The following is a 69,565-nucleotide window of genomic DNA, read 5'->3' as shown; positions in this document are numbered from 1 at the left end:
GATATTAGCTCCAACATCCCACCTGAGTGATGAGTTTCAGACAATTTAGTGGGAATATGAATACTGGCTATTTCATCCCAACATGTAATCAGTACGTCAAAATTGTGATAAAGATGTTAGTTAGATGTTATAAAAGGATAATCCCAAGTACTGTGGCATATCTGGTTGAGTGGCAGCCATATGGGTTGGGATATTTTTATGCATTTACAGTAGTTGGCCAGTGGGTGGCATGTATTGAAGTCCAATTGATTGGCAAGTGTAAAAACAACAGTCATACGTGTACAAAAAATGCCTCTTGATTAGCCAGGAAAGAGTTATTGTTTTCCTAGCTCATCCATCCATCCATCCATCCAGGGTGCAACATGTCCAGGAGGAAAACGCCCACACCTCTTTCCCCAGCAACATCCCTCAGCTCATTCTGGGGGATCTCAAGCCATTCCCAGGACAGACCGGCATATATAAGCTGCGTCTTAATTCGCAGGCTGCGTCCTTCGAAGGACGCATTTTAAGGCCAGTGACGTCACAACGATGCACGGAGGCTGTCCCATTTGGCAAAAATTCTGAGGATGCTTAAAATACAGCCTTCGAATGCGTCCTCCATTTCCCCGAATTCTGAGGATGCACCGCTACTATCCTTAGTGGCCTCGCCTGCCGTAAGATTTCCCGAGGTGCTCTGCACGCTTTTTTAGTGATAGTGAAAGTAGTGATTTAAGTCAGTTATTTACAGGGTTTGTACACATTTAACTATTCAATTCAAATTACTAAAGTTACAGACATAAGCTTATATCAAGTCTTACAAATAAATATAAAATTTTATATTTAAACATATTTGTCAATCTGCTGACAAGCGTTTGATTAATAACTGGTATATCATGATCATTAGCAGGCCCCTGGGTGAAAATAATTGCAGGTAAATGTTACCTCTCCACTGCGCTCTTCCAGCCTGAGAAAAATTTGTCGCCGGTTTTGCTGCCACCGAAGACGTCTAAACCGACTCTCCTCCAATAACAATAAAAAAAATTAAATAAAAATTTCCATATCCATTTTTTTGTCATCTGGCGCTGTTTTTCACGGGCTTGGCGTAGACATGATGACATCGTGTCGTAACCAGGAAGTGCTCCAAAGGCTAGACCGTCCCATTTACCAACGGTTGAGGATCCTCCGGAGCATCCTCCGATGGCTGGGTCCTCCTAAGGCTGTGTAGGCTGGGTCCTTCGAAGGACGCAGCCTGCGAATTGAGACACAGCTATAGTGCCCCCCTCACTCTACCTCTGAGGCTGAGTCTAGACACCTTCCGGGTAGGAAGCTCATTCTGGACGCCTGTATCCATGATCCATACCTCATGACCACATGGGAGGGTTGCAACATAGATCAACCTGTAAATCAACAGCTTTGCTTTTTTGGCTCAGCTGTTTATTCCCAAAACTGACCAGTGGGTCTTCTGGTTGCCACTGCAACAGGTGCTGAAAACCTTCAGGCCACCGCTTCTGGCAGCCACGTCAGTAATTGAGACCCTGAACAAGGTCCGTTCTGATTGCATGTCCCCAACCTCACTAGGGAGACGAGAGAAATTGTCTCGGAGGTGTGAACTGAAGATCACTCGGCAGACGTTCCCAGCACATCCTCACAACTCGTTTGTGTTTACTAGGTCCGTCTGGCAGCCTCCCCTGCCACCGGATCCAACTCACTAAGGTCCGGGGCAATACTGGGAATACCATGTGTTTGGAAACATTGAATCGTTCTTAGTCTGATCCCCTCCCCTGAGACCAATTTGCAGTGGGAGACCCTACCTTGAGCATTGTTTAATTTGACCCACAGCTATGTCTTCCTCTATGAGAGAGCTTACCAGGAGGCCGACACAGCCATTGAGTCATCAGTCATAACTAAAGTCAAAGGCTTTGGCAAACTGGAAAACAATGTGATGGATGTGGCTGATTACATCTACCCTCCTCAGGTGTGTAGCGCCACATGTCAGTAATTTAAGATGAACTCATACGTCAACAAACGCAGGTCAAATGCTGTGATGTGTTTCAGGGCGAAGGCGTGTTTAGCATCATCACTACAGTCATAACCACGCACAACCAGTTCCAAGGAATCTGTCCAGAGGTGAGGACACATTTGGAAAATCTTGGACTTGGAATTTTCCTGTGAACATGGATAAAACTTTATTTCATGTTGCACATTTCAACACACACACCATTTGTCAAAATGCATGGAATAATGTGAGAAAATCTGCAGATTAATTTTTATATTGCACAGTCATACCATGAGAATTTAAGCATAAGGATCGTTTCACAAAGAAACTTTACCTCTGCCCACAAATGACAGACCAGATGTTGTTACAAGGTGATTAAATGTCGCCACTTTATGCAGTAAAACACACCCGTCTGATCACACTGCCTGATCTTCTATTGATCATTTGGCCAGCTTGTTGTTGTTGTTTGCTAATTATTTTATGGTAAAATGTCTACCTAAATTTAACACTGATAAACTATTAAAAGAGAAACTGACATAGATGCTCATGTTATGTCTCTGTGTTCATTGCAGATTGATGAAAAGTTTAATTGTAGCACAAATGCAGAGTGCACTAAACATCTCAACTCCGTTCTGACTAACGGTGAGTCTAATCGCCAAGGATGGTGGGGTGTACAAGGAAGAGAAGGAGCCTGGGAAACTTTTTACGGTGCCTGCTTTGTGAGGGCACCTCGTATCATCCCCCACATAAGTAATTTCATGAGGGACAGGTGCAAAACCACATGATATGTGGGTGTCATCACACACCCATCACTCAATTATGCTCTCTAGTACATCTAGGGTTCCTCTGTGTCTGTTGTCACCCACTGTTGGATGGTCCAGTCACTGCCTGTAATGTCAGCTTAGTAACCAGTCGTGTGTCTTTTTGTTCAAAGGTATAATTACAGGCGTGTGCAACACATCCGTTGGTACCTGTGAGAGTGAAGGATGGTGTCCAGCAGAGAATGACAGTGTGAAGATGTGAGATTCAGACACGGAAATACTGACACACCCACACAGATGCACACTTTTTTTCTGTTCCCTTCGCTAAAAATGTCAATGTTATCGCCGTCTATAGAAAACCAATGGCTGAATTTGTGAACTTCACCATTTACATCAAAAACAGCATTCGCTTCCCCCTCTACAATGTCACCAGGTGGGTCATTGACAAGGCTCCAAACACACGTCTTCTTAACTTCAGTGTGATTAAGCGCTCCTCACAAGTTTTAAAAGACAATGTACAGTTGCACAGTGTCTCTACGGTTTTTTAAACTTGCTGTTTTTGTGTCACAAACTTTTTCGTTTTCAGAGGAAATTTCCCTCCCACAATCGAGCCCAAGAAATGCATACATGACAGGATCTCAAACTCTCTCTGTCCCGTCTTTCGAGTGGGGGATATTCTGAATCAAACTACGCACAATGTGACTGAGCTGGCAGAAAAGGTCTTACCTTCTCCTAAAGTTTAAACTCTTGATTCTCCGAGCTAAGTGTTGTTGATCAAAAATGTATCTGACTTGTGTTTTATTCATAGGAAAGGCAGCCGTGGCTCTAAACTGTGAAACTAGATAATTACAATGTAATTGTGTCTGAGTTTCTTCATGATAAATGATGAGAAATGTAAATTACTGATGTAAAACCAGTGAAGTCTGAAAGAAGGTCATTTTTTCAGTAAAGTTTGACCTACCTTCAGCCTTAATGTAGGAAATTACTGAAAAATAATGACTTTTAAGGTTTAGAATTCAGTAAACCTTTAATGAAATCAGAGCTCAACACATTGTTCTCATACAAATCTGACCAACAGCAATCAAATAGCAAAGGAAACTGTTGCATTGTGTTTTTTTAGTTTCTTTTTTTAGTATGCCATTTTTTTTACTATATGAACGCACAGGATTAAAACAAAACTGATACATCCTTATTTCAGAGATCTGCATGTTTTAGAGTTTCTCCTTTAAATTTTTAACATTCTGACTTGAAGCATGGAGAAAATGACAAAAAAGCCGAAGAAGGCTATTTTGTCAGGCCAAGGTAAAAGTAAAAGTAATAAAACCAGAGTAAGTAATGAAAAATTGTTGATGATACGGCATACTCATGTAAAAATACAATATTCAAGTTGAACATAGGAAATTCAGCAGCTGATTTACACAAAAATGTGACAAAAATATGCAATATGCATAAGCATATTGTACAAGCATAAAAAAAAAAAAGTAAAAAAACAAAGCAACTGGACTTGTTTTCCGTAGTTGAAGACGTTTCGCTTCCTCTCCCGGAAGCTTTCTCAATTCAAAAAGTCTGGAGTAATGTGGAGTAACAAGCTTTATACCAGACTTTTTGAATTAAAAAAGCTTCCTGGAGAAGCGAAACGTCTTCAACTACGGAAAACAAGTCCAGTTGCTTTGTTTTTTACGTTTTTTTTGGAATGACCATGACCTGGATGACTGAGAATCTTCACCAGCAATTGTACAAGCAACACCCGGAGTAGCAAAGAAACATGTGCAAATGGACATTAGCATCTGAGAGACAGTTTAAACAGTTAATGATCTAATCAAAAGTCATGCAACCATTAGTATGATGTAAACAGTTATTGAGTTGGTTGTGAGCAGCAGATGTTATAAAGTCTGACAGCAGTGGGAGGAATGACCTGTGGAAGCGCTCCTTAGAGCATCTGGGATGTAGCAGTCTGTCACTAAAAGAGCTCTCCAGCTCTGCAACAGCTCCATGCATGGGGTGGGAGACATTTTCCATCAGTGATGTTAATTTCTTACAGTCGTTCTGTCTCTAACCACCTGCACTGGGTCCAGGGGGTATCCCAGGACAGAGCTGACCTCCTAATGAGCTTATCCAGCCGCTTCCTCTCAGCTACAGAAAAGCTGCTGCTCCAACAAACCGCACCATAAAAGACTGCTGATGCCACCACAGAGAAGCTCCCCTTGCACTCCCCTGGCTCTGACCCTTCTTGTAAAGAGCATCCGTCCAGTTTATGGTTCAGGTGAACACCCAGGTACTTATAAAAGTCCACTATCTCCACATCAGTTCCCTGGATGTTCACCGGACTCAGTGAGGTGGGTCTGCATCTATGAAGGTCCACCACCAGCTCCTTTGTTTACCCTGCATTTAACCTGAGATGGTTCTACTGGCACCAGTCTACAAAGCTCTGGATCCACTGTCTGTACTCTGACTCGTCTTTATCTGTGATGAGACAGACTATGGCGGAGTCATCAGAGAACCTCTGTAGGTGGCAGCCTGGTGAGCTGATGGAGAAGTCTGCGGTATGGAGGGTGAACAGAAACGATACCAGCACAGTTCCCTGCAGAGCTCACGTACTGCAGATCAGACTGTTAGAGACACACCCAGGTTATTATGGACATGAGAACCTGGGTGGAGCCTGTGTGGGGAGTGGGGAAAGACACAGATAAGACAAGACTGAGGGAAGGCGACTAAATAAGACAGAGAGAGCTGCTGAGTCAACACACAGACGGGAAAAAGGACTAACACCAAAATAAGAGTCTTTACCAAACAAAGAGATTAAGAACTCAAGAAAGTGCTACAAAAATCAACACAAACGAATGAACCATATGGAAATACATTGATGAGACTAAAAACAACCCAACAATATCCAAATATAAAAAACAAAAATCCCAACAGTTATAGACTCCAGCAAAAGAAAGCCTAGTTAAAGCCAGGGTTTTATCACATATATGCTATAATCTGAATCAGCATAAAAAAGATCTAGTCATAAAAGCCACTGTAGGACTACATAGTGTATATTTTGAACTCCACAGGTTCTCTGCTTACTGTTTTTAAACTTTAACGTCTACCTTATATTTAACAGGGTGGGGAAATAGGAATAAATATTGAGTGGATGTGTAACCTGGACCAAGATGTTGAACTCTGTCTTCCTAAATATTCTTTCACCAAACTGGATGCTCCGTTTGAAAAAAGCAAAATCTCCAAAGGGTACAACTTCAGGTAGGCTTTAGTACCAAAAGGCTTTCTGTGAGTTTTTTCTTAGCTTTTTCTTATTCTTTGGATAAATGTTCTTGTCGTTGAATCCAGATTTGCCAAATACTACAAGACAGCAGATGGAACTGAATTTCGGACTCTTCACAAAGCATATGCAGTTCGTTTTGAGGTTAAAGTGACTGGCACAGTAAGTTATGAGAATATTTTTTTTCCAAAGTAAAAGGAAATGTGTCCACTAAATAATCTTCTGTGGTTGCCTGGTCCTAATCCAATGATCAAGAGACCCTGGTCAGACTCCCAGTCCATCGCTGCTCACTTAGAAACAGATCTTCCCACACACATCCATCCATTTGTTTTCCATGCCTGCTTCATCTTTGCAGGTTAACGGGATAAGCCACGGACAGGTCAATTATTCATAACAAAGCAACCTAAGGACACACAATCCATCCATCCATCTGTGGATGTGACAGGTCCAGGAGAAATACCCAGAAATCCCTTTGCCCACCAAGATTTTCAAGGGATTCTTCACGAACCCCACGTGATCCTAGAACAGAAGGTGTATTTATTGTTTGCAAGAAAACGCTTTTTTGCTTATTTCCCATGGAAAGGTGGCAGAAGGATGGTGAGTTTGTTCACCTAAACGAAATGTGCCTCGCTGGCAGCTACTATCTGGCCGTCCCCTGCTAAGGTCTCCATGGAGGAGAACTTGCTGCTGTGCTTCAGGGTAGATACTTAAATAAGAATTTGGGCTCCTCAGGTTCTTGGACTTATCTCATCCACAGAAGACATGGGTATAAGATTGAGGAGATTGTAAAAGTGCTTGAAAGTCCCCCAACCACCCAACAATATCCTCTCTGTGCTTATGCAGGACCCATACCTTCCACCAAACAAACACAGTCCATGGTGGACCCTGATTTCCCTTTCTGAGCCAGGTGAACATCAGTAAGGCCCACCCAAAGTCTTTCTCTAAATCTGCACCAAAGTCCTCCAACACTTGACTTTTTGCCTTCATCACCAAAGAGTCCTGTGCCCTTTTTTTGGTTGGGGTTCTTACTGTTATCAAGAGCGAAATAAACAAAGTTAATGGGGAAAAAATACTGTTGAGTGTGTCTAAACCCCAATTTCCTCCCTTCTTCCCGTTTTCTTCCAGGCAAGAAAGTTCAGCTTAATTCCGACAGTGATCAATGTGATGGCGGCGTTGACCTCGATTGGGATGGTATGAACTTCTACACTTAGGCTAAAATGAACTTTCCGGTTAATTGCCAGTGGTTTAACACCTTTTAAATATCTTATTTCTCAGGGTACAATTCTCTGTGATATCATCTTACTGAACTGTTTAAAAGGAGCTCAGCAGTACAAAGAAAAGAAGTTTGAGGAGGTAGGCTTAAAACGCAGTACAGTGAGAGTGAAAAGTGAATGAGTACAAGAGAAATGTTTCTGGAAGAAATTTTTGCCCTTTGCCTTTAAACCAGCAATGATTCTCAGAAGCAAAGTTAAACTTAGTAGTGAAGGAAACCTTGCAGGTTAATTGGCTAAAAGCTACGGGGACCACCCACCGCATATCTTTTGCAGATTTTAGTTAGATCAAACTCCTTTCTCTCTTCATGGAACCTCAGGCGGTCATGGTGAGTATTTTTCTAGTAATAATATGCAGCATTGAGGACTAGTATCTCGACCAAATACCCAACACTTATAAGCAGAAATCCAGCTACAGATTCACAAGAAGCCAACGCCACTCTTCACTGTATTTTTAGATAATTGTATCACCCTCAACCCTTTTGGCAAACACACCCCTTTATGTAACAAGTTTGAGGTTTTACTGTCCATTTGCTGCTATTTTGTGGTCACAGTTAAGTAGTGAGTAGTTATTTTCTATAGGCCCTATTCAGTAGAATATAACAGAATAGAATAGAGTAGATTCAGTTTCTCTGGCAGGGACTTAGTACGTTATTAGTATTGCTGCAGTTAGTTCTCATCTCCAATCTCTTAGCAGTTTCAGAGTGATATATAAGCCTGACGGGATTGTCTTTAGCCATCAGTATAGCACGTTTCTTCAAAAGACTACAGAGAGTACATCTTAAAAAACATATTTTATAATATTTGCTTATAAAAGAGTGGAGGAGTAGTGGCCTAGTGGTTATAGCAGCACTGAGGAGGCTGCAAGTACCTGGTTTGAACGCAGCAGACTGCCACTATATGGGTTGCTGAGCAAGACTCTTAGCCCCAGATTTCTCTCGGGTGCTATAAAATGTGATACCCACTGCTCCCCAAAGAATGGGTTAAATGCAAGACAAATTTAGTTGAAATGGATAATTACCATAAAAAAAAGGTTTCTTCTTCTTAGGAAGAACTCGCTGATAGCGGATTGCTACACTGACCAAATTAAAACGATAAATTATATTAATGTTGGTAATCTGATCGGTCTAATAGTCAATCAAAGCTTAATAACTATCTTAATGGGTCAAAATCCATTCGAATGGAGAAGTCTTTACCTCTCTATGTTTTTCACATGAAAAGAAGAATCTGGAGATTTCTGTAAATTTCTCAAGATTAAAATTGACTTCTGATCAACATAAGGATGAGTCAACATTGCAGGTAAAATGGAAAGAGCAACGTAGGCTGACCAATAATAAAGAATTTATTATTTTGGAACCAAAGCTCCGACTTGCTGACTAAAAGTGAATGACTTGCCAAAAATAAATAAATCAAAAGGCTCTTCTAATTCTGATCTACAATTAAACAGAAAGTTATTTTGTTCGGCCTTAAATTAGCTTTAGAACATTGCGTAGAGCTTCACGCCTTGGATTGGCCTGGCAGCTACATCCGAGCATTACATCAAAGAGCACAAGGAAAACCGCCAGGATGCAGTGATTTAAAGCGAAACGCCACTGGAGAAATGTTTTCTCAAGTAGCTTAATAATCATGCATCTCGGTCTGGCAACCCAGTGGACAAGTGTGGATTTGTTGGTTACCAGAGGAAATGTTGACTGACTGCATTGGGCGAGTGACTGGCATCACAAATGCTCTCCTGGATGAAAGGTCAAATATCTATTAAACATACGTTTAAATGTTGACAGCCTTCCCAGAAGAATTGGAGCTGTTGTAGTTTTTAAATGGTCAGCCAAAAGCTTTTATATTAAAAATGAGATGTCATTAAAATTTGGGTGCATGTCAGTTCAAGGGACTCAATACTTTTGGCAATGTAGTGTAAGTCACATTAGACAGCCAACAAAAAGGGGATTCTGCCAATTTGTTTCTAAATTATCCTCTTCAGAGATACAGAGACCTGTCTAAGCTCCACAAGCGTCAATAATCTATTAATGTAGCTAAAGAGATTATCTCCTTACTAAGACTGTTTTTAATATGACTCATTTAAGGGTAACGACTTTGAGACATTAACAATCAATCTTTAAAGTGATGCTTAACTAAGGATTTTTTTTTTAAGAAAGACTTTGACTCATAATGACAGACATTTATTCATTCTTTTAGCTCAATAACTTATAGTAAAATCCTACTCATATTCTGGAGATCCCATATGGGGGAAAGAATGTTTGGCCAACTATATCTGTAGATCAAAGAGGAAAAGGGACGTGGAGAGAAGGGTTTAAAGAGGTGAAAGGTCTAATCTGAGCTGTGCATATGTGCGTGAACACAGATCCTGTTTATCTGTGCACAATCTGCGACATAAACCTTACCGATCTTCACCTCGTTCCGGAAAGGTGTTCTTGCTCTTGATTTTTGACATTGTTTCAACCAATAAAGTGAATGTCAAAACAGTTTTTGATTTTGGTTTATCATAAATCTCCTGCAAAACGCCACCTTGTCCAAGCCTATTTCTAAAGGTCAATGCTGTTTTAAAGGCAAAGAGAGTCACGGCAGATATTAGTTTGACTCAGATTTGTCTGATGTGATGGTGTGTTTTAAATTGTTCTGTCCATCCAGGTGTCAGAAGCTCAGATTCGTGCGTCTCTCACTCCAAGCCCAGGAAGTCAGCTGTCGGTCAGACGAGGAAACAATTGCTACTCTGACTCTGGAGCCATTTCCATCTCTACCGATTACTGATAATAGCAATCTGAAGAAACTGCAAAAACCTCGTGGTTTTTTCTGTATCTTTACTCTGATCTGTCAGGATTAAGTAGGTTTTATATGTTTACCAAGGTGGGTACATTTGGTCAACATTGCTTTTAACTTTACAGTCTAGGAAGGTAAGGTAATGTGACCTGTATGTGGTTTACAGTAGTTAGCGGCAAACGGAAGTTGACTTTAGCCAAAGCCAGATAAAGATTCCCCCTTGGAAAAGTTCTATGGACTTTTCCACAATTAGTGACTTTATTACAAAAAACGTTAATGTTATTGATTGTGCTTTTGTGTCATAGACCAACATAAAGTATCGTAATAAAGAAGATGATGAATCAATCATAATTCCTTATCAACATTAAAAAAAGTTTACGTGCCAATGTTCTCATCCCCCCTTGAGTCAGCACTAGGACATGCTTTTAGGGCATGGCTCGACCAGCTTTGCACATCAAGGGATTGATTGTACTCATTCTTCATCCATTCTGTATCCATCTCTCTCTCTCTAATGCGCGTCGCTCACAATTAACATTAAAGATGGCGCTGTACGGTGTTGTGTTCCATTGCTAAGGCGGATATTGGCTTTGTTATGGCTGTTAGGAGCGTCCTCGGAGTCTTCCTTTATAATGAGCCCGCTTTGACCCATGTGCAGATCACATTGAACGTGGATAAATATTTATGTAGAATTTATGTTGCATTTCATGTGCACCAAAAATCAAAAAAGAGGAGCTGGGAATGTTGTAATCCTGAAAAAGGCGTTCCAATTAACACAGTTGGAGAAATTAAAACTGTTTAGTTTTTCTGATTGTTGTCCTGCTGGAAAGTGAATCTCCGCCCCATTCTCAAGTATTTTGCCGCCCCTGACAGGTTGTCTTCCAGGATTTTCCTATATTTAGTTCCAGTCAAGTCTCTTTTTTTTCCATCTTCTACGTCCCTGCTGGGGAATAAAACCCACCAGCATGATGCTGCCATGTAGGAATATTGTGCGATGGTAATTTCCCACCACATAGCATTTTGCAAACAGGTTAAAAAAGCATTTTTGGTCTCCCCTTAGGAGAATAGATTATTTATTGTCTTTACTTTGTCCCTTAAAGTGCTTGTACCAAACTTTAAACATGACATGTTTTGGCTTTCTTCCACTAATGCCTTTCTTGTTGACCTGATTTGTAGAGTGCATGACTAATATTTAACCTGTCAACAGATTTTCCCACCTAAGCAGTAGATATCTGCAGCTCCTCCAGAGTTACTAAAGACCTCTTGGCTGCTTCTCTGATTGAGGCTCCACTTATCTTCCACTTATCTGGCCTGTCAGTTTAGTTAAATTCAATTACGCAAGTGTTATTTGTTTCATAATTATGCAACCTCTAAAGGCAGTTTATAGTGCCATTTTTCTTTAAGAGTATCAGATCAAAGGGAACTAAATAGAAACTTTTAAGATTATGGATTTTTTTTTAAAAATGTTGAAATTCTTTAATGAATAGTCACTTGAAATACAATGAGACAAAATCCAGATAAAATGCATTAAAGTTTGAGGTTGTAACAAGAATCTTATGAAACAGTTCAAGGACATGGATTGGTTCCTTTAGGAAAAACTGTATTTTAAGGCGTGTGTGAATGTGAATGGGCAGTTTTAGTTTGTCACTTTAACTTATTTCGCAACCCCACAAGGGATAAAGCGAGTAAGAAAATGGATGGCTGGACTTTAAGTTATTTTAGCTACAATGATGTGTCGCTTCTTGTTTGTTAATAAGGATTAGTTCATTGAAATAAGGCATCTTTTGTTGATCATTTTCCGTTTAAAAGCTGTGTTAGGGGGAAAACATATGTAAACTGCACAGCAGTTTATAAAAGTTGTCATTTTTTACAATTTAACAAAATGTGTGTGATCTCAAATAAAGATTTTATGTCTCTTACTGTTCAGATATACTGGTGTACATCAATGCATGTTAGAGGGAAACGGACTATGGGATGTGTGGCTTGAGGCCAGAAATTGGCCATAATTGCTGCATTGCAGGGTCAATATGAGATGTTTTCCAGCGAACACTAATGGTCACATGCAGTTCTCAGTTTTAAAGTAAATTCGGGAGAAACGAAACAATCTGGTGCTAATTTTCTTTTTTATCTTTCCCAGCTTTACTCCCAACATTTTTTTTCACACAATAAAGTTACCCTTTGCCATGTTCTCAGTTCTTTCTGTACACAAATGCATCATTGGTGATCATTGTCATTTCCACTCTTCCTTATTGTGCCGCCTTTTTACCATAAAGTCATCAGAGCACTAAGAACAGCAGCTGAAGAGAATTTTAATGGTTCTGTCAGTCAGTGGTCTGAAAGGTTTTCTGTAGGGAGCGACATGAGAGAAGTCATTATAAATCAATTTAGTACATGCAGTGTTATCAATAGACTGCAGGACAATTTCTACAAATCACCTTTAGTCTCTTCCTGATCCTTGACTATTACATTTTTACATAACTATATAATCAACACACAATCAAACGGTGAAGAAATAATCTCAAACGACTTCTAGTTAGCCTCTCTAAACGAAGAGGTCCTAATTATCGGATGAGGAGGCGCGATCATTTGACCCACTCAACAACAGCAGTAGCATCGTTTTTTTACTGAACGCAAGAAGCCCGATGAACCACCTGAAACGTGGAGAGATCATCTAAGTGAGATCATGAGGCAGTCCTTCCAAGTTTTCACATCGGTTTTGTCAAAAGTGGCAGATTTAAACCGAAGACCTTTCACATCAGAGGTTTATAAACCTTTCCATTTTTTTTAAGTGGGCAGATGTAGGTCAATGTTTCCTTTAGGCATTGTCTTAAACATAAATACAAATTTGAATATGTATCCATGGGATTTTGTGGGATAGTCCAACACATAGTAGCATATGTACGGTATTTACTCTAATACCTCACAGTAGTAGTCCTGATGAGTCCATCATCACTGTGTGCATGCAGTTGCTGAGACATACATTTACAAATATATACAAATAAAACTCTGTACAGTCAGAGCTACAGTGGGATGATTTAAAGAAAAACACATGTGCTACAGTGGCCCGGTCAAAGTCCAGACAAAAACCAAATTGAGAATTTGCCCAGACAGAACTAAAACACAAAACAAAGAGGTAACAAAACCACATACCCAACAAAATCCCACTATATTATTTATAAATCGAATTACTGTAGGGATAAGTGAAAATTTTAGTCTGTTAGTCTTGGATCTTGGTAGCAGCATATCTGCGTCTGGATGAAAGCGGCTTAAATTCTTCAGGCAGTGAGTGGCCTGGCCTTTTTCACTGACCTCTCCCCATACAAATTGGGGAGGTCACCTAAAAATTTACTGGCAAGTTTGTTGAAATTCTCAAAGGTTTATTTCTGAGGTTTTCTTTATGGAAGGTTGAATGATAGACAAAATTTGTACCATTTTGATGAAGATTTGGGCTGGCCCGGTCCATAATAATAATAATAAAATAAAATAATAATAATAATAATAATAATAATAATAATAATAATAATAATAATAATAATAATAATAATAATAAACAACGCTTGAAGCATGAAAGGTATGGAAAGAAACACACACACATTCATTAAATGGATTATTTCTTTATTTAAAAGTATTTTTTTTTGTTTGTTTTTTGTTTATACTTGTGAATAACCATAATCTTACATTAAGCAGCAAGCATCAAGCTAACAGATATACTCCAGGGGCCAAATTAAGAACAAATCTCTAACTTTTAAAGCAACAAACTCAAAACTGTCTGAGTAGTTTAAGCAAACCTTGAGCATTTTTTATGTATTTAAAACATTTTCAGAATGATCTTTTTTTAAACTGCATTGTTTTGTCCAGCATGTGGCTCCACTGACTACTGAAATCTGCTACTGGGGATAAGATGAATCCAACAGGAGATATTTCACCTCTTCCACCTACAGGTGTCTTCATTCAACCTCTCAATTTCTTTTAAATCACAAACATTTTTTATTTTATTTTTTTACTGCTGATGGTTGGTTTGGGTTTTAACCAGAAGAGCTGAAACATATTTTCTAATTTACTGAATAGGCACGTTGTTGTTACCACACCAATATTTAAAAAAAAATAAAAATAAAGTAACAAGGACCTTAAATTGTACCTTCATTTGCCTGGGACAGAAAACAAAAGTTACCGAGTTTAGTCCCAACGAAACATAAAAATGCCCCAAATTAATTCATAATTTATCTCTATGAATAAAAAAAAACTCAGATTTAAAATGTTTTTAATATATATATACCCATTGTTTTATGTAGAATAATTAGCCAATTGTCTTGTCATTCTTATCAGTCTCACAGCAGATATTTTTTCAACACAACTGAAGATTTACCAAATACCTATTTTAACCTTGGGCATCGTACCGTTAGAGTAGTAGTATGTGGATGTAATTTAGAAGTTTGGATTAAAAAAACTCATTATTTTAAAAATCGTCATGGTATGAAGAAGCTCCTGGGTCGGAAGCTTCACTTTGAACCGTTCAAGCAAATGGCGGATTTAGAGAAGAGATGCTGGTGAGAATCATCCTTATCATCATCATCTTGAGCTAATACTGTTTTCCTCTCCTGGGAATCGACCGCTCTAACGGTTTGGCAGAGAATCACTACAGAGAAACAGGATGTGTGCCCAGAGTCAGCAACGAAGATATTAGATCAGGCAGCAATCAGCTGTTTTTCTGTAGGAGATTAATGGAGAGAAAAAAAACACATGATACCTCCAAATCGTTGGCAGAGTACGTTTCCCTCATTGTTTCCGTCTTGGCGGCGGCAGCTAGAAGCACGTGACGTGATCGAATGTTTGTTAACAAAAGCAGGCTCTGACTATCCACTTCACATTGTTTCTAGACGTCGCTGGGAAAAAAAATGCTTAAAATGAACGAGAGATTCGTGTCGACCAAGAGTCCCGGACTTCTTCAGATTACTGAGATGCCACGTCGTCACTTTCACTTTCATCAGGAAGGCCAGCTCTGTTCTAGGATGGCACCTTGACGCAGGGCAGGTGGTGGAAGACAGCAGGACAAAAATAATGAATAATAATCACCGTAAGGCATTGTCTCCCACCCGCTTGCATGCAGAGTTGGAGAGCTCCTTTAGGTACAGACTTGCTGCATCCTCCCAGCAGCTGTTAGCCTTTATAACCATCACTGCTCCCAACAAATCCAATATGTTTGTATGTCATTTTCATTGTTGTGAATACTCTGTGGTGCTTTAATCGCATAAATATACATAAATGTTTTGCACATTTCTTAAAATCCCCCCTACTCATAGCACACCAGTTTCAGTAGCTGAACACACTGCAAAAAGATAACTAAAAATGAGTAAAATTTTCTTGAAATTAATGTATTTGCCCTTTATTTGAGCAGGTAAATAAGATTATTTGCCAATGGAATGAGTATTTTTACCCCTAAAATAAGATAATTAGATATACTGTACTTGAAATAAGATGATGGAGATGAACTGTTCCTATTTTAAGTGCAAAAATCTTATTCCATTGGCAAATAGTCCTATTTACCTGCTCAAATCAAGGAAATATACATTAATTTCAAGGAAAAAAAAATCTTATTTTTAGGTCTATATTTGCAGTGCAGTATTTTTTTCTTCAGCTGTAAATTGGCTCTTTGCTGCTTGTACTCATGAATAATAATAAAGCATGTCTAAAAATACTGACACTTTCAGAACCAGATCAATCTGTATTTGAGACAAACCACATCATCAAATATAAAGTTTGTAAAAATCTATTTTTTTTTTAAAACATTGCTAACCTAGTAGACCGGGTGTGTATTATTCCTGTTCTGCGGTCGCTATCTGTGCTTTTTCCCAGCGTTCATCTTCTTCAGGGCCTGTATCCATGCAGGGAGATTGGAACGGCGGGCCGGCAACGCCTCATCCATTTCCGCCTGCACCGCCTCAAAGTCCGGCTCGAATGAGGAGTCCTCGTCCGCTCCCGAATCCTCCTCCGAGTCCGTAAAATCCATGTCCGCGGATTCGATGGTGGTCACCTGCTCGCAGAAATGAACTTGCCGCTTCTCCTCGACCCGTCTCTGAGCGACGGAACCAGAAATGGAACAACAGAGGAACACGGACAGAGAACAACACAAAATAATCAGTCTCAGATGGACCCTAACATGTCAGATATATGCTGGTATTCTTTAAGAAAAACTGTAGTGTCTGAATAACTTTCCAATATTTCCAGATTATCACATCTAGATTTAGAAAGTAATGTTTTTTCTCAGTATTTAATAGTAAGAACAGAAGCATTACTTTCTCAATGCAAAACACCACATCGTGATTGACGTGTATAAATGAAAAAGGAACTCAAACTGTGAGTTAAGGTCAGTGTTAACGTTATTTCCCCCTCTTTTTTTTTAGCTGCTAGTAATAACATTAATGTCCTTTACGTTTAAAACTTTCACACCTCGTCATCCAAAACACCTTACCCGTTTTGTCAGCGTTTCTATGGAGGATTCGGAGTCATGGGGCGCCTTTTGTCTGAGGACACTCCGAGGTGGGAGAGCAGCAGGATTAAATGACGTTGGAGACAGAGGGATGGGATGAGGCCTCGGCTCGTGTGGAGGGGAGACGCTTTCCTGCTGCGGCTCCACTGATTCTTCCATCATTTGGATGCTGGCGGAGGATGGTGAACATAACGGCCCTGTTTCAACACAAGGGGAAAGAAAAAACAGAGGACAAAACTGCTGAAAAATTAAATATACCATTACAAATTAAATATGCAATTACTGTTGAACCCTAGTAGGGGACATATTTCACTAAAATGTAGATAAAGTGTAAAGATTAGTAGCAATACAGCCCAGGCGTCGAAGGGTACCAACAGAGCACTTGCAGGGTACCTTTTAGGATTATTATGGGCATGGTGCCAGAGAAAATATCTCATTGGTTCCCTGTAAATACCTTTTCAGTAGAGCTGCACAATATACCGCAAATATGTCAGTCGGACAGAGTCTCACAGAAGCAGATGCTCACAGCGGACACAGATGCCCAAAACGCTAAAGCTCACGGAGTGACGGAAGCACAGCTGACAGAGTGAGGAAAAAGGAAAATAGGCATATATCACATACTGATTTTATAATTGCAATATTTATCGTAGTTATCACAAAAGCAAAGTTTTTATTTTTATTTTGCAGCCCCTTTTCTAAGTATACTTGAAGAACTCTCACAGATAGCCTTTTATTATGCTGAACGTAGCCCTGCTAATATCCTGTAGAGACACTGTAAGTTTAACATGTACTTTATCACTGTAAGTACATGCACCTTACAGTGCATGTACTTACAGTGAATGTAAGTACATGCACTGTAACGTGCATGTACTTACAGGTTGGTAACCAAAGTGACTCAAAAAGGGACTGCCTTTATCCTGGCAAGGTCCAGACGGTTAAACATAACAAAACTCTATCATTTCTTGGGAAATTATGAGAATAAAGCCATACTATTGCGAATAAGGTCGTAAAATTACGAGAATAAAGTAGTATTTTTTGCTGTCTTCCCCTTTCGTTAAAATGAGGAATGTTGAGCATCTTTTAAAGTTATACTTTGGTACCGGTTTCACAAATAAGTAAATACTGAATCTTTTTTAGCACATCAGGATCAAATCATCTCGTGACTCCCCTAGAGATATCTCACGACCCCCAGGGGGCTCCAGACCCCCACTTTGGGAACCCCTACAATCGGGGATGTTGGAGTTTGGCTGAAACACCTAAAACTGCCGTGTAATTACACCAAACTAATATATGGTAAAGTACTCTGATGGTTTAGTGTTACTCCGTCTGCTTGATGCCTCTGACAACCAACACGGTGCTAATGAAGATGGTCTTAAAATAAATACAACAAAAAAAAATCTAAGAGCTTGTTTTAGGACCATGATCTGATTATAATGAAGGTTCAATTTCCCTCCATAAAGAAGAAATATACTGAACTAATAATAACAATAATGATCATCTACATTTTTAATTGCAGCTTTTGCACATTTGAATGAAATGTGTCCTCTGCATCTAAACCATCTCTTAGGGAGCAGTGGGCTCCCACTGTGCAGGGACCCAGAGTGGGAATCTGTAGAAACTTTCAGCCTTCCCAGAACAGAAGCGTCCTCGTTTAAAGCGGCTAGGGCACCACTCACTTATGTCTCATAAATGCTTAGGTGCCACGATGACCCATCTGCTGTGTTGGAACCCAGCTCCCATTCCCTATTAGTGGGTGAACAATCCAACGCTTGGTGAATTCTGCTTCACAATCACCAGGCTGAGCTGTTAAAAAATAAAATAAAGGGTATATTTCCTTTGATGCGTAAGATCCTATTAGAGTAAGTAGTGGTGTTTGTCTTTTTGTGTTATGCCTAATTACTATTTTTGCAATAATGTAACATCACGTGTCATAAGGACCTTTCCATTACTGAAAATGAAAATGAATGAAAAGGAAAATTTAGTATATCCTGAAACTAAATGTAGGAAATTAACCATCTCTGATCGCCATCATCCGATCATCTTACATTGTTTGCTTGGATCCTGTCCGTGTCCACGTATGTTTGCAAACAAAGGTGCTGTGATGCAGGACCATTTTCAGTCCTTTCTGTCTATAAAGTATTCCTGTAGGCATGCTGTTAGTTCCTCTGCAGATTAGTACCCCATAGGAACCCTGTAAGCAAGCCCGATGGTTCCCTGTAGCGCCTTCATACTTCTCCTGAAAATACTCTGCTGTGTAATGTGTTACTACCTGACAACCTTTAACTGCATCGTAAAACATGGATTTTGTGTGTTTTCGCAGCCTTTTTCCTCATTTCCTGTTTGGTACCTTTGTCAGTCTTTTCTCCATCACTCGCTCTCTGGGTCTGGAGCCTCTCCTCTCTCCTCTCGGCCGGCTGATGTTGCCTCTTTCTGCTCATCTGGAGTCTGTTCCTCACTATTGAGTGGTAAGGGTTGCCCGACGTCTGCAATCGAAGAGAGATGGCTTTTAATGCTTTAATGCTGGAACTGCACTAACAACATTTTATACATGTTTTTTTTTCTTTCTTTCAATAAAGCAATTAATATCTGACCTCGGCAAATGCTGACAGCTTGAGCTGAAGTCTGGACAGCATTTCCGATCGGTTTTGTCCGTCTTCCATTGGCTCGGGCTGGTCGGCCTGCTGCTTTAACGCTGAAGTGTCCGTGGGTGCAGGTGGGAAAACAGGGGCCGGCGGTGGCATGCTGAAGGCCGGGGCAGGCGAGGACTCTGTGCTCCTGAAGCTCCACTGGTTGCTCCCAGTTCCTGCCGGATTCAAACTCCCCGGTGACAGATTGAGACTGTGAGGATTTGGCTGCGCGTGGGGTTGGCTCGACGGATCCTGTGACGGTCTCTCGGTTCCGGAGGTCGTGGAAAAGTTTGGGTTTATGAACTTAGCCCACTCCTGACCCTGGACGATCTCCTCCAGGAGGCTGAATGACCCCAGGCCGATGTCAAGGTCACTGCTACGCCTGAAAGAAGAGAAAGTTTAAACTCAGGTGAGACTCTAGGACTCAAAGCGCCACAGTCTTACTATCTAAGATATTGCAAACCGTGCTTGTGTGGTTCATTGCACTGAATATTGTATACATAAATGCTAGTAGACATCATTAATGAGTTTGGGTCAGTACTGCCATTTCTAGAACAAATGGAAATGACCAGAAATCAAATCCAGGATAGCAAGTCATAGACTGGAGCAAATGTTACAGCTATGTTTCTTTTGATTACTCAGACATGTGTAGCAACACTGTTCTGTTCCTTCATGAAACAAAAACAGAACACCAGCAAAGAGGGACAAATAAACCATAAATATACACAAATTGTCCCATAGATGCTGCCAAGTATTATAATTAGTGTTTACTTATAACTAGATTTTCTTATATATATATATATATATATATATATAGCGTTAGATCTGCAGGCTTTTCATTTAGCGTTTTTAATGTTACTTATTGTTTTTCATGAATTCCTCTTAAAAAAAGGAGCTGAGAAGTGTTTCAGGATTTATAGCATATCTGTTATTGAACAATAAGCGTTTGTTGGATAAAAAAAAAAAAAAAAAAAAAAAAAAAAAATATATATTATATATATATATATATATATATATATATATATATATATATATATATATATATATATATATATATATATATATATATATCATAATGTTTCCCAGCCTCCAAACAATAAACCTTTGTCTAACAGCTGTGTTTAACATTGTTTCCAGGATTATTTATTTTATCATACCACACATGACTGATTGAAAGTGTGTTTGCAGACATCTGATGACAGACTTTATGAGTGACAGGGGCGTTCTTGGCACATTACATGTAAATCAGTCACAAAGCTGTGACTGGAAATATCCCAAATGCCTGTCATAACTCTCTGATGAGTTTTCATAAGAAGCCAATAAAAACAGACAAAAAAATGTTCTGTAGAACTATTTTGGATATTTTTAAGAGCGAGTCTTTCTGGTTGATTACCTGTTGTTGCTCATAGTGTTGTCCTCTGTTTGTGCAGGATGTAATTTGCGACTGCAGTCTTCATCATTATTTGTTCTGTTGCCCGGTGTTTCTGCTCTTATTACCTGATTGGAGGATGAAATGTGATTAAAGACATTCCTTTTTTTTCCCAACTATTTGTTATTATGGGAAAAAAAATAATGAGAGCGATATTAACAGAATGACGCTCACTTGCGTTTCTTGTTCAGGAATCCCCTCTTCTTTGCCCTTTTTCCCAACGTTGCCGTGTCTGTCCTTGAATCTCTCCTTGATCTTCTGCGTCCATCTTCTCGTTTTGCTCTCGGTTGACCGCTTTCTGGTTTTGCTTGTCGTTATTTGGCTGCTCGAAAAGACCTGGACGTCCTTATTTTGCTCCAAGCTGCCGGTTCCGCCGTTCCCCACGTGGAATCCTGCATGTCCTCCACCAGCCAGGCCAGGACCGGCGCTGGTCACGGACCACACCGGGACGTGGTTCTGGCGTTGAGCCAGCTCCTGAACAGAGTCAGCACTGGCAGGGATCTGTCCTGTCATCATGGAGTTGCCGATGGGCTCCCTCTCCACGTTGGTCTTCTTGAAGAAGGTGAGTTTAACCTCTTTCTGTGGCTTAGTAGGAAAAAGCGGCCTTGTACTCGTTGGGGAGAACCTAGGATGAGGAGCCTGGTCCAGCTCCCTCTTCTCGCCCGTGTCTCCATCGGTGCCAACTTTCTGCAAAGGGAAGGAAGTTGGACTCCTGCTCCCTTCAAAAGCAGGACTTGTTGGCTGTTTTTCCTCACTTTTGAAGCCGGCTGGGACTGTGATCCCTGTAGAAGGGCTCCCGTTGAAATTAAACACATTCACAGGACTGCTGGTAACTTCCTGGAGGCCGGGTGCTCCCGTCTCACCGTTGGGCCACAGAGCCGGAGCTGCAGATGGGGATACAGGCGTCTGAAAGTGCGTCTGGCCCTCTCTTCCCGGCTGAAGCTTCAGTCTCTGCAGCATGGACTGCAGCAAGGCCTGAGTGTCTGCTGGATTAGATGACTGAGACATCTAGGAGCAAAACGTCTGTGCGTTAAATCCTGGTTTCACTGAAACACATGCGAACAATGCAGCACATCCAGCTAAACAGGGACGGCTTCACTCCACTGCCCTGTTTGGTCGTGGCTGGATACCAAGAGAGAAAAATGTACCTGTGGACCGAATCACTCCTTTAGTCCAGAGTTGGTTTTAAAAGACTCCTGCGAGGGCTGGCTTGCTCTTGCCGAGCTTTTTTGATCTCTTTCCATCGCGCGAACAGTTCTTCACCACAAAAGAAAACCAAAGGGCCCACATTTCACCGCTTCTCTTCTCGCTGCTGCTTCTCAAATAGGCCTCGCTGCCATTTTACATCCACTCGTTCAACGCTCCTCGAACTCTGCAAACGTAAATAAGTCCTTCTCTCGCGGGAAAAAAAAGCTCCTCGTGCTTCCAGTGGAAGTCTCTCCCTTTCTCTCAAGTGTCCACGGTTTGGGCACAGCAGCTCGTCGCGTTCACACACCTCTTCACAGCAGCCGCTGGTATCACCTCTGACGGGAGGAGAGTGAGTTCATGGCAGCGTTCCTCGCATCGTACGCACTGAAGCAGACAAACGAGAAAAACCAGAGAGGTGAGATAACTTTGCCTTGACAGTGACGCTCCCTCTGCGCGTGTCTTAAGTCGCCCTTCCTTCCTATTTCTCACCGAGTATAACACATGTTGCACACACACGCCCTCTTTTTTCCCACAGTGACCCTCCGCTGGTAATTATAGGGAGGTTTTAAATGAGAACAGCAGGTGTTTCTACAGTTTGCCTCTTTAGAGGGAGAGAACGATGCAAGATTCTCAGAATCCCATTATGTCTTAACTCGGTCGTTTTAGACCTTCAGCGCCTTGCAGAAGAATTCATGCCCCTTTCAGCATTTCTAGTTTTTGTCACAACCACAATTTTAAACTTAGTAAAGTAGAATTGGAAGGAAAATGATACCGGATCTTCAATTTCTTTTACAATAATAATGTTTTTTGTTAGTTTTTTTTTTTTAAAATCAAAAAAAAATATTGAATGTACTCGTTTACACTGATACCTCTAAATAAAGTCCAGAGCAAACAATGTCCTCAGTTAAAATTTGAAAAGCCAGCAGTTGGTGGGCTTAGTCAGAGGTTACCTGTGGTAACTCTGGAGGAGCTGCAGAGATTCACAGCTCAAACAGGAGAATCTGGTGACAGGAGAAACACCAATTGCGCACTTCCAAACACTGTGTGAAAATGAAAGACTGGCAACATGATGGAAACAAACATTCAGTTTGCGGCTCTAAATGGTACCCAGCAGATATGTGGACAGTGTTCGGGTCAGAGGAGACCAAAGTGGAACTTTCTGCCCTTACATGCCAGCAGAGAAACTAACACTGCATTTCACCCTGAGCACGTCGCCTCAATGATGAAACATAGTGGTGGCAGCATCATGCGGTGGGAATGATTTTTCTTAGAAGGGGCATAAAGGCTTGTCAGAGATAATGAGAAGATAGATGGGACTAAGTACAAGGTCCTAAAACCTCTGTTAAAGATTATGAGATTACAGACGCTGGAGCTGCAGAAAGCAGTTACTGGAAAACTGCAGATAACTCACGGACACTGAGGACGACAGAGACTGACATAGATTGGACTGATTAATGAAAATGGACCAGCTTAGTCATGTCTAGAATATGGTGACACATTCTCCACCAATGCAATGCGAGGGACACTGATGTCATATGGGTACACTCTATTGCGGAGTGTACATTCTAGATTCTATACAATGCTCAAGTAAATGATAATTTCAAGCTCTCTCACTTCCTGATTTTACCCTTTCCTTTTCACCATGATCAATATGAGAGTCCAGTACTGAAGCTGTACCACTCCTCTGGCTCGTTTAAATGTGTTAAAGTATATTTTCTGCACCGCAAGTCTTTTCTTACTAAAGAATAAAAGAAGATTGCTTCTCCAGGGTAAAGAACTAGCAGAGGACACCCACCGTAGGCATGCAGCCAGAGCTACAATGAGATGGCTTAGATCAAAGTACTTTAATGTGTTAAATGGCCTAGTCAAAGTCCTGGGCAAAACAGTAGAAAGACTTGAAAGTTGAGGTTCACAGACAATCCTCATCCAGTCTAAGTTTAAGTCTCTTTGCCCAATTGAATGGGAATAAATGTCTGTCTGTAGATGAGCAAAGATGGCAGAGACGCTCCTCAAAAGACTTTCAGATTTATTTGCGACAAACGGGCGTTTTACAAACTATTTACTTAGTGGGGTTGCATATAAATCCACACCTTTCCACATATTTATTTGCAAACAATTTTGGAAACCCTGTGTAATTTATCTCACTTTTGAGTAACCTCAAGTAAATTGTTGTTTGTGGTTGCATTGTGACAAAATATAAGAAAAATGTGGTAAAAATACTTTTGTAAAGCACTGTATTATCTCAGTATTGTATCTTTACACTAAAGTCTCTGCCAATGTATTAATTCATCATTAAAGTCTAAACTAAGCTATCACAATGTACATCTGATCAATATTGAAATGAGAACAATAGGTTTAAGGTTGATACTGTTGTTTTTGTGGTGGACTCTAAAGCATAATCACACATTTGGAGCAAGAATAAGGATCCAGTCAAACATCTAGTGAGGTTTATTGCAGCACAAACATCTGGACCAGTCTGATGCTTAATCCAAGCTTATTGTAGGCAAATCAAAAGTGAAATAAGACTTGAGATTTTAACTATCAAAAGAAAACCTGTCTATATCAGTATGCAGCAATTAAGGGAAAGGAATGGCATTACTAGAAGTCTGGTGCATTGGAATAGTCATCTACCTGTCATCTAATAAGAAAGATATGCGACTGTATTCACTTCCCATTTAAGAACAAGTACTACAATTAGACAATAAAAGACTTACTACTAAATATTAAGGCAAGGCAAGGCAAATTTATTTATATAGCACAATTCAGTACAGAGACAATGCAAAGTGCTTTACATGATTAAAATATAGGAATAAAAGCAAGTAGGGGTAGAATGTAGAAACAAAAAAGAACATTTAAAACAGTAAAACAGTTTAACTAGAACATTCAAAGGCAATTTCAAACAAATGTGTTTTTAATCTCGATTTAAAGGAACTCAGGCTTTCCGCACCTTTACAGTTTTCAGGAAGTTTGTTCCAGATAAGTGGAGCATAGGAACTAAATGCTGCTTCTCCTTGTTTGGTTCGTGTTCTCGGTATGCAGAGCAGGCTGGAGCCATTAAGTGGACAGACTCAAAAATAACCTTAATTAACCTAATATCTGCCACCAGGTAATCAACCCTAGTTGTAAAAAAAAAAAAAACTATTACTGGTTTATAAATAAGTGTTCAGGAATCTATTCAGATGTAAAAGTTATTTATCTATAATACAGTGCATGTCATCAAAAAAAAGCAGTAGCATTTTCAATGTATCTACACCGATAAAACATCAAAAGTTAACTAAATTAAGGCTGGAGGAGGTTCTAAGTGAACGAACTAAAAGAGCCGGCTCTTTGGAAGACCTGCGACAAATCTACAGAATCCCAAAATAAGAGCCGGAATTCCCGCCATTATCATCGACTCCTCAGTTAGTGCGCATGCGCTTGACTCCTGTGTCTCTGATAGGTCCACTGCGAGGAAGTGGGTTATGGCGGCGTAAACAAGGCGAGGGTCGGTTGTTGAGTGAAGCGGCCATCGCAAATAAACTTTTTACTTTTAAAAACACAGCCACAGCAAAAAACAAAAACAAAAAAAAAAAAACAAGTATGTTTTTCGTACGAGGAGCTATTCTCTGGGCGGACACGATTAAAAACCCAACAAACCGATCCCACGGCTGTTTGGTAGCTCTGTGAAAACCTTGCGGCGCGGTTTGCTCATTTAACCGATAAATAACTGTGTAAAAATGCAATGTGTCGTGACGGGAGGAAACGTGAAAGGTACTGAACACTTCCTGTTGCTTCAGCGCTCTCCGCAGTTAGATTACAAGCATTATAAGTTAGCAATGACTGAATCATTGACTGTGTGTATATATATATGTGTGTGTGTACCGTCCAGTGCTGGGCAAAGCCGTCCACTCTCTGTCCAGGATCGGAGACGAGCTGTACGTGGAGCCTCAGGAAGAAGGGGTGAGCTGCTGCTGCTGATGATGATGATGCTGCTGTCGGATGCAGCGACACTTCCTCCTGCCATGCGTGCAGTCTGGTTTCTTCCTGTCAGTGCAAATGTGCGTCAATGAACAGAGCTGATGTAGTTTTTTTTTTCTGTCTCCCTCTCTGACTTAAAGCTGGCCCTGCGGTCTGTGAACTCCTCTCGTTCGGCGTACGCTTCCTTCCTGTTCGCGCCGCTCTTCTTCAGCAGGTGCGGGTTTTATTTTTTCCCGTCTTTCCGTGTGGGTCAGTGAACATCACACTCACGATGCTAAAGGCTGACCAAAATGCGACGTTTCTGTGCAGGTACTCCATCCCCAGGGGGCTCAACTTCCGCTGCAAGCTGGCAATAAAGGTGTGAGAGCACAAATGCACGGTTTAAAAAGAAAATCTGAAATTTTCTAAGTTGTTTTGCAGGATATAAAACCCCATATTAAAAAAAAGCTGTACATGTCTTTAAAAAGACTACTTCAGATGTCAGAAAGCTTTGGCCGGTTACTGGTATCAAGCTACACTACAGACACCAAAGTTTTGAAGCAGTTTTTGTAGTTATGCTTCTGCACAAAATCAGCGTGATTAAATAATAATGAAGCGTTGCTGAAATAGTAAACCTCATCATAAAATATTGTATAGAGTCCCTGATCAGAAAACAAGTTTACTGTTTTTGTCCAGTAGTTGGGGTCTGATTGCTTAGTGTTTGCTTACTTTAAAGTAAGCTCATCGTTCTTTAACAACAGCATAGTATTGATATCAAATTTAAACTGGTAGTTTTGTTTTAAAGTTGTGGCTCTTTTAAATCTTCTCGTCCTCTGAAAATAAGTTTATTTACAAACGATTTAACATAAATGTATACCTAAAGGTACATTGAGGAAAATTGTGCATATCAATGAAAGAACACGCTGATGTTGCAGTAAATGCATCCCATTTACTGCAACAATTCATGGAACTCATACTCTTTGTTTTTTTGTTTTTTAACAAAAGGTATTGTGAACAGAAACTTGAAGTTCCTTTAAAACTTTTGGCCTGTGGTGTATGGTAAGGTTTAAAAAAGCTAGTTTCAAAACTGAAAATATTTAACATGCGGATCCTGCTCATGTTTGAAGTTTTCTTTGTTTTGTTTTTTTGACTGAGGAAGGTTAATGGAGTCATTAGAGTTTGCTGTAGCTGTGTTGAGCATGGAGTAAGGAAGCACGGCCCCTCCCCCACCTACTGCTGTCACTCAGCTGTTTTTTACCACAGATTTTAAATATGAAATGATTTTAACTATTATAACATGGTGTGTTATTCTTGGAGCAGTAAGAATGGTTGTTCATTTTTCTATTTTAAAGAAAAGCAATCAGATCTTGCTGCACATTTTTGCTTTAGGTTTCTGCGTGAACATAAAACCACGTTGTTTTTATTCAGGTTTATCATACTGTGAGAATTTCACACCGGCCCGTTTCCTAGATCCACGTCACTTCTCCTCACCAGATCTGGAAAACCGATGTTCATGACTGATCCCAACTGAGCAATTGATCAGTAAAAAGAGAGAAAATGGATAGATCTAAATGTTCTCTAGCGTCGCTCAGTTCTACCTGCTTAGTTCTGTGCCACGTTGGTACCAGGAGGTTGTGGTTATCAGTGCGAAACCTCTGAGCTTCCTGTCCCAGATAGTTGCAGATAATCTCACGGAGTAAAATCTTCCATTTTGCACATGTGAGCACGACATTATAGTGAGGCAGTAACAGGTTTTCAACATGACATGAGACAATTTCACTTTAGATGAACTTAAACCCCTGCAGAGTTGTTAGTTACTTCCTGTTCTGTTTTTTTCTTTTTGTTTTACTCTACCAGAGTGTGCAGACCGTCTTCAGATCTCTTGCAACTTTAGAGAAAACGGTGGAAAAATGTCACATCGGCCTTGACGAGCAAAAAGACCGCCTAACTTTCACGCTGCACTGCAAACATGGTAACGCCACCCTGCTTCTCTTTCGCCGCGAACAGCGCTGCGCTCTCAGGGGTTCACGCACAGGGGTCACTTGTTGTTCATTTTCACACGTTCAGTCCTAATTATGGCCCTTGTGCATTCAGTGCTTTGCATTCCCCCTGTGCGTCATTTTGAACTCTAAGGGGTTTGTGTGTTGGGTCATCCTCTCCAGGCCTCCTGAAGACGCATAACCTGTCTTACCAGGACAGCGAGAGCTTGGAGGCCGTGTTCGATAAAGACAGCTGCGCCAACGTGTTCAGAGCCCAGCCCAGGTCTTTAAACCTCCACACGTTTCGTTTTTGCTTTGCTTCCCTCGCACGGCTGCGGGTTTAAACCTTCGCCGATGTTGGTTTTGCATTTGAAATGATGCATTTTCTTGCCTTCTTTGTCCCCAGAGTGCTGGTGGACACGGTGGTGCACTTCCCTACGTCCCTGGAAGAAGTGACCCTGACACTGAGTGACGAACGGATGTGGGTCAGGAATCATGTGGAGGACGAAGCAGGTGACAAAATTTAGCCCCCGCCAACCAGCTAATACCACGACAAGTAGGCCGGACGATTAGTTCAGCTATTATTACAGGAAACCACAAACTGAAAACTCCTCTCAGTGGCGGGGCTCATTTCCCCTCCCGCTTGACTCGGCATGTTTTTATTTTTTGTATTTTTACTCAGTTTGAAGGAGCTTTAAAGTTCAGAACCTTTCACGAAACATGCATCGTGCTACCGTAAATGAAACAAAATGATCATTTATAGACGACAGATTACATGGATAAAACCCAAGCGTGTTCTTGCAGATGAAACGGTTGAAGTAAACGTCGGGATTTGAACCTGGGCCCTTGTTTTCCCCTTTAATTCCTCCCTCTCAGAGCGCTCCAAGGCCGTGCTGACCGAGCTGTGTCTGGCTGCGGATGAGTTCGACCACTTTGACATCAAACTCCACAACAGCATCACCTTCTGTCTGAAGGAGTTTCGGGTGCGACAGATAAGAGAGAAAAACATCTTTTAGTTGAAATGCCTGGAATGCTTTTTGTCCAGACGCTTTTTTTTTTTTTTTTACATCATCTTCTCCCCTCCAGGGTTTGCTGTTGTTCGCTGAGTCCACCGGCCTCCCTGTGACTATGTACCTTGATGAGCCCGGCAGGTGAGCGCAGTTATTTTCATATGGCACACATGTTAGGATAATTGTTCCACTTTTGGACGCTGATCTGCCTGTTTTGTTTGTGTGTCAGCCCCGTGGTGCTTTCAGTAACGGACAGCGTTCTGGAGGGGAATTTCGTGCTGGCGACGCTTTCGGATGATCACTATCTCCGCCAGAGCAACAGAGGGTAAAACTAACAACAAGCAAAACAGACCGGCCTTGGTGGTTATTATTCTGTGGAGGACGCCCGTAAAAGCTTTAATTCACCAGTCAGCTTTCAGTAAGAAGAAGGAAAAAAAAAAAAACAGAAGAGATAGAACAACATGAAAGTCAGATCAATAACTTTCAGCCAGTGTTTCCTGTCTGACGCATTTCAAAGAAAAGGCAGGAAGTCCTGAGTGTTTGCTCCTGTGTGCCCCCTGGTGGAAAATGCGAGTAGGACTCAAGTCAGCTGGAAGTCATTTATTCAGGCCACTGCTAGTTCAAGTTCAAGTAACTTTATATATCCGAACTTCAGGTGTAAAGCAGCATCACCTCACAGCGCAGAGAAGAAAGACAAGATAACAAACACAAACATTAGACACCACTGCATACATCATAAGACTATAAATGTACAAGTTAGTTAAAGGTAACCCACCATCATTTTGCTTCATATTAACAACACCTATAGTTGGAGAGTTATTTTTCTGTGGATCTGTCAGATACAATTGTGAGTTTCTGATGTTAATTGTTCAGTGTGTCCCAGAATTAGGGTTCTCCATCTCCCTGAAGACATCATCAATAATCCTATTTAAGGAATTGTTGCTGTCTGTTAATCTGGGTAGGGTTATAAGGCAATTTCCAGACAATCGGACGTTTTGTGCTCCTGACTTCTTAGTGTTAGTGTTAACTTCTAGTGTTAACAACTTTGGCCAAATATGAAGAGCCAACAGATGTTTTTAAATGTAGGTATAAATGCATGGTTTAGATGTTTTTCCAGTATTTCAATGGAATAAATACATTTAATTTCCACTATTAAGGTGGAAACTGTGTTTTTGTTTTTACATAATTTCCCACTAATATCAGCATAAGATAAGGAAAGAAATTCCTTTATTGTCCCACAGTGGGGACATTTGCGCGTGACTGTGGCAAAGACCCAGAGTTACACACACTTTTAGCAAAGAAAACAAAAATACAAGCTGATCTACTCTAATCTAAAGTTAGTTTTAAAGCAACAGAGAGTGATCTTATCAGAAAGGCCACAATAAAAGTAAAAATAAATAACAGCATAAGTATTTCACAATACTTGGTAATACTGAAAAACGAGACACTAGTGCCGAAACCCCCCAAAAAAAGAGTAAAAAAAAGCCAGCCTATTTAGATAACGATATAAGATAAAATGCAATATGCATGACTGTAGTTAGGCTGGTGTTTTTCTACTCTTTAACTTGAATCTTTCATCTTTTTCATCCCATAGAAGAAAAGTGTGTTCTTTATTTTAAAACCTGAAAATAGAAATAAAATATTGGTTCCTTAAAAGAAATGACAACAACTTTCCTATGGTAAATATTGATCAGCTGTCTCTTTCTGACAGGTCATCTAACATTGGTAGAAGAATGATGGAAATTGTTCATTAAACACCCATAAAAATACTTTGTGGAAAGCCTTTCCTGAAGAATTAAAGCTGGTATAGCTTTAGAAGTCGGACCGACATCATCTTAATCCCTGTAGATTAATTCTTTTAATGTGTAAAGGCAGTACAATATATGCCTTACATTTGGAACGACTGCCAGGAGAAAGTCCGCTCTCTCTAAAAAGAACACGATCACCTAACTCAGACGTTGAAATGTGTCCCTGAATGAACCTCAGGAGCTGTGCAGCAACGGCCTCTGTGCAGAGATCAAAGTGGAGATGGTTGAACACGATGCACCTCACCATGCTCGGCCGCACATCGGCGCACGCTATTCATAGCAAGCGTGAAACACGGTGGTGGAGGGAGGCTGATTGGGGCCTTTCTGCTGTTACCTGGTGGCCTTACAACCACTAAATAAACCACAAATAGCTCCGTATAGCAAAGTCATCTAGAGTTAAACACGAGGTCTTCTGGATGACAGCAAAACTTCAACATTCAAGGCGTTAAGTGGTGGTTTTATGAAACTTCCCCCACGGAGGAAAAGACTGATAAAGTTAGATGATAAACCACTGGTACCAAATGATGGGTTGTGCTTTGTTTTACATACTTCTCCATTTTGGCTTCTTCCCAGTTTATTAAATTATGAATGTGTTGTATTAAGTTGAGCTGTATGTCTTAGGTTTTAATAGTAATACCAGATCTTCTTTATTAGGTTCTGATACGCAAAGCTCAACGACTGAAGGAGGGTTTCGCGTGTTTACCGTCGCTGAATCGTTTGTCTTTGTATGTGTCGGATTTAGGCAGCGTCACGTTAACTTCAGACGGGTCTGGCTCTAAGAATGTTAGTGCTTGTTGATCGTCGGTCTTTGCAGGTACAGAGTTTCTACCCGGTGTTAAAAAGTCTGGTTAGGTTGGGGAAAAAGGAAAATTGAGTTTGGGAAATCTCCAAGTTTGCAGATATAACCCTTTTTTTTTCATTTTCTAGAACACAGAAATATAATTTTCAGCAGGATAAAGCTCTTAACTTTGTTGATTCGTGTTTGGATCAAATCTTCTTTCATGGGGTTTCTGCAGCCTAACTTCAATTTAGCATTTTAGCTGTCAGTACTATTATTATTATTATTTTCTGACTGGCAACCCACAGATAAATGCACGCTTGCTAACCAATAAACACGGACCATTTCTTTACTTGTTCTGGCCCCTGGACTAAGGAAGGGTTTTAAAGTAGATCCGTGGCTGTTAAACGAATCATTATGTTTCTTTTTCTTTTCACAAAACCTCTCCAAAAATCGTTGCTCAGGGAATCCAGCCTGCACAATTTGAGAAATGTCGTCATAACTCAAGCTGATTGCAGTGCGTTCAGCTTAGGGATGGACATTTATCATGTGGTTCATCTTTAGCAGAAACAAGCGTCATCATGGTTTGAACCGTGATTGCTGCGATGACGATAAACGCTAAATGACGAGGCTGTTACTCTTGCTCTAGTTCTGGTACCTGCTAGAGTTTTATGAAAAGGGCAGGAATTTTTTATTTTTGTGGAGCTCTGAAGGCTGGACAGTCATGCACTGCAAAAAGGGAGCTAAAAGTAAGTGAAATTTTCTTGAAATCATTGTAATTTTCCTTGATTAGAGCAGGCAAATAACAGTATGTGCCAATGGAATAAGATTTTTGCACTTAAAGTAGGAACAATTCATCTCCATTGTCTTATTTCAAGTGCAGGATAACTAATTATGTTATTTTAGAGATGAATTGTTCCTATTTTAAGTGCAAAAATCTTATTCCATTGGCAAATAGTCTTATTTACCTGCTCAAATCAAGGTAAAACACACTAATTTCAAGAAATTTTTACTTATTTTTAGTTCCCTTTTTGCAGTGTGGGATTTATATCCAAAAATAGAGTTTTAAGGCCATATTACCCATCCCTGCTTCAGTTACTAATAAAGCAGAGAAGACAGGCCTTTTTTAGTGCGACATAAAATTTAGACTCAATGGAAACGGTTTGTCCTCAGATCTCCAGATTTTTATCTAAACTCAACCAATCAAGTAGAAGTTTGTCTCTGTAGGTCGTGTAGCAATAATGATTCTTGTCAATCAGAGGAGGCAGGAAATGTTCCTGTATCAATTAGGGATATCACATGTATGACTGAATAGTTAAGAGTTTCTGCCTGTTTAAAAAAAAAAAGCCTTATTAGGATGTTAAAAAGGTTTGTTTTTTTGTTGCCTAGTGTGTTTTTAAGTCGTGATGCATCACCTGAAATTAACCCTGGCAATAAATGACAGCAACTGAGACCCAGCTATTTCTGCTTTTAATCATTAATTATTAAAGTACATCAGGATGTTGCCTCCTCGTTCCCTCTGATCTCAGAGCCGACGCGGAGCAGACGCGGCCTCCCGACGACTTCATGAACGACGACATGGACGCCTATCTGATCGCCATGGATTCCAGCGTGGCACCGGGGCCCTCCACCGCAGACCCGCCCGCGCCCTCATTAGCCGCATTCAGAAAGCCCCCGGCGCCCAATTACAGGACCCGAACCTACAGCGAGGAGGAGGAAGATGGGGAGGAAGATCCAGAGAGGCCACCAGATAAAAAGGTACCTTTTTTTTTTTTTAGTTTTCTCTGATGACAAGGTGATGTTCATTTTAGCTTTGGGTTTATTTATTTAAACATGTGCCGCACATGTTAAAGCTTTACTGTTTTGTCGTTGATGCTCAGAGATCTTACTTCTATTGGAGGAGTTTAAATAATTATTTTCATCCAGTGTTTATCTTCATTGACGGCAAACAGAAATCCAGCATTGTGACCAACAACATAAGAGAAATTTAAGTAACACAATCTTACAGAGTCAGTCAGAGGTTTACATGAACTTAGAATTACACAAAAAGGTCAGTTGTAGACTGAAAATCGTGGGAGTTCCCAGTTATGATGCTTTCAATGACGGGGAAAAATAATCGGACATTTCACTGCCTGAGCTGCCGGTTAAAGATCAGTGTGAATCAGTGCAAAATTGGCCAATTTATTCATGCATCCCTGCTAAAAATACAGCTTATTCCCATTACTATTTTTTTTTTACAATAAATTTAAAAGGAAAAAAATCACAATGTGATTAAGTTGCTTTCATTAAAAACAGAAAATTCCTCTGAAATTAATGTGGCATCTTGATTATTGCTGTTCTAATGTTCCCTGTAATATTTCTTATTTTGAATTGGATGCAAAGCAAAGTCACGCTGTATAGTTTCCACAGCATGACCAGAAAATAGAGTTAAGCCCATAATTATTCACTCCTGTACGGCTTTAAATTTAAAGCAAACCTTTAATTTGACCGTCGTTTTTTCCCCCTGAGTGGAAGTGATAATATTGTTTTTGGAGTCGCTCGGCCTGACTTGAATCTGATAGAGAATCTGTCTGGGGAGCTAAAGATTAGGATGATGGTAAGGAGGCCTGCCAACCTCAAGGACTTGGAGCAGATCATCGAACACAAATTAGTGAAATACAAGTGCAAACATGGAAATAGCTGCTCCCATGAAGACGTTTCCGATGACAATTTAGAGGAGTATAAATAATCCCATTTTTAAAAAATAAAATACAGACCAAAACAGAGAAAAATGTATTTTTAAAATTATTGTCTTATTATTTTTTAGGAGATGCTGCTGTCTTTTCCAGTCAGAGACAGACGTCCTGGTGAACTTAAAGGGGACATAGTTTAGAGTGAAGTCTAAAGGGGACTTATCGTGCAAAATCCTTTTTTTAGCCCTTAAATACACTCTGTTGTGTACCGTTGTCTCTAGGCGTGCAGAAAACTAGAATGTAGTCTCTCAGGGAGCTGCGTAGTTATCTTTATGTACTTTTTTGGGTCATATTCTTCAAGCTGTTCAGTTTTCTATGTTTTTTATTACATTTTTAAACGATTACGTCACAGTATTTGCTGCGGAGCTGCTAAACAAGGTCATGGAGAATATGAATATGAATATCTGTACTCTATATAGTTGCATTTGGCTTTCTTGGAAGTGTGGGAAAAGTGCAGTAACCTTCTTTCAGCCAGCTGACTGGCCGTGCCCAGCAACAAGTGGGGGAGGGGACATATTGTTACTCTATGCTAGAGAAAACTCTGTCAAAATGAGGGACAATGTTACCAATTTGTTGCCGTAACTCGTTTAAACCGTGATGTGTCCATCATTTACCCTGGATAAAATTCTGCCTTGTTAAACGGCTTTCCGTATCTCTCCCCCCCCCCCCTACAGTTCCGCTCCCTGTTCTTCGGGTCGGTGCTTCCTCCGTCCCCTCGGAGGAGCTCGCAGCCTTTCACCACTCAGGAAGTGCTGGCCAGCGACAGCGAGGAGGACGAAGCTGAAGCAGACTGACGGTCAGAACCACGGGGCGGATCGGACGGACGGGAAACCTGAGAGCGCTGTTACAGCACCACACCTGGCACCACACCTGGATTACTTGAAACGAGAGAAACTGACTTTTAGTTTTTACCGAGGTTACCTGGGCCTCCGTTGACAGACTGTGCTGCCACTGTTCTTCCACTGCATCCCAGACCGAGGACTCTGAGGTGCATGTTGAGCTTAAAAACTGTGATAATGTGAAACATGAAGCACTTCAGTTTGTTTTTGTTTTTTACTTGTCTGGTTGATGGAGAAGCACCAAAGAAAATAAATTAGCTTTTCATATTATTATATAAACAATATTTATTATTTATTTACATCTGAAACGGTTCCAGCATAAATGAATATTGAGCTCAAACAAGAAGTACACTCCACAGTCAGATGCTGTCTCTGTTAAAAGTAGGATTCAGCATAAGAAGCAGAGTTCCTAAGGATCCGTGAGCCGGACTTAGCAGGATGGCCGCCGTCATCGCTAACTTTCTCCTTCTGGGCTTGGAAGCTTTTCCCCCTGGTCTGCGGTTTCCTCCTCTCCCTCTCTTGCTCCTTCTCTCTCTTCTTCCTCAGCTTCTCCTCCTCTTTCTCCTTCCTCTCCTGCTCCCTCCGCCTCCTCCTCCTCTCCCTGGAGCTCAGCTTCTCCTCCGGGTCCTCCGGAGGGATCGGCTCGTCCACCGGCGTGACGTCGCTGAAGTCCTGAATCAGGATTTTGGGCACCTGCATTTTGGGTTTCTTGGTGGGCTTGGCCTTCTTGGGCTGCTCTCCTTTCAGTTTGCGGAAGAGTCCGAAGCGCTTGGAGGTGTCGGGCTGCTGCTGCTGCTGCTGCTGCTGCTGCTGCTGCGGCGGCTGCTGCTGAGGCGGCTGCTGCTGAGGCGGCTGCTGCTGCTGCGGCGGCTGCTGCTGCGGCGGCGGCGCATCAACTTCAGGAACGGTTTGCCCTGACTTTACGTCCTTAGGTTGGGATTCTGGCTGACCGGCGCTGAAGCGGGATTGGTCGGTTTTCTCCGGACCGCTGAAGAGATCCTCTGAGAGTCGGCGGCTGTTCTTGGAGCCGGACGAGCCGGAGGACTTCCTCAGACAGATTTCACCGGAGGAGCGACTGCCGCGGCGCTTGGAGGTCTGCTCCTGGCCGCTGTCGCTAAGCTCAGGGAGATCTTTTGTTTCCCCGCAACTTTTGTTGCCTTCCAAATCCGGTTCACGTGTTTGTTCTGGAGAAATTAAGACGTCTTCTTCTCCTGATTGGCCTTCCTGAACGTTTCCTGCATCCTCCACGGCGCCCGATGCTGACTCTTCAGCTGCTTGGCCGTCGGCGGCGCTTCTTTGGATCTGATCAGACTTGTCTTCTGGGCTCTGTGACTCACCCTGTGTTGAAATCTCTCCCTTATCTGCAGGTGAGGCGCCCTCAGCCGCCGCCTGGCATTTCTGATTGTGATTTAGTGATTCCTCTGAACTTTCTGGATCAGAAGCACATTCCTCGCCCCGTGCCTCTGCGTGTACGGACACAGCTGTCTGCTCTTCTCCCTGTGCTGGGCCCTCTGTCACTTCTTCGGCCTCCTCTCTAACCGTGGTCCTTGTTTCAGTCTCCTCCTCTTCGTGGGGGCTTTCAGGTGCAGCTGGTATCTGTGGTTCTCCCTCCGTCGGTTCTTCTGGCTCCGTTTGCGTTGTGTGGATATGTAGCTCGTCCTGCACGGCTGCATTTTCTGCCAGGACGTGGCTTTCTGTCTCTGTCTGGGCGTGGGGCTCTGCTTTTTCTCTTTCTTTGACTGATTCAGCGCTGTGGCATCTGTCCCGGGTCTCTGTGATCTCTTCTTCTTCTTCTTCTTCCTCCTCCTGCTGCGTGTCGGTTTTAGGATCCGGGTCCCCGTGCGATTCTGGGTCCGGGTCTGTCTCACTTCTCGTCTCTGAGCCTTCGGCGACCACATCCAGCTGCAGCTCTTGGGAATTCTCGGTTTCTGCACTTGCGTCTGGTTTCACAGCAGCCCGCGTCGCCGGCTCCACCCGTGACTCCGTGTGAACCTGAAGCTGAGCCTCTGGGTCGGCGTGTTCTGTGGGATTTTCCTCATTCTCTGCCGCCTCGCGCACATCTGTTGTCTCGCTCTCCTGCTCGTCGCTTTGCTCTTCCTGGACGTGCGGTTGAGACGTTTCTGGCGGCTTTTCTAGGTTCTCTGCCTCCTTATTTATTCCTGCATCCCCGCTCTCTTCCTCGTTGCTTTTACTTTGCTCTTCCTCATCGTGTGATTGGCTCGCACGTCCCAAATCATTTTGCCCCTCAGTCTCCGCATCCCTGCTCTCTTCCTCGTTGCTTTTACTTTGCTCTTCCTCATCATGTGATTGGCTCGCACGTTGCACATCATTTTGCGTCTCAGTCTCCGTATCGCCGCTCTGTTCCTCGTTGCTGTTGTAATTCTGCTCCTCCAGAACCTGTGCTTGGTTTGGATCATCCTGGTTTTCTTTCTCCTCGCGCCGAGATGATTCCTCTGCAGGCCGGGAATTGTTTTCCACAGATCTAAACTCTTCTGTCTTTTCTAAAACGATTGCGCTTTCCCCCATCTCTTTGCTCTCCTCCTCCTCCTCAGATATCGCCGCCTCCGAAGGCTCCCTCTGTTCTTCCGCTCTTTCTGCTTTTTCTCTCTGCTCTGTCGTTGATCGTTTGATTTCTCCCGCTGGTTTCGTCCCGGTTTCTGCTTTCTGTCCGTCAAACACCGCGTCCTCCTCCTGGACACCTTGAACCCTCTTAAAATCTAAGTCCCCCCAGCTTTTCCAGTCCTCCTTCCCCCCCATTGAGAGGTGCCTCACTACTTTGTTGCCGCTCTCCCACTCGCCGCCGGTGACCTTCCCTCCTTTCCTGAACCTCTTGTGCAGGAGGGAGGGCGACAGCGAGAGAGTCGAGGCGGACCGGGCGAGGGGGACAGACAGGTTCCCCGTCTCTCTCTCCTTCCTCTCGCGCTCCTCCTCCTGCTGTCGAGCCCTCGCCCACGCCATCCGGTACCCGTAGCAGCGACCCCGGGGGTCGAACGTAGACGAGGGTTTGTCTTTCCTCCACCTTTCCAGCTCCTTCTCCGTCCGCCTCTCCAGGTCTTTACCCGACAGAGGCACCGCACAAACCTGGATGGAGGGTAAAAAGAGAAAATAACGGTGAATTCCTGCAGGTCCACTTTGTAAAAATTAGGTTTGCTCCATACTTTGAAAGGTATTTCTACCACTAGAAGTTTTTAACATTGTTCCTGTTACATCCCAGTCCAACAGTGTATTTATTTGGTTGAGATTTAATCCAATAGACCAGAGGTTCCCAGACTTTTCAGCCTGCAACCCCCAAAATAGCCGTGCCAGAGACAGATGACCACATTTTTTGCCGTTCTTTTTTTTTTTAATTTCGATATCATGAGAATACAGTCACAATATTCTGAGAAAAAAGTATTTTTCTAAGAACTCTGACAGAAAGGTGCAGCCTTCCCCGTGCGCTAAAATGATAAAGTTAAGTTTTACTCTGGTTTCGGTTTCACAAATAATTTTGACGCTAAATCTTTTTCGCACATCGGCAACAGATCGTCTGGCGATCCCTGCTTTGGGAACCCCTGCAAATAGATCAAAGGTAGCTCTTTTTGTTTTTTAGCCCGTTTATTCTGACACCTCCACATAATATCCAGTTAAACCCGTTTCTTTCACAAAGCACCTAGTTTGTAGATTCAGCCCTTCTGTGAGTAAAGTAACCTCAGCTGCTTTCTGAAGGCCTCAGACGTTTGTTAGAGAACAATGAGGGGCGGACAGCATGTTGAAGACCGAGGTCACAGCGGACAGGTCAGCCAGAACGTTTAAAGCAGAGTTAGATTATAAAACATCTAAAGCCCTGAACATTGAAGGGAGTAAAGCACAACTGCCAACCAAGCATTAATGAGAGAAGCAGCCAACAGGCCCCCTGGTAACTCTGGATGAGCTGCACAGACTCACAGCTCAGGTGTACGAGTCTGTTGGCAGGTCAGCTGCTAGTTGTGCGCTTCACACATCTGGCCTTAATGGGGGAGTGACAGGAAGAAAGCAGGTGTTGGATAAAAGCCAAAGGAGGCTCAAAAGTTGCCCCGTGCTATGGAGATGAGCCTGTGAAAAACGCTTCACACCAGCCTGAAATCATAGTAAAAACATGGTGGTGGTGACAGCTTCGTGCCGTGAGGAAGCGTGACCTCAGCAGGAACGGGGAAGCTGGGCAGAGCTGACTGGAGGGTGGATGGAGGTAAACACAGCGTGGTCCTGAAAGAAAAGCTGCTTAAGGCAGGAACAGACTTGAGACCGGGATGGAGATTCATCGTCCATCAGGACAAGAACCCTAAACGTACAAGCAGAGCTACATGTGTTACAATGGCCTAGTCAAAGTCCACGTTGAAGTGAAATATGAGCATCTTTGGCAAGAGTAAAGAACTAATGTTCACAGAGGCCTGTGCAAATTCTCAGCTGTCCGGGTCATCGCAACAGCAATTGAGCTTAAATCGGAGGAAACTGGACTTCCGTTCCCTTCTTTCTGAAAACATTTCTACACCTATCCAGGAGTCTTTGTCAATTCTGGTGGCTCGCACTTGAGCAACCTGCAGTTAGAGCGCTGCTGTTTTTAAGCACATGGAGACCCATCTTCCTAGGCACATTCTAAGTCAGGTGCAAATCAATGATCCACTCTTCACTGTCCAACAAGGTCGTTAGAAGCTATTGCTTGGTGTGAGTGGAGGACTTGGTCACCTGAATCATGATGAGATGCTGATGTAATCTCTTTGGGATGAGTTGGAGGACTGAGCTGTAAACATTGGGGAGTTGGAAGCATAATCCTCCTCCTCTGTTTAATGATGGCGTTTCTCTTTTGACCAAGATTACTTCTTTCATCCCTATTTCTAACCATCTTTTCTCCCTGTCCAAAATCTGGACATCATTGTCATCAAATGTCCTTAGCTCTTGAGGTGCAGGTGGACTGCTGAATCCTGCCCTGAGCTGCTGGCCCTCCTGTACTGTGCCATGTCTTTATGTAGCTGTTGTTTAGTTTCTCCAGTGTAGGAGTCTGAGCGGTCCTCACTGCTTTGGACCGCATACACTCTGACTTAGAATGTCTCTAGGAGGATGGACCTCCATGTGCTTAAAAACAGCAGCGCACCGACTGCAGGTTGCTCAAGTGCGAGCCACCAGAATTGACACAGAAAGAACTGAGCGAAAATCCGGTTACCTCCGATTTAAGCCCGATTGCTGTTACTGTTCACAGACGCTCTGCATTGATTTTCTGCATTATTGGCAAAAATTAACTTTTCTAGACGACAGAAGGAGTGGAGGGGGAAATGTAGTATTTATTGCGACAGATATGTTTAACATTTTTCGAATAAGGTTTTAGGTTTTGCTAATATTGTGCAATGAAATATACTGTTTAGTTACTATTTGATTCTATTATTTATTCAAAAGACAACCACCATCAGTCTAAAGCGTTTATTACATGAAAGGCTGATGTGAGAGTTGTCCACACTGCTTCTGCAGGAACGCTTCCCTCCAGATCAAAAGAGGGACCTGATTTGTGTTTTCGCTGTAGGAAATAATTACGTCTCTTAGCGGCTGTCTGCGTTACCTCTGCTATGAACGATTCCTCCTCCTCCTGAACGTGCTCCCTGACACCCCTCAGCCTTTCCAGAGTCTCCATCTGGCCGGGGCACTGCTTCCTCTGGTCGGCCCGGCCCAGGACGCGACGCACCAGCACCACCGCCACCTGGAGCAGCACCCGCACACCTGGACAGCAGAGGTGGGAGAACTTCACTGACAGCGATGATTTACATTCAAACACTCCCCAGGGGCCGTGGAGTGGACACTTATCTATCGGCCGCCCCCTAAAATGCATACATTCTTTAGAGAGAATCGATCTTTGCCATCAGTTTGCTGTGTAAAAAAATAAACGCACAGACGCACCATAGCAGAAGAAGAGGTCCCAGACTCGGAGAAGCGTGTTAAATGGCAGGTGGCGCGTGAACAGGCACATCAGCCAGTCGGTGGCGAACATGAGCGGCTCCACCCCGTGCACCTGGAGATGTTTGTGTGCAGCCGGGCACGTCTTCTTCAAGACCCAGGAGAGGATGGCCGCGTCAAACAGGACTCCCTCCTGCACAAAACAGCAGCTCTGTTAGACGGCCTCGTCTTAACGACTCTGGAGATGTGTGTCTTCCTGAAATATCTGTCGCAGTAGATGGAAAAGAATCCTGGTATGGAAATGTATTAAAAAAGTTCTTGTTTAAAATAGGGGATCTCAACTCAGGTCCTCGGGACCCTTAGTCCTCCATGTTTTAGATGCGTCTCGGCTGCAGCAGGTCTGAATAAACTGACTGCTTTACCTCCTCAGCAGCCATCAAGGGCTGCAGGAACTGTTCAACCAGGGAGGAAGCTAAAACATGCAGGAGAGTAGGTCCTGGGGTTGAGGAACACTAAAATTATAATCTATCCATTTATTCATTCATCCATCCATCCTGCCTCCATCCATTCACCCAGTTATCCTCCCATCCATCCATTCATTCATCCATCCTCCCATCCATTAATCCATCCATTCATTCATCATCCCATCCATCCTTCCATCCTCTCATCCATTCATTCATCCATCCATCCATCCTCTCATATATTAATCCATCCATTCATTCATCCATCCATTAATTCATCCTCCCATCCGTCCATCCTCCTATTCATTAATCCATCCATCCATCCTCCCATCCATTAATCCATCCATCCATTCATCCTCCCATCCATCATTACTTCTTTCCTTTCATATGTCCGTAAATCTGTTTGCCCACTATCCATCCTTGTATTTATTTTCATCCATCCCTCCATTCATGTTTTTGCAAGATTTCATAGTTAGCCCTTTATGTAGAATTATAATTATTTAAAAAATGTAAACAGGTTTATACTTTTTAAAAGAGTCTTGTGAATCTGGAAAGGTCTGGAATATGGACAGAAAAAGGGAAAGGAAGGAAACCATCTACTGCTCCATCCAAAGCTAACCTGGATAGCATTGAGCTGAGCGTGCACTCACCAGCAGAGGGCTGTAGTATCCAGGCAGGTACTGCTCACTGATCTGAACCAAACACCAGAAGGCCTCCTGCCAGACATGAACAAGCATATCAGGATATGGTGGGTGGAGGGGTTCGGCTCCTAAAATAAATATTCCCCTAAAAATGAGTATGCAGCGGTAAAACTGACACATGGACGATGTCACAGGGTGTCTGTTTCTGAGAAGGTTGTTTGATTCCTGATAAGTTTGTTTTTATCAAAACCCACGTTTATCAGAAACCAAATTTAAATGCAACAGACAATAACTTTAAACTAGAAAGCATGCAGTGAAATGGTACAACTTCATAAATGTTATATGAATGAGTTTAAACACCTTTTTGCCGACTGTTTTTCAGTCAATATGAGCTGTTATGTTTATTTTAGAGATCTCAAAGCCCAGATTGAGCTGAACAGAAACAATTTTAAAGACTATGTATATTTATTTATTTATAAAAAGGGACCATTCATATTAATGGACACAGTGTAAATATGGCAGATTATAATCAGAGCTCATTTCCATCTCCGGTCCCTCGGCAGGCAAAGCCAGCCACACCAAACAATAACACGGCACAGTGATAGAAACAAGAGGATTAATGTGATATAAAAACGTTAAAGCACCATTACTTCTGGATTAAAAAAAGGATAGATCATGACTGTCCACAGTTGTTAAAATAATCCACATGGTGACGCCAATCCAGATAAGCACGATCAGGTTTTACCAAACCACTGGATGTTGCTGTATTAAATAAAAGTAAAAGCCTGACCCTGGAAGTTTGCCCTGATACAACCAACGCTCTCTTTCATTGTGACTGTTTTTTTGAAATGAACGTGCAACCGGCCTGCAGAACAGAAACATGTTGTCGGTCCAACCTCAGCCGGCATGTTCATCAGAAGCACCGCAGCCACCGGTCCCTGGGCCTGGCAGTAACCCTCCTCTGGCTGAAACTGGGTGTACGCTTTCAGCACCCGGAACAAGCCCCGCTGCCTGCACACACACACACACACACACACACACACACACACACACACACACCACAGTAATTAACCACACGGTGCATGCAGAGCAGCCAACTCAAGTAAGTTCACACTGATCAGAAAACCTCTTGTTATTGATGGAAGGAACAAATCCTGCAGGTGAAGTAGCTGAAGCCTACCCGTGTCCGTCTTTGGAGAGGAACATCTCGTGGAAGGGGAACTGTCGATCCAGATCCCTCTCGATGATATCCACCCAGCTCTGCAGACCTGGCTGTGAGTCTAGAGTCTAAAATAAGGCTTCGTTAATATCTCCGTGCTGAGTTAAAATGGCAAAACTGATTCATCTAAGTTAGTAAAGACTCAATAATGTACTGAAATATGCATTACAGGTGCATTAGAATATCTAAAACGTTTGTCAGCAATGAAATTCAAAAAGTGAAACCCATATCCCGTATAACACAGATTAATTGGACACGCAGTGATATTTTTCCAGTGTTTATATGTTCATTTTGATGGCCGTCTCTTAGAGCTACTGCAAACCCGAGATTTAAATGTTATGTAAAATCAATAAAAAAAATTAAAACATAGATTTTTTTCTGGAAAATCCATGTACTGTAAAGTATATGCCCTCAATATGTGGTCGATGCTCTTCTTGCATTAACTCCAGCACCGCTGCAGGGTGGCATAGAGGTGACCAGCCTGCGGCTTTGCTGTGGAGTGGAGGAAGCCCAGGTTGCTTTAATTAGCTGCCTTCAGCTCGTCTTTATTGTTGGGTGTGGTTTCTCTCACCTTCCTCTAGACAGTACGCCGCAGATTCTCGACGGGGGTTTCAGTCAGGTGAGTCTGCTGGCTGATTAAGCACAGTGACCCGATCGGCATTAAACCGGCTACCGGTGCTTTTTTTTCCGGTGAGACCCGATGCCAAGTCGTCTTGGAGAATCAGATCCACACCTCTACACAGCTTCGTAGCAGAGGCAAGCAGGAAGTGCTCTAAAACGTCCCGGTAGACGTTGACAAATCCACACAGTGGACCAAACACCAGCAGAGGACACGGCTAAATCCTCAGTGGCTGTGAGAAGTTCACAGGGGATCTCAAGCAACTTGGATTTTGTTTCTCCTCTAAATAAAACGGGTGATTTACTCTAGTCTGAAAAGCGAACCACTTGTTTTCTCCACTTGACTCCAGCCACTGTCCACATCATGTGAATCTCCCCAAACTCTTGAATGAGCTTTACTTCCCACTACAGTCCATGTTGCTTGTCCACCCTTTTTCCCACGAGATGTTTCCCTTTTACTCAACTTCCCATTAACATGCTTGAAAATGGCACACTGTCAAGACCCACCTTCTTTAAAAATGACCATTTCTGGCTCACACTGTCTGTTAGCGGTCTCCCTCGTCAGTGAGTAACACAATATTTCTGTGTTAAACATCCTGTTTTTAGTTGTACGCAAAACTCAAATTCGCTGTGAACAATGTTCGTCAGAAGGAACAGACAAGGGACCGTTGAAATTGAACACCGTGTCTGGTCAATCTATACCATGGGTTTCAGGTTTTGAGTTTAACTGCAAGCAAAATTAACTTTGCAAAGCTGCACTAACCTGTTTAGAGGTTACATGTCGCACATGCATACATACATTATTCGGCTGAGCAAGCAGTCGCATAGCTTTCTTTACATAGAAGCTGCTGGAAATTGCCAGAAACCATTCATCCCCAGTGAAAATCTAAAATCTCTTGCCTCATAGAGGTTTCTATTTTGTCTCATTCGGTCCGTCGCCCCGCACAGCAGAGGCCAGCATCTCGCTCGGAGCGAGGCAGGGATTCCCTTCTGGCACTGCAGCTTGACCTGCGGAGACATCAAGACCCAGGATGACATCCCGATGGTCATAGGTACAGGACTGTCTCAGAAAATTAGAATATTGTGATAAAGTTCTTTATTTTCTTTAATGCAATTAAAAAACATGAAATGTCATACATTCTGGATTCATTACAAATCAAGTGAAATATCGCAAGCCTTTTATTGTTTTAATATCGCTGATTATGGCTTACAGCTTAAGAAACCCAAATATCCTATCTGAAAATATTAGAATATCGTGAAAAAGTATACTAGTAGGCTATTCACCTAATCACTTGAATCGTCTAATTAACTCGAAACACTGCAGGGTTTCCTGAGCCTTGAAAAACACTCAGCTTGGTTCAGTAAACTAAATCACAAGTATGGTAGTGGTTAAGAGACGACATAAGATTCTCACAGTAACTGGTGTACTGACCATGGCATTACTGTCCTTGATTGGCCTGCCAATTCCCCTGACCTGAACCCCATAGAGAATTTGTGGGGTATTGTGAAGAAGAAGCTGAAAGACACCAGAGCCAACAATGCAAATGAGCTAAAGGCCGCTATTGAAGCATCCTGGGCATCCATAACACCTCAGCAATGCCACAGGCTCATCGCCTCCATGCCACGCCGCATTGATGCAGTAATCTGTGCAAAAGGATTCCCAACCAAGTACTGAGTGCATTAATGGACATTTTCAAATGTTTGATTTTGTTTTGCTGTTATAATTTTTTTTTTATTACTTTGTCTGAGGAAATATTCTAATATTTTGAGATAGGATTTTTGAGTTTTCTTGAGCTGTATGCCATAATCAGCGATATTAAAACAATAAAAGGCTTGCGATATTTCAGTTGATTTGTAATGAATCCAGAATGTATGACATTTCATGTTTTTTAATTGCATTACAGAAAATAAAGAACTTGATCACAATATTCTAATTTTCTGAGACAGTCCTGTACATTGATCCTGCAACCTCACAAGCCTTTTTTTCTTTTTACAGCAAACCATTTTAATTTGTCACAACAGTGAACAAAACAAGGTTATTGTACTCTTTTCACATTTTCAATGGCAATTATTGAGCTTATCTCGGCCCTAAGGTGAAGGAGAGTTAATATGCTAGTCATCTCTCCGTCGGGACAAACCTTGCTGCTCTTCTTTAACAAGATGCGGTGCCACTGGCCAATGATGTTGATCCATTTGGCCTCCCGCTGCCTGACCAGCTCAGGAGATGGCCCCACACACCTGACATGAAACACAGCACACTAAGTCATTTCAGCACATCCTTTGCAAAGATAACTAATTTCACTCGAGGGGGGCCTTTTAAAGTCAGCCTGCAGCGCGGCTCTGTGCCGTCGATGCACAGAGACGCAGAGCTCCGAAAAACAAGGCAGGAAACAGGAAAACCGCACGTTTGCAGTTCGCCGTCTCCGTGGCAACAGGTCAGGATGTTATCAATGGGGAAAACGCAGCGCAGGTCGCTCGGCCTCTCCGCTTCGTCTGCCACCATCACGGTGTCACTGTTCACCTACTGCCATGTGAATAAGTGTGTGAAGGTTTTCGACCACAGCATTAGGACGGCTAGCGCTGCGCCCAGGTGAAAGTATAATGTGGTTTTGAGAAGTTCAACACGGCTAAAATCTGTTTAAACCATGGCGTTGCGTTAAAGTCCTTTTTAGTGAGATGCCACAGAAAGCGTCAGTCTCTGAGGGTGTACCCAGCCGTTTAAAGTCTGAGATAAGCAGACTGAGGATGTATCGATCTCTCCCTATTCTCTCCTCTTTCTTTTTCACCTTTTCTCCTTTTTTTCTCTTCCACCTTCTTGTTTCATTGTACATATATACATGAAATATTCCCTGCATAAATTCTAATAAAGCTTCTTGCATTTATAAATCAAGCGGAGCACTATGGCGAATGCAGTATCTGTTTGGGCTCTTTTTGGCATTAAGACAACAATTCTTATTACCACATTGCCAGACAGCACACTTAAAAAAGAAAAAAGTCTGAGATATTGCCGTGTGGCCCCTCCCCCGCCTGTTGCTGCACGCTGCCGGTCGGCTGGCTGAAAAAAGGCTGGCAGGCAGTATCCGGAAATATATTGTCAGTAACATGGACACTCATTACATCTGATACATTTACGCCACAGTTATATTCTACAACTTTAAAAATATTTTATCTTTTAAAATTAGCGTGTAAATACTATGACATTGTGGCATTTTTCACTCATGGTGACAGAATCTCAGGCCATGGCTACACTTCACCACCAGTATATGTGGCATAGTGTTACTATAAATAGTCAGGTTATTATTATTTTTTTAAATCTGATTTATACAATATTTTTTGAGCTTGTTAGTGTTTTCAACTAATGTTTTTTATTTTTATTTTTTTGTCCTCTAATTGCACAAAAAAGTGTAAATTATTGTGGTGAAACTATGTTTTCTGGGTATGATCTTTATGAAAGCCCGTTGTACATTTAAGCAAATATACACAATTAAATAGTGTCTAAAATGATTTTCATTGGAGCATTAAATGAAATACCACATATTCAATTAAATTCTATTTATATAGAGCCAATTCATGATCCTTCAAGGCACTTTCCAGAGTCAAATTCATGCATTCGTGCATTTTCCCTCTCAGATAATTGGCCTAAAAGATGCATCCTCATTAAGCATTGCTCTCTTTTCAGCATCTGGTTTGTAATACATGACATTTTGTTGTGGCTTTTTTTGCCGTTTTGGCCTCTGTGTGTGTAGGATGCACATGTTTCCCTGCTGCACAGAACCCACCACTCTCTCTGCCTTTATGAGGTCCTGTAACTTCCTGGTCTGGTGATGGCAGGACGAAAAATAAAACGCGTTTGTCACTGCTGCCAGCCTTTATACGCATTTCTCTCAAACTGACTCAGCTCGTTCGAACCCTTTCTAATAATCAATTTAAAAAAAGAGAAAAAAGAAAAGCAAGTCGGTTTATGCATCAGTTGAATTAGAAACGACAAACCATCACAGCGATGTGAGAATGCATGAAACTGCATGAGCTTACGCCCACTAAGGGAAGATTTGTGCGAGAGATGTTTAGCATATTATTTATAAATTGCTCATTTTTTGAACATTTATCTGGAGTGATTTTTAAATTGGACTTTAAAGGACTTTGAATTGTCTTGTTACTGAAAAGCGCCACATTAATAAACTTGCCTTGCCTTGCCTTTAAAACCACCTTATTTCCTGAAGCAGTGCAAAGTGGGTTTTTTTTTTCTACCTCCTGAGAGTTTAAGCAGCATTGCTCCGGGATCCCCCTAACGGACTCACCCGGTTGTGGATCCATTGGTGAGGATGAAGCCGAAGCGGTCCGTCTCTGGCTCCAGGCTGACTTCTGATCCGGCATCTGACCCAGAGCTGTCCTCCTCACTCGGGTGCTTCTGGGCTTGACCCGACGCCTTCAACATCTTCGCAGCAGCGCAGATGAAGGGGCGCTCCTCTGGTTGACTTTGTCAGTCAGGAAGAGTTCAAGGTCCTCTGACTGTGCATGTTGAGGAGCAATAATCCCACCTGAACCGAGCAATAGTAGTTAGTCGACTACCTGTCTCTACATGTTTTTTTTTCTTTTCTTTTCTTTCTTCTGCTGCTGCTCTGTGTCTTCCTCTGCCGCACACTTGATTTAGGGTTGGGAGAGTTTTAACAGGAAGTTAATAGAGCGTTAACTTCCTGCCATCTAACCAGAAACAACAACACGTAATTAAATTTAAATGTAAATACCTTCACATTTCCTTAATTATTGCTTTTTTTTGGCGAAGAGGTGCTGAGTGAGGTCCTTCAGTTATGGAAGTAGAAGAAAACAATCCCCCCTTCACTCTCTCTCTCTCTCTCTTTGCACCCTCTACACCGCCCTTGTTACTATTACCAACGAATTGATCACATTTCCTCTGACACACATTTTAGTCCGGTACTAATTTTGTTTGTTTTTTAGAATAAAGATCTCAGATTGTTGTTGAAGTCAAATGTTATTATTATTATTTTTTTTTATTTTATTTTTTGCAAGCATGACACATTTGTTTTCAATAGTTAATATGCGTTAAATGCCTTTTAATAGCGTTGCAGATACACAGTGGAATTTTCAAAAAGATTGTAGTCATTGGGGCTCAGAGGGAAAAGGGGAATTAACGAGCCTCTTTGAATGCAGCACTTCTAAAGCTGCGCAGTTCGGGGACTGGTGAAGCTTATAAAAAAAAAACTAATTTCGGAGGTATGTACCGTAAAAGATTATTCCAACTAAACTGTTCCGGTTAGTGGATGATTTGACCAAAAAATGCGGAACATTTGTGTTTTTTTTCTCTCTGCTGTTCTCTTGAATTCCCTAGTTTTTCAACTAAGTGATTAGGAAAATAAGTTTTTTTTTTTAGAGTGGACTTATAAATACGTTTTACCTATAAGCCACGTATCTGAAGCCTTATAATTTATGCCGTAAGGAACCCATTTGGTGCCGTATGCTTGTAAAATCCGCTCCGTGACCCGGTTTAACCGCTACGACAGACACATTACCAGCCGCTGTTTTCTTCTTAAATGCTGGTTGACGCTAAAGAAGAAAAGGGGGGCAGTTCTACAGTTCCGCTGTCCTCTTTGTTTACTTTAAATTGTTACATGGTGATAAATTGGTTTACAATCGAGGAGCCCTCGACCAGACCGTACTTCTGGTTTCCCACATTCCGGCGTTCAGTGAACGTGTCATACAGCAGGGATTTGGGGCGCCAGATTACAGCAGAGCTGGCCTTCTTCGGACTGTTTTCTCTCCTTTCTGTGGGTTTTTGTTGTTGTTGTTTGTGTGTTTCTGTCTGAACTTTCTTTGTTGTTGATCAGATGTCTGCTGCACTCAGCCTGCGTCTGTTGCACTGCTACTCGAAGCAAGGTACTGCATCCACCAAAGTCCTGATAATAAACACGCATTCGTGTTGAATGATGCAGCATCACTTCATGTTTATTATGCGTCTCTCCAGGCTCATTTGGACATGGTTCTGGTGGCATGATGCGCACATTCAGTGTTAGTGCGCTGAGAGAAGGCTACAGTAAGTACCGGTGCTGTGCCTGAGTAATTACACCACACCCCTTTAACTTTTTACATTTTGTCCTGCTACTACTACAAATCTCTGTGTATTTCTTTGGGATATTATGTGACTGACCGACCTATAGTAAAGTAGTGCGTAATTTCTACTTGGGAAGAAATGACATGTTTACCCTGTTTTGAAGAAGGAGTTTAAGTCTCATTTATTCTGACAGGCTTTAACCTACATTTAGGCTCTTTTGTATCTATTCTTATAGACATGTATTTTTAATTCAAAGCACTTTGTGGTTCTCTGTGAAGTAGGGCTGGACAATATGGCTTAAAAATAAAATCTCTGATTTTATCATGCCAAATCTGATTATTTGTTGGGGTTTTTTGCCCCTCCTTTTCATTTCTCAAAAAGAAATTAAAGACATACTTCAATTTTCTATTTATTTATTATTAATTAATGTATGTATTATTTTTTTGTAAGACCTTTTATGGCAAGCATTTCGTCCAGGAGTTGACCTGAATTCCTACACAGCTTGTTTGGAAAACAAGATGGCGGCCCTACCATTGTAAACAATGAAAATATAACAAAATGCAGCTAGTGGGATCACTCAATCAGCTAAGAATAGGCTTCACTTCACTTGTGTAACTTCAAACCAATTTACAATAAAGTAAATAAATCAATTAAAGGGTCTTATGGTAAAATATATATATATATATATAGTTTCCTCTTTACAATATTTTGACAATATGTTCAACATAGCATGCTGTTTTTTTTTCATTGAAGCCCAATGAGTACATTTGCAAAATAAAATCTTAATATATTGTAAATTTTTATTCATAGATTAAATTGATTTATCGCCTAGTCTTACTGGAAAGTATGTTACATAAATTATCTTTACTGACTTGCACACTTACGGACTGCATTTTTCTTTTTTTTTTGGGAGATCGCTCAAACTCAGGTTGGATGAAGGGCATCTGTTTAAATTAACTTCCCATGTATGAAGTTTGTAGATGTGAAGTGACATAATTGTAAACAGTTATTAGGGGTGTGTATACTTTTGCACGTGATTTCCATGTTTTTGGCAAAAATGACCAGATCTAACAGATTATCTAACCACTTGTTTATCTCTTTGCTCTCCTGCCAGAGTATGTAAACGCTCAGGAGCTGCCAACGGACCTGAGATCCATCACTGACCGCGCTGCGACAACCCTCTTATGGACTGAGCTCTTTAGAGGTCGTAGTTAATGTTATTTCTGGGCAGATGGCCTGATTCGTGCATGGAGTTAAAGCTAAAAATTGTATTTTCTTATCAAATCTCACGAGAACACCAAGGTTTAATTTGAACTCACTGTGTGGGCAAAGCTGATTTGTAGCTTACATGTTTTTTCCTCAGTAACATGATCCTCCGCTATTATGAACACAGCATCTGTGGTATGAGTCAGTTCCACAGGCACCTGTTGTCTGTAGCCCAAAATGCCAAATGCATTTTCGTTTAAAACGGATTTGAGTTAATTTGACTCGCCAAGGAGAAGGGCAGCAAATGACTTGCAGCCACAGACATTTATATGGTTTTTATAAAAAAATAATCAACTCTGACTGTTGTAAACTCAGATTTTCTTTTTTTTTATACAATTTTTGACTTTAAGAATGCCTCAGATGAAGTCATCACTTGTCCTTAAATTACTCTTTGGCAACAACTCCCTGCAGGCTTGGGGATGACCATGAGTTACTTGTTTCGTGAGCCTGCCACCATCAACTACCCGTTTGAGAAAGGTCCGCTGTCGCCGCGGTTCCGTGGCGAGCACGCTCTCCGCCGGTACCCCAACGGAGAAGAGCGCTGCATCGCTTGCAAGCTGTGTGAAGCTATCTGCCCTGCTCAGGTAAAAAAATAAATAAAAATCATGCTTAAATGATGCAGTGCCAGTCAAAAGTTTACATACTCTCATGACAAGCATGAATTTGATATTCGTTTTGGATTTTAACGATGCATTTAAGCCGTTCCTCTCCCAAGGTGGAATGATGATGCAACAAATAACTTTAATGGCCTTTAAAAACAAGAATTGAAAGTTCCAATTTATTGTGGATTTTATCTTTTCCCCTCAAATTCAGAATTGAAATGTTTTTGTGTTCATAAACAATACTCTGGTACAACTCTGGCGGGATAATTGACCTCTCTTCTTTTTATTGGAATAGGCAAATCTACTATATATTAACCATTTTTTTACCAGACAGAGACTCAGCTTATCAGCTTAGTTCCTAAATTTTCAATATAATGTGATCGTTATCATCAAAAGTCACCTGAAAACGTCTTTTGTGTAAAGACTCTTTAGCTAAAGCAGACGTGCTTCAACTCTCCCCACGATAAGTGCTGACCGAATTGTACAGTGAGCAAAGAAGGACGTAGGAAAAGGAGCCTCTATGCTTCCTCTCATAGCTCTTTTAGCATAGGAGCCTCGCGAGGTCCCTTACCGGCGCTAAGGAGCTATAAGGAATCCCACAATCCTTTGCGTGACATGATGCATAAGCACAGCTCACCTCACAGAAATGAACGAAAATGTCCAGAGAGAAGAGAGCACGCACTTGTAATTAGCGCTTTTTCATCCTGTAGATAGTGGAACAGTGTAAGGGCAAAGTTTTAAATCAAAGGAAGCAACAGACTCACCAGCTGTGATATGATGAACTATGTGCATATGCATATGTTATCCTGGTGTTAAAAATAAAACCAAATTATGAAGTCAAAAGAAAGAAAAGAAAGAAATTAAACAAAATCATCACCAGTGTGTCAACTCTGTTTAAGAAGACAATAACAAACACTTGGATCGTTTGCTGTTAGAACTGGAAAGTCTGCGTAGGTTTAAGAGACTTCATGTGTTTTGGTTTGTGTAATGGAGAGCGTCAGCCGTGTGCCTTTCTGTTACATGATAACATCGGAGTTAAAGGCTGAGCGAAATCGTCACAGTAGTCAGAAGCTCCTATCCTATCCATGACAGCGTTCTAACTGGTGACCCCATGAAAGGTCAAGGAGCAGGAGCCAGGAGCTGTAATTAGACGCCTTCAGATGCAGCCAACCTCTCTTTATTTGTCAAATTTGCCTTAGACAGAGGGGTTGCACTGCACACACACATGTTGCACTCTTCCATAAGATCTCGAAGAAAATAAATATGTCAATAATTTAACAAATTCATCATTTAAGTTATCTACAATGTAAGTTATATAACACATTGTAGAAACAAAAACAAAAAAACAACGCCATATTCTCAGGATTGGGAAAAATTGCACCGTTGGAAAGTTTCAGTCATCCGACCCAAATTGTCCCCTCTGATAAAAGGAAATCGGTTGGGATATTCAAAAAGAACCAACTGAGGGTCAAGCCTCATCATAAACCAGAGGATGTTAGAACTCCAGTGCGACTCTAAATAGGGAAGCCAATTCACAGCATCGTCGATGAAGAGGCTGCAGGCCGAGAACGGAGATTGTGATGCAAAATTGAGACACAGCGTAGCTGAAATCTGCAGCTCCACCCATAAACAGGCCCAAAAGCCTTCTGGGGGGGAAGACAAATATTCAGCTATTTGGCTTAAATAAAAAAGTATGGTTGGAGGAATCAATGCGAGACTTTCAAACCAACTCATTCATGGTGTTGGCAGCATCATGCCGCGGGTTGCTTTGGTACCGGCGCCTTGCACAAAGCGGGTGGAATAATGAAGGGTAATGACGCCCACCAAGTTCTTTACACTTTCTTAAATTCACCAGCTAGTTGGTTGAAACTTGGACATAATCGGGTGTCTCAGCAGGGCAACGATGCTAAGTGCACACCAGAAGCAGGCTTGTATTAGGCTTCTGAAACGACCCAGACCACAACCCTGTTTGTAAATTCATGGGCTATGCTTCAGAGCTGGGTCTGTGCCAGAAAACCAACTGCTTTAAAGGAGCTGCGCTATTTCTTCTAAGAGCAGTGATCAAACAGTTAGCTAGAATCGTGCCAGGAGCTTGTTAATGACCTTCTCGGCAGCGAGCTGGAGGCCATTTAGCCAGTTAGTAATGAGGCCTGCTTCCATATATTGGAGCTTCTATGTATAGTTAAGACCATTTGTGAATAAGAGAGAATCCACAGTAAATGAAATCCTTTGTAAAGTCCTTTAAAGTTGTTTGTTGTACAATTCCACTGTACAGCTCAAGGAATTGAAAACCCCAAATAAACATAACACCCCGATGTTGATGAATGAATGTAAACGTCTAACTGGCTCTTGAGATCCGTTGAATTGCAAAAACACACCGAGCAACATGATCTCGGCTCTAAAAGACGCCTCTATACCATCGGATGGACGGTTAGATGCCAACAAAAGAAATGTCCGCCTAAGGGACACCACTTTCTGCTTGTCCCCAGGCCATTACCATTGAAGCCGAGACTCGAGCTGATGGCAGCAGGAGGACTACGCGCTACGACATCGACATGACCAAGTGCATCTACTGTGGTTTCTGTCAGGAAGCCTGTCCGGTTGACGCCATTGTGGAGGTGAGAAAATGAAAGGCTTTATTTAAATATTTATTTTTTACCTCTAACGAAACCTTTGACCAAAACATACATTTTCTTTCATGGGTACCCAGTATATCGGTTTGAAAGTTGATTTTTTTCTCTTTTCGATCCTATCCCCAGGGTCCAAACTTTGAGTTTGCTACAGAGACTCATGAGGAGCTGCTGTACAACAAAGAGAAGCTGCTCAACAACGGGGACCAATGGGAGGCTGAGATAGCAGCCAACATACAAGCTGACTATCTTTACAGATAAACTGCTGTATCAGTGACCAACCGTTTAATATCTGCATTAAAGAAATAGCTACATTTAGCCTTACTGATGCAAAGGTGAGTTAGGGGTAAGCGCTGCAAACACGCACAAATTATACGCTGCCTGATGTGAAATGTGACTTTACTCTACTGGACTACTTGAATATGGCTCACACTAATATTTAATGTTGTAGTAAGTGTATAACAAACTATTCTCAACCAAAGACGCAGTTTTAAGACTATGCAACGATGATGGTAGGGTTGAAGTGTGGCACTGAGCCACCCATGTGTGAAAGTGATGTCTAATTGTCTTGTTATGGTCTTGTGAGAATACACCTCGGCCATCAGAGAGGAAATCATCTTTTTATGGAAATAAAGAGGTCGGTTAACATATTCGTGTAGTCAGCTAGCCTATTTTTTGGATTCATTTTGATGAAACAACCCTAGGGAGTAAGAACGATCCCCAGGCCTGTGTTGTAGACACTATTTAACCCTATGAAGGATTCATCAACGTGTCTACAGCTCCTCTTAATCAAACGCACTCACCACTCTGAATCAGGGTCAGTTGGGACTCTTGAGACCTCCCGACTTTTTGCCATTGTTCCAGATTATAATCTTTTTTTTTTTCATCAATCTAAAAAAACTGTTAGCCTTAGAGATTGTTTTTTTCTTCCTCAAGGCTGTTTAGACACCTGTTTTATTCAATTAATTGGAGGAGTATCCATATTGCATGTTTGTTTACTTCCAAATCTCACAGTCCATCAGTATCTTATCAGATTTTTATTATAGAGAGAACATTCTTTATCCTATCTATAAGGGTTTAATAAGGGTTTTTAATGGCACAAAACTGGCAGATAAAGCAGACAAACACTTTTTAAATCTTGTTTTGGTGAAATTTTCGATGAAAAATAAAAATCTTTTAAAAAAAATGGAAAGATTGGGTACAACAAACGTTATACTTGTGTTTTGTTAACCCTGCCCTTTGCTTTAATATTAGTTTCATAGTAGGCAAGACCACAAACATGCAGTGATATTTACTCAAACCAGTGTGCGAAATACCTGTCAATGTTTGGGGGGGGTCCTCATCTCCCGATTGTTGCGCAATACCGATCTAAATTTTCTCAATATGCAGTAGGCCTATAACATTACAATGTCAAAGTCAAAGTCAGCTTTAATGTCAATTCTTCACATTCACCAGACATACAAGGACTCGAGGATTTTTCTCATTCACCAACAGTGAAACAGATAAAGTGCACAGGCACAACAGATAATATCAGTCCCTAATACTAAAATTTTAAATTTTTTTGTATTAATTGTTGTCAACATTACGTCTTTCTTCTGTTTTGCGCGCACATGGCTAATTTGCATATACGCAAACAGGATTGGCTGGTTCCACTTGGCAAAAAACAGAACATATTTGTGAAAAAAAAATTTGAATTTTAAATACTGGACATGTTGAACTTAAAAACATTTTAGTGACCATTAGTGACAAAAATATTTAATTTTAAACATTTTTTGACACAATTTAAGACCCCCTTTAAATTTTGCTTTTGAGGCTTTCAGTGGATCTCATGGGTTAATCGGGGGGTATTTCGCACTCTGACTCAAACGCAGACTTGGATACGCCCACTCATTAAACCTGGCTAAGTAGAGCGAGCGTTTTTGAAGAAAGAGGGACCTATGTAGACTGCTTTTTTTTTCTAAGCCAAGAAAATAGAAAATAATCACCCACTAAAAGTTAGGAAATCATACGCCTTGCTGTTAATAAGGGAAACGTACAAAACCCTTTTTGTGTTTTGGACTTAAAATAATTTTAGTTCCATATTCAACCAAAAACGGGCTACTTTATGTGTTTCAGTAAAATATTGCATTTAGTGTATTGTTGAAAAGTTAATAGTTTTTTTTTTTTTCAATCAAAAACGTTTGTGTGTTTTAATTAAAGAAAAAATAAGTCACATTTTCATGACTCGTGTACGTAGAACTTGCAAATCCTGGCTTGAGTGTCAAAAAATTTGACCATTTACTGGTTTTACCAGTCCATCTTTTTTAAATACTTTGATGCAAAACGTCGACCCTTCAAACTCTCTAACATCTTTTGCATAGCCACTGCAAAATATATGCTTAAAATTTATATAGCCTTCACCTTTATGATTCTAGGTGAAATGCAGGATGTTAAGACTAATAAAGTAACTAGTTCTTTTGCTGTTGTTTTTTTTTTTTTTTTTCTCAATGCAAAGCTCTCACCTGTTTCGACAGATAAGGTAGTGACTATTTCTGGTAGCGTTGTGTTTTTCTGCTGAATGATGTCGAAGTTCACACGGTCAGTAATAGACCGATTACAGTGACACATTGGAGCATATTTTTTGATCGCCCAACTTGAACATGCTATATGCGAGTCATCTTTAGGTGCTAAACCCTTTTAGGTGAGACACATAAACTAGGTCTTAATACAAACCAAGACAGTTTGAACTGGTAACATGAAATATTGTATTGATATAAAAAGCATCAAAGTTTATGCAGCTTGCGGCTTCAAGCTCAAAAGTCAGTTCAGTTCATTTACGTTGTAGAAATTCGCACAAGCATTTGTGAAAGAACAGGACGCTCTCAGGAGCTCGGTGAGTTCCAGCGTGGTTCTGTCTGTGATAGGATGCCACATGTGCGACGCGTCCAGTCGGGAAATTTCCTCGCTCCAAAATATTCCAGCTATAAACTATCTTGTGTCTTATGAGAAAGTGGAAGCAATTGGGGAGTAACAGCAACTCATCCATGCAGTAGTGAGCCTTTTAAACTGCCAGATGTTGAGGCGCATGGTGCAGAGGTCACCAGCTTTCTGCAGTCAGTCGCTACACACCTCCAGCATCACGTGGCCTTCAGATTAGCTCAAGAACAGTGAATATAGAGCTTTGTGAAATAGAGCACGGCGCCACTAGAGGCGCGTTCTCTGGAGTAACAACTCACGCTTCTCCATCTGGTAATCTGATGGACGTCGTGTCTGGGTTTGCCGATGGCCTGGAGAACGGTAGCTGTCTGACTGTGGAGGGGGGATGCTTGAGTGCGATTTTTTTTTTTTTTTAGTTCCAGTGAGGCGCTTTGAATGTTTCAGCAGACCAAGATATTTTGGGAATTTCTCTGCCCCCAACTTTGTGGGAACAGCACCAGAGCACAGAGCAAGGTCCACAAAGGCATGGATGGGAGGGTTTGGTGTGGATGACTTTGACTGACCTCAACCTGACAGAACACCTTTGGATGAATCATTGCGGAGACTGAGAGCCAGGCCCTGTCGTCCTAACCTGACCCTAGCCAGATGGATTTCGCTCCGCTTAGCTCCACTCATCCATCTGGGAATGATCCAAAGGAATGGCGTTTCAGAAGGCTGGGCCTTATCAGAAATCCTTGCATATGATTGGATAAGCCACTTGTCTGTCATCTTTATCGACGTGCTATTTCAACCACTCACACCGAAGCTAACCCGTGACGCTGATGAGAGCGGCGCAGGAAAAAACTAAACTTTTTTTTTTATGTGTTTGCGGCTCACACGCGTTTTATTGACAGTGAGCTGACAGGAAGAGGGGGAAAGACAGGTGGCAAAGCGCCACGGGTCGGAGTCGATCCAGGTCCGACCGCGTCGAGGACTAAAGGACTCCTAACATGGTTCGCGCTAACCGCTCCGCCACGGGCGCCGAGTCCGCCACGGGCGCGCCACGGAAAACAAAACTTGCCAAATCCGATCGGGAGAAAGGCGAAAACATGGTTTCCACCAACAAAAGCCTTCAGAGCCGTTCTCTGATGTTCTTTTAATGAAACAATATTAGGTAGATTGGACAACACGGAAGAAATAGCAGCATCAATGTTAACGCTTGCTTCCTCAACGAGCCGCCATTGTTGAATCAAAACAGTCTCACGGTCACTTCTCCACTACATCACATCTATGAAACTCCAGCCCTGCGTCCTGATTGGCTGGACAATAAAATTGGTTGAAGAAATCACTCTCTATGGAAGATGTCCAAGATGGATGTGAGTGAAGCTAGGCAGAACGAAATTCAGCTGGCTAGGGTCAGGTCACTGTCGTCCATCATCAGTGTTTGACCTCACAAATGAAATGCGTTTCTGGAAGAATGGTAAAAACTGACCATAAAACACACCGCAGAATCTTGTGGACAACCTTTCTGGAAGAGTTGAAGTTGTTATAGCTGCACAGGGTGGACCAACGCCATATTGAACCACATGGATTAAGAATGGTATGTCGTTTAAATTCATGTGCAAGTCAAGGTAGGAGAGTTTTGGCAATATTGTGTGTCTATCAAAAACAAACGTTTTGATAAAAAAAAAATGGGAGTTGGCTCCACATGACAGAACCCTTAAAATGGAAAGTTCTTGTTTCAGGATAAATAATTTATTCAAATAAACTCTTTATGACCGAGGGATACGGAATCCGAACCATCGTACGTATTTACCGCTGCGCAGGTCACGTGAGCAGGGCGGAAACTGACTCATAGTCCACGCTGAATCTCCCGCGAACGCAGCCATTTACTCTTTCCTCTCTTCGCATTGACACCGGTGAGTCTCTGCTTTCCTCCCTCACTGCGGCTCGGCCTAAAATTTCAACTTTAGATTTGCGTGGAAAGTCAGCCCGGGCAAGCGAGAACTTTTGAGGTAATCCTCGCATTTCACAGGCCTCGCAAATGTTGCCATACGAGCCGCTAGACCAGGAAATCGATTTCCTTTTTTGTCTTGTATGTGTGTGTGCTAACTGCTAGCTAAAGTTAGCCGCTAGCGTGTTGGGGAGAATGGCTCCCCGTGCTAGGTAACATGCTAGCACGCCTGGCTATCTCGTTTCACTGCTTTGTTCTTCAGAACAGCTAGTCTCCTGTGTTTACCAATATTAATAAAAAAAAATACACGGTCTTGTGCTGTTGTTTTGATGTAGCTGTTGCTTCTTTTTGCAACGGAGAATATAGTTAGCTGCAGCGTGGAACACATTAGCCGCGTCTTCGGGCTGGTTGTTCCACTCGAACAAGAAAAAGTGCGCTCGCTCGTCATATGGCGCACTAAACTAACGCCAGCAGTTTGTTAGCCGCTAAGCTAGTTAGCAGCCCGGCGACGTTTGAATTTGGCCATTTGGCATAAAGTCTAACATGTTTGCGTTAACCCGAGACGTAGCCTGGCGTGCTATTTTAGACAAGTTACCAGAGGAGGGGGGCTAATAACGTTAGCGCAACGCCGCGTTGTCTACGCGACGGAAGGGTTAGCAGGGGTGGAACATGCTAGAAAGGAAGTTGTGCATGTAACAGGCTGATTTTTCTCGTGCACAAAATACACTTCGCACAGCATTACGGTAAACAAAGTGCTCGATTCTGCCTTAAAGCTGCGGTTGAAACCTCTGGCTAACCGCTAGCCGGGGCTAGCATAGCGCGGCCAACTGGAGGATAACGGACAGGGAGCTAACTGACCATCCCGCCTTGTTTTGTTTTCCACCCAGAAAAGTCGAGACCATGGCGGACTCTATGGGACAGTGTGTACCTGTGGCGGTGTTTAAGGTAAGCATTTTTGCTCGATTATAGCTATTATGTGCTATTTGTGTCTTGGTGGGGGTATTATTTTTTTTTTAGGGAGCGCGCATCAATTAAGTGTGGCGAACCGGTACCAGCCAGTCTGGACTAACTGCTGTCTGTTCCCCTCAGCTGGTGCTGGTTGGAGATGGAGGCACAGGAAAAACTACGTTTGTGAAGAGACACATCACAGGAGAGTTTGAGAAGAAGTATGTAGGTGAGTACTCACCCGGGACGTTGGAAAGGATGCTGGATAAGATCTACAGATAAGACCTACAGAGCTTGTCTAATGAAACCAGAAAACATAATAAAAACCTGATGTATTTGAGTGTAGAGTTAAACGTCCTGTAAAAGGCCCAAAGAGGATCTCAGCACTGCTGGGGGAGAAAAAGTTAGACTGAGATTTTGTTGTCCCCTTTTATGTTTAAAACCGGAACAGACAGCATCTTGTGTTTACAATATGACATCTGCCCTTTAAAATTACAGTTTTGAGGTAAGAAAAAAAAATACTTCATGAATTTCCTATGAAGGTAAAATAATTTATCATAAAGGATGAGCTAGTAAGAAATTTCAGCAGATTTATCAAGTAGATGTCATCAAAAATCAATCACGAACCTTTGTCATCATGCATTATTTATATATATATATATATATATATATATATATATATATATATATATATATATATATATATATATATATATATATATATATAGCACACTTCCTGGGAAGTTTAAACTGTGCAAATGGTCATTAGGGTCTGATGTCAGTCCCTTTGCTACAACCACTAGCAAATATGACTACTTTCTAATCAAATTCCTTAAGACACAACAACTTGTGCAAAATGTATCAAAACAGAAGCAAGTTTAAACAAAAAAAGTTCAAATACAGAAAACTAAATTTGAAATTGTTGCTCATGGACACAAAATCTACTTCCTCCCCTTGTTCTTATTTTGAAACTTTTATTTAACCAGGTTAACGGCTCTGTGAGATAAAGACCTGTTTCACAAGGGCAACCTGGCTCAGAAGGGCAGCAGCATATGGGATAATGGACAGTACTGACAATAAAACCAATATAGATTTGAAACATACAAAGAATGAGCAATATTGAATAAAATGGAGGTCTAAACAGTAATATAAAATTTAAACGATAGCAATTCAAATAAAGTAATAAGAGTTTTAACCTAACAAACTGATCATGTTGGAAAAGAAAATATGCAAAGCATTATGAATGACGTTTTATTAAACCAGTCTTGTTTAATCTATCCAGCTTTCTTTTAGATATGCGCACACATCAGATTTTACTTAATTTCTGTCCCTTTACACATCTTTGTCTTTTTATTTTAGCCACTCTGGGAGTAGAAGTGCACCCGTTGATGTTCCACACCAACAGAGGACCCATCAAGTATAACGTGTGGGACACAGCCGGTCAGGAGAAGTTCGGAGGCTTGAGAGATGGCTACTACATTCAAGGTACATGATCGCATCTCTGGTAGTCTGGAGGCAGCTTGACTTCTCCCTCTTTGTCTGTTACCTAAATCCTTTAATCATTATTTTTTTTTATTAACAGCTCAGTGTGCGATCATCATGTTTGACGTCACCTCCCGAGTCACCTACAAGAACGTGCCCAACTGGCATCGTGATCTGGTCCGTGTGTGTGAGAACATTCCCATCGTTCTGTGTGGCAACAAGGTAGACATCAAAGACAGGAAAGTCAAAGCCAAGAGCATCGTGTTTCACCGCAAGAAGAACCTGCAGGTAATAACTGCTTTATTTGGGGGGGGGGTTGCTCACTTGTAGACTGGAATAATCTTTATTGACTCTAAATCTGTCTTTGTGACTCTCTCCCACAGTACTATGACATTTCTGCCAAAAGTAACTACAACTTTGAGAAGCCCTTCCTGTGGTTAGCAAGGAAGTTGATCGGTGATCCCAACTTGGAGTTTGTGGCTATGCCAGCCCTCGCTCCCCCAGAGGTCCAGATGGACCCGTCCCTGGCCGCCAAGTATGAGGAAGAACTTCAAGTAAGTATAAATATGATTGGATGCTACAGGTTTAATTTTGCAGCTTTTTCTTGTTTTATCTCAACACTATTTTCAACTAAAAATTCACTTTTGTTTCACAGGTTGCATCACAGACCGCACTCCCAGATGAAGAAGATGACCTCTAACATGTTTCTGGACCCCCCCCTTCCCTCTCCCTCCCCTCCCCAAACCCACCCCTAGCTGTGGACAGGAAGTTGGAGTTTTTGCCCCTTTACTGTAAAATCCCTTTTCAGATTTTTTTTTTATTTTCAAAATTTTTTGTTTTAAAACTTAAAGAAAAAAAAACTTGGTGCAAAAGTTGTCGTTCTAATTTCACTGTATGACACGCCCGCCCTAGTGTTGTTGTTTGGCATAGCAACATGCCGCTCTCTCTCTTCGTCGTCAAGCACCCTTCTCTCCGCTGCAAACATCCAGCTCACATAATGCTGTTGTACGGTGTACTGGAAGCACTAAGGGGAATAAACTTTGAATAAAAACATTCTCAGTATAATATAATTGTGTTGCCTCAGTCATTTTTAATGTGATTGCAAGCCTAGAAAATCAGAAGTAAATTGTAAATGTCCAAATACTTAAAGTCTCAACTGGAAATTGATGTATATTATGTCATTGCTAATTAACTTTTAAAACTAAAGATTAAATGTTTTTTAAACATGTAGCTAAATGTTCTTATCAATGGGTTCATAGTTGGATTCAAATTGGTGTTTGGGGGGGTCTTTGTGCTGGAAATTTACATATTCTTCCTGTGCATGTGTGGGTTCTCTGAGTACTCTGGTTTCCTCCCATAGTCCCAAGAACATGACTGGAATCCAAATTGCACTTAAGGTGTGAGGGTGTGTGTGCCTGATTGTCCAGTTGTGAGTTAAGTACAAAAAGCTTTGTGGTGCATTTTAACCACTTCATTAAGTGCCAGGGAGTTTGAGTAGAATGGAATAAACCAGGGAAATTGGAATCTGAGGCTAGGTGAGCAGTTTTATGAATCCTGAAGCTTTAGTGATTATTTTCCCACCTGAAAAAGTTCTGTACTTTTAGCCGTGTATAAAACAATAATAAAATCCTTAACCAATTTGTTTAAAAACTGCTGTACTTGCAAAGTTTTGGTATGTTGGTCTAAGCTACAATGTGGAGTGAGGTGTCTGAGAAGCCATTTCCCTGATGTTATTTCTCTTCTGTCCACTAGGTGTCAGTGGCGTCCTTGTTTTGTTCCGTCGCTTCTAGGATGAATTACGCAACAGCTTTGCTGATTACGTTCAATGTCACGTGCAATGTCTGTCTACACGGATGTTGGTTCTCATTCATTTTTTTTTTGGACCTTGGTTTCGGACTGAGCTGAACCAGTTTCACACAGTTCACTGAATATGAGTGTAAACCCGTTTATTGTCCAAACAGGAGGACAACACAAAAAGTTCCCTTTGTTTAAACTCGCAGCTTAGGTACGATGAAATGTTGACCTACAGTTTGGTTTCTTATCTTACTTTAAAGCCCTAAGCCTTTTAAAATTAAACCCATTCACACGGCTGCGTGATGGAGTGTAACTTTCACTGCAAATCTGGAAAACCACAAGTGGTGCATTCAAGCAACAATTAAAAAAAATACCCTTTAGGTATCATTCAATTGGTCACCTTAGATGCAAAGCCTGTCTATTAAAACTGCTTTTGGTATGATCGTGTTTTGTTTTACCCCTATTTCAGACCATATAGGATGAAGAGGGTATGTGTTATAACATCAGAATGTGTTATTCTATAGAAACTTAAATTGAAATAAATATTTGATTCATATATGTTAACAGCACCGTTGATGACTTATTTACAAAGTGAAAAACAGTAAAGCATCACTTTTGGCACATTTTCACGTTAATGCTTTCAACTGAATGAGAGTCTGCCTCTAGGGAGAAGATTAGCAGACATTCATTTAAACAGGAAAAAAACAAGCAGAACCAGGAAAACAAACTAAATTCATGACTGACAATTATATACAATTTCGCAATCCAATTAGCAAAATAAAACTTGCCAAAGGACATGCAATTGTTATGACTGGAATTGACCTTTATTGTTTACGGCAGGTGAATTAAAGAATGCGTTGCCTGTATATTATGCTCTTTGTCTCTATAGTGTTTCAAAGCCAGCTGCTTAGATGTTGTTGCAGCAATAACACATGGGTGCAGAGCAACTCTGCTGTTTACCACAAACATGTTGCTGCAAATATTGCATGATCTAAGCTTTCTCAAGATGTTTGTGGCATTTCTTTTATGTTTTTCTTTCAAACTGGAGACTAAAATTAACTGTAATGTTGCATCAGATCAATCTTCTTCCCCACATTTAGCACAAAAAAGGTGCCTTATCTTTACTGGTGAATTCACCTGGGATCTCCTTTGTCACGTTATTGATAAGGGATGTTTTCAATTATTAGTCCAGAATTTGACTTCCTGTTGACCCCGCTAAGTGAAATCAGTGAGGATTAATTATTTAATTAATGATCATGAGCTATGTTGCAAAGAAAGAAGAGCAAAAACGAATCTGCACAAATACAAAGCAGGTACCTTTTGCTGCAGATGTAACTGCAGCAAAAGGTTGTTAAAAGTACTGACTCAGGCCTGCTGAATGAAAATGCACAAGCTGCACTTTTCAGGTTTTATTTGTAGAAAAATCTTGAAAAGCCGACATCTTTTACATTCTCCTGCTCAATGTGCACTACCTTCTATTGGTCTATAAGATAAAATAAAATAAACAACATTAAAGTTTGTAGTTGTAATGTGACCAAATGTGGCCTTCGGCATTCACAAATAGTAACAAAAACCTACCAGTTCCCAAAAAAGCCTCGTTGAATCGCATTATTCCCACAGTACCTGAATGCATCAGCAGTGCAGGTGGCCCAGGGCGTGGCTTCATCCAAGTTTACAAAGACGCGGCTGCGCATGCGTGAGCTAAAAAAGTGCGTTTTAGAATGATTAGTGGTGGGCAGCGCAGAGGCAGATTATACGGCTCCACGCAACTGTTGTTTTAATCCCCTGGAAGAAGAGATTTAGCAAGAAAAAAAAAACCACTGCCTTTAAACCCAGCAGCCATATTGTATGGAAAAGCGACGACAAGACTCCACTTTTCCTCACAAGCCTCCTGCCAGGACTTTTGGGGAGTTTTAAATTTCCTCTCACCGGCGATTGGGTTTGTGTTGCACGGCTAGCTCTGCAGCTGGCTGAGGAGCACAGGCGCTGGGCTCGCTTTCCCATCCAGTTTGGTGCGATATTAAGGCCGTTTTTGTTGGCGTGCGAACTGTTATATTAAACAGCTGATAATGAAGGACCGACTGGAGCAGCTGAAAGCGGTGAGTAAAGGCCAGGAAAGGCATTTCTCCTCATCTCTTTCACCGGTGTCTGCGCTTAAAACTTACCTTTTGACGGGGAAAATGATTAATTCGTAGCAGGACATTGGAAACAAACTCAGGGTTTATACTCTAAACGTTCTCTCAACCCTTTTCTGAGAAGGATGAATCATATTTTATGAACTATATTCAGCCATGTGATGACATAACTGATGATAGATGGTGGTGAACCTGCAGCTTAAATGTGGATTTAATGTGGTGGTGTTGGGGAAAGGTGTATTTACTCATTTAGGCAAAATGCCTTAAAGTTTTTTTTTGTTTTTTGGACATTTTTGTTGATCTGGACAGTGTTAGTCAGTGCACTTAATAGGTTTAGTTATTTCTAGTGATGCTTTCATTTATTTAGACCTTTATGCTGGAACTTTCCTTAGTCCATAGTGATTTCTTTGCTGCCAGTTCTGACTTTTTTTGCTCATTAGTTGTATAAAAAGAGGCTGGGAGTGCATCAAAGCATATGTCCCCAACCCTTGTTGGCTTTATATTTAAAACAAGTACAGTAAAGATGGTTGAGGCGTTTATGGAACCAAAAATGTTGAGACTTCTTGGTTACTAAACCTTTTTTTATCTTTTTATGTTTTTAGGGGGCAAAAAAATCAATTATCCTTTTAAAAATAGAAATTACTGGAGCTAGTCATAGGAAAATGTGGTGCGTCTCCAGTAATATTTTCATATCTTGAGCTTGTTTAGTTGATTAATCATGATTTGTGTCTGTTCTCTGCTTTAAATGATGAGTCGCTGTTAAGATAAAGTGTTTTACGTTATTGCACTTCTTTTAAATCGCAACTGTTTTTGGGTTTCTGTCTATTTGTGTTTTCTATTACATGCAGTGCCTTGGCTAAAATTGTTCACCCCTCTTGGCTTTTTACCATTTGCTTTTTACATTCCTACATGTAATTCTTTCTTTAATTTTATTTTATGTGATGTGCAAAATAGTCGTAAGTTATAGAAGTGAAACGAGGAAAAAATACATATAAAAATGTCTAAAAAATTAAGGATTGCAAACTTGCATGTTTTTCCATGCCTTTTGCTGTGAGGTCCCTAAAAGGTTCCAGCGCCACAGATTACCTTTAAAAATCGCTTAATTAGTGAAATTAAGTTCCTCTGTCTGCAATCTGAGGGTCACATGACCTGTCAGTGTAAACACACCTTTTCTAAAAAAGGCCCCGCAGGCTGCAACAAAACTAAGCAAAAGAATCACTCCATGAAGACCAAACAAGTCAGCAAAGTTGTAGAGAAGTGCAAGCTCGGGTGGAGTTATTTAAAAAAAAATCTAAATCTTTGATGTTCTCCTGGAGCACCATCAAATCTGTCAGATGGAAAGCACATAGCGCTACAACAAACCTGCCAAGAGAGGGTCGCCCTTATTAATGCCGGGCAAGGACGTCATTAATCAGAGAGACCAAAAGGTAACCCTGAAGGAGCTGCAGAGCTCCACATCAGAGCTTTTCCTGGATCCCCGATAAGATGTACGCTCCACAGAGCTGGGCTTTATACAAGAGTGGCCATAAAAAGCAATTTCTTGGTGTCAGAAATAAAGAAAGGCATGTTTTGAGTTTGCCAAAAGGCACATGGCCGACTCCCCAAGTGTATATGGCCGAAGGTGCTCGGGTGAGATGAGACTAAAATTGAACCTTTTGGCCACCAAAGACGGCGTTATGTCTGGCGCAAACCATTCCCACAGGGTTACCGTCCCCACAGGGAAACACGGTGGTGGCAGCGTCATTCTGTGGGGCTGTTTCACAGCAGCAGGGAAACTGGGCCGAGCCGAGGGAAAGATGAATGACGCTAAATACACGTAACCTGACTCTCGCCAGGTGAATTTCCACACATCCATCTGGGATCGCTCCATTGGAGATGTATTTCAGAAGGAGGGGCCTTATCAAACATCCTTGCGTATGATTGGATAAACCACCTGTCCGTCATCTTTACTGCCGTGTTTCTTCAAACCTTCACATCGAACCCAACCCGTGACGCTGACGTTAGGAAAGATCAAGCTTCTGCCAAACTCTGTCGGGAGAAGGGGGAAAACATGGCTTCCACTAACAAAAGCCTTCAAAGCCGTTCTCTGGTGTTCTTTTAAAATAATTAATACGCGGTAGATTAGACAACACCGATGAAATGGCAGCATCAATGTCACCGCTTGCTTCCTCGGTGCGAGCCGCCGTTGTTGTCTGAATTCAAACGGTTGTTTCTCTGATACGTCACATCTACGAAAATCCCGCCCGGTGATCCTGATTGGCTCGTCCATTTTATGCGGTATTGAAGTTCCTCCCAACAGGAGCGATTCCAGACGGATGTGTGGAGCTCTGCAGAACAAAATCCATCTGGCGGGAGTCGGGTTAAAGTGCACTCTGTGTTTCTGTGCCGTGATTGGCCAGTTGGGTGGACCAACGCTGTCATTTACGCCTAAACCTGACATGGCTGTCAGTGACATAAATGCTAAAGTGGATCTCCCGCTGGGTACGTCCTGATGATGGTAAAAGAGAGAGAGTTTTGTGAAAATCACCGTATTCAATAATAATTCTCTTAACGTCAGAATAAAGTTTATTGCCAAGTAGGTTTGCACTTACAAGGAATTTGACTTGGTGTTGATGGTGCAGACAATATAAAGCAACGGGCAACGCTATCTGGCTTTGTTGTGTGCTCTTTAGTATACAGTGAAATGATAATCTGGCTTTAAGTTCAATGATTTTGCTATTAAACACAGAATTTTCACTGTATTCAGAGATGTCGGATCAAATTATTGGAACTATTTGTATTCTTTAAATTTATTGTGAAAATTAATCAACCAAAGCTTTTTTTATTTATTGAATTTTTTTTGCGACATGGTAAGGACCGAATCTGTCATTCGTAGCCATTGGCTGGTTTCCCAGTAGAAAGGAGTACAAAGGTTTCACAAAGTTATGGTCACAAAACTACACTTTTTTTTTTTTTTTTTTTTTTTTTTAAGGCTCGTGTCTATGGTTTAAAGTTCGTTTTTTTTAAATAAGATACCAGAAAAATGGCTAAAGTTTCCTCCTACAGTACGGAGCATGAAGTACGCCAGTGCTACGCCCCTCTCCCACCTGTTGCTGCACACCGACAGTCAGCTGGCTGAAAGAAGGCTTCTACTTTGTTGTTGTTTTCATTGCTAACAGTGTTGACAAATTCCACGGTTAGGGAAAGGTTTTGGACACGAGACACACGGACAGGATTGGTTTTGGGAACTGAAGGGGCATCACAGCACTTTTATGAAGGTAACCATTGTTTTAAAGGTGCAGTTACGGAGCTGCAAGCTGCATACCTGTTTAAAATATCAATTTCCCTGCTTATGGCTGGCCTAGCTAGTTGACCAGCTTTATAGTTGTGATAAATGGCTGAACAAGAAGAATCTCTATTCTCCGCGATAATTTAGGGGTTCATTCTTTATTTTTTGGTTAACCTTGTATCAAAACAGAGATCACAATTTAAAAAAAGAAGAATGTTACTGGTATCGTTGCCATAAGTCCAGTTAGTCCTGTTAGATTTTTGTCAGCAGTAGGAATGATTTTTGCCTTTTCTCAGTTAGATCTGGTACACTTTTTGGCTCTGTTTTTTTTGTGCAGAAACCATGAAATTCTGGTGTTTTGGCTCACATTTCGAATCCTGCGAGAATCTACCAGCTCACGCAGAGTCACCTGCTGTATTATACGACGCAACAGCAATAAAAAGGCCCCACCTGGTCTAGATAGTAACCTTTTGAAAACACATTTGTGGAATTTAATGCGATTTTTCCACTTTTCCAAGAGTGCAAAGGTCTCTTTTGTCGTCCGCACTGAGAAGAGAAGAAGTTATTCTGTGTGAGGCTATAAGTGTGAAGGAAAACAAGTCCTGAGTCCTTGATCCTGTTGTTGAAACCCAAGACGAGGCGTGTTGCCATGGCTTCTTAAAACATTTGACTAAATATTTGCGGCGCTGAAAACGGCGGCGCTTCGGCGCGCGTCTCCGCCCCCGTCACGCAGCTGTCCCCTCGTCGGTGAAAGGAAGTTCAGATGGTGGCCTAAGTAGGCCGTTCACGTGTGGGGAAGTTGACAGAAAATGTTGGTTGTGTGTGTGTGAAGCCAA

The 69,565-nt window shown here is 41.6% G+C and overlaps 6 protein-coding genes across 7 annotated transcripts in view; 4 read left to right on the top strand and 2 right to left on the bottom strand.

Annotated features, from left to right (window-relative positions):
- p2rx3a (purinergic receptor P2X, ligand-gated ion channel, 3a) overlaps positions 1-10,837 on the top strand; it is a 13,074-nt gene extending 2,237 nt beyond the window's left edge. Inside the window, exons 2-12 of the mRNA XM_012871911.3 lie at positions 1,819-1,954; positions 2,035-2,106; positions 2,548-2,617; positions 2,910-2,994; positions 3,092-3,169; positions 3,323-3,455; positions 5,843-5,979; positions 6,067-6,160; positions 7,124-7,189; positions 7,274-7,351; positions 9,916-10,837. Coding sequence (XP_012727365.3) covers positions 1,819-1,954; positions 2,035-2,106; positions 2,548-2,617; positions 2,910-2,994; positions 3,092-3,169; positions 3,323-3,455; positions 5,843-5,979; positions 6,067-6,160; positions 7,124-7,189; positions 7,274-7,351; positions 9,916-10,035 — 1,069 coding nt within the window. The 3' untranslated portion in view covers positions 10,036-10,837. The remainder of the gene's footprint in view (positions 1-1,818; positions 1,955-2,034; positions 2,107-2,547; positions 2,618-2,909; positions 2,995-3,091; positions 3,170-3,322; positions 3,456-5,842; positions 5,980-6,066; positions 6,161-7,123; positions 7,190-7,273; positions 7,352-9,915) is intronic.
- Positions 10,838-15,792: 4,955 nt separating this feature from the next.
- On the bottom strand, positions 15,793-25,877 carry LOC105932628. Of its 2 annotated transcripts, XM_036127114.1 has the most exons (8): positions 25,634-25,877; positions 21,733-22,156; positions 20,759-21,592; positions 20,549-20,652; positions 19,120-19,537; positions 18,876-19,011; positions 16,511-16,725; positions 15,793-16,114 (listed from the first exon to the last, which is right to left on the bottom strand). In XM_036127114.1, exons 3-8 carry the CDS (start codon positions 21,590-21,592, stop codon positions 15,875-15,877), a joined length of 1,947 nt encoding a protein of 648 aa, XP_035983007.1. In that variant the 5' UTR covers positions 21,733-22,156; positions 25,634-25,877; the 3' UTR covers positions 15,793-15,874. The 2 variants fall into 2 exon arrangements, with proteins under 2 accessions (XP_035983007.1, XP_012727322.2); XM_012871868.3 differs by having other exon boundaries at positions 20,759-22,156.
- On the top strand, positions 25,204-35,124 carry rad9a (RAD9 checkpoint clamp component A). The gene is made up of 12 exons (XM_012871951.3): positions 25,204-25,522; positions 25,641-25,711; positions 25,870-25,943; positions 26,039-26,087; positions 27,566-27,680; positions 27,871-27,970; positions 28,094-28,200; positions 28,564-28,670; positions 28,774-28,838; positions 28,927-29,022; positions 32,813-33,041; positions 34,690-35,124. The coding sequence occupies exons 1-12, from the start codon at positions 25,489-25,491 to the stop codon at positions 34,807-34,809; spliced, it is 1,167 nt and encodes a 388-aa protein (XP_012727405.2). The 5' UTR covers positions 25,204-25,488; the 3' UTR covers positions 34,810-35,124.
- tbc1d10c (TBC1 domain family, member 10C) lies at positions 35,120-48,524 on the bottom strand. The gene is made up of 10 exons (XM_036127111.1): positions 47,990-48,524; positions 45,830-45,929; positions 44,592-44,699; positions 43,035-43,141; positions 42,751-42,865; positions 41,864-41,929; positions 40,756-40,945; positions 40,421-40,578; positions 35,741-37,935; positions 35,120-35,677 (listed from the first exon to the last, which is right to left on the bottom strand). The coding sequence occupies exons 1-10, from the start codon at positions 48,124-48,126 to the stop codon at positions 35,230-35,232; spliced, it is 3,624 nt and encodes a 1,207-aa protein (XP_035983004.1). The 5' UTR covers positions 48,127-48,524; the 3' UTR covers positions 35,120-35,229.
- A 287-nt stretch (positions 48,525-48,811) lies between these two features.
- On the top strand, positions 48,812-55,140 carry ndufs8b (NADH:ubiquinone oxidoreductase core subunit S8b). The gene is made up of 7 exons (XM_012871858.3): positions 48,812-48,923; positions 49,535-49,583; positions 49,672-49,740; positions 50,873-50,962; positions 51,436-51,608; positions 54,116-54,244; positions 54,386-55,140. The coding sequence occupies exons 2-7, from the start codon at positions 49,535-49,537 to the stop codon at positions 54,515-54,517; spliced, it is 642 nt and encodes a 213-aa protein (XP_012727312.2). The 5' UTR covers positions 48,812-48,923; the 3' UTR covers positions 54,518-55,140.
- A 3,911-nt stretch (positions 55,141-59,051) lies between these two features.
- LOC118557315 (GTP-binding nuclear protein Ran) lies at positions 59,052-62,599 on the top strand. Its single transcript, XM_036127163.1, has 7 exons — positions 59,052-59,070; positions 59,993-60,050; positions 60,195-60,279; positions 61,410-61,535; positions 61,633-61,820; positions 61,916-62,086; positions 62,188-62,599. Exons 2-7 carry the CDS (start codon positions 60,006-60,008, stop codon positions 62,230-62,232), a joined length of 660 nt encoding a protein of 219 aa, XP_035983056.1. The 5' UTR covers positions 59,052-59,070; positions 59,993-60,005; the 3' UTR covers positions 62,233-62,599.
- The last annotated feature ends 6,966 nt before the right edge of the window (positions 62,600-69,565 follow it).

This window comes from Fundulus heteroclitus, chromosome 23 (assembly GCF_011125445.2).
Source record: "Fundulus heteroclitus isolate FHET01 chromosome 23, MU-UCD_Fhet_4.1, whole genome shotgun sequence".
Lineage (NCBI taxonomy): Eukaryota > Metazoa > Chordata > Actinopteri > Cyprinodontiformes > Fundulidae > Fundulus > Fundulus heteroclitus.
This window is presented reverse-complemented; position numbering and strand designations above follow the sequence as displayed.

Bases quoted from the DNA above. Each gene is read 5' to 3' on its own strand.
- LOC105932628 (XM_012871868.3), bottom strand. From the start codon at position 21,592: ATGTCTCAGTCATCTAATCCAGCAGACACTCAGGCCTTGCTGCAGTCC. The intron at 20,653-20,758 runs GTGAGCGTCATT...TCCTCCAATCAG, and splicing joins TTCCTGAACAAGAAACGCAA to GTAATAAGAGCAGAAACACC. The intron at 16,726-18,875 runs GTACCAAACAGG...GTGTTGAAACAG, and splicing joins TGGAGAAAAGACTGACAAAG to GGCCGTTATGTTCACCATCC.
- rad9a (XM_012871951.3), top strand. From the start codon at position 25,489: ATGCAATGTGTCGTGACGGGAGGAAACGTGAAAG. The intron at 25,712-25,869 runs GTGAGCTGCTGC...TCTGACTTAAAG, and splicing joins TGGAGCCTCAGGAAGAAGGG to CTGGCCCTGCGGTCTGTGAA. The intron at 26,088-27,565 runs GTGTGAGAGCAC...TTACTCTACCAG, and splicing joins GCTGCAAGCTGGCAATAAAG to AGTGTGCAGACCGTCTTCAG.
- tbc1d10c (XM_036127111.1), bottom strand. From the start codon at position 48,126: ATGTTGAAGGCGTCGGGTCAAGCCCAGAAGCACCCGAGTGAGGAGGAC. The intron at 44,700-45,829 runs GTTTGTCCCGAC...ATGTCTCCGCAG, and splicing joins TGTTAAAGAAGAGCAGCAAG to GTCAAGCTGCAGTGCCAGAA. The intron at 40,946-41,863 runs GTGAGTGCACGC...TGTTTTGTGCAG, and splicing joins GATACTACAGCCCTCTGCTG to GAGGGAGTCCTGTTTGACGC.
- ndufs8b (XM_012871858.3), top strand. From the start codon at position 49,535: ATGTCTGCTGCACTCAGCCTGCGTCTGTTGCACTGCTACTCGAAGCAA. The intron at 49,741-50,872 runs GTAAGTACCGGT...CTCTCCTGCCAG, and splicing joins TGCGCTGAGAGAAGGCTACA to AGTATGTAAACGCTCAGGAG. The intron at 50,963-51,435 runs GTCGTAGTTAAT...AACTCCCTGCAG, and splicing joins ATGGACTGAGCTCTTTAGAG to GCTTGGGGATGACCATGAGT.
- LOC118557315 (XM_036127163.1), top strand. From the start codon at position 60,006: ATGGCGGACTCTATGGGACAGTGTGTACCTGTGGCGGTGTTTAAG. The intron at 60,051-60,194 runs GTAAGCATTTTT...TGTTCCCCTCAG, and splicing joins TACCTGTGGCGGTGTTTAAG to CTGGTGCTGGTTGGAGATGG. The intron at 61,536-61,632 runs GTACATGATCGC...TTTTATTAACAG, and splicing joins AGATGGCTACTACATTCAAG to CTCAGTGTGCGATCATCATG.